The sequence below is a fragment of the Canis lupus genome, chromosome 3, assembly GCF_003254725.2.
Source record: "Canis lupus dingo isolate Sandy chromosome 3, ASM325472v2, whole genome shotgun sequence".
NCBI classification, from domain to species: domain Eukaryota; kingdom Metazoa; phylum Chordata; class Mammalia; order Carnivora; family Canidae; genus Canis; species Canis lupus.
In genome coordinates, this window is record NC_064245.1 from 11,771,248 (window position 1) to 11,843,336 (window position 72,089).

Below are 72,089 nucleotides of genomic sequence, written 5' to 3' on the forward strand. Positions count from 1 at the left end.
ATAGACAAGATAAGCTGAGAGCATCTTGTAGTATGAGAAAGCAAAGAAGTGATGGACGTATGTCAAAGGACACAGGAAGTGAAAGTATTCCAAAAAGCCAAAACTATAAAAATTTGAGCAAAAAAAAATTAAGTTGTATTGCATTGTAATCTAAAGTATAAAATAAGTACTCATGGGTCCATATTGATACAAATAAATGGTTAAGTAAATAAATGAGGAAGATGAGATATAAGTCTCATGCAGAAGAACTCCATTTATTTAGACACTTTGCCTTCAAGGATATGAAGTCATGTTATGTTGTGTTATGTTTTGCCTTGAAAAGCATAACTCTTCAGTGCTTAAGTGTGGCATTTGCATAACAGCTTCATTTCAAAGAGGATAGTATGTAAAGAGGGGAACAAAAGAGTAGTCTCATTGCATTGAAACCTAAAAAACACTACCCCCCCCCAGGTGATGGAGTCACCATTATAATGATAAGACATGTTCAATAGCGTGCTTTCTTAATATGGCGCAATGAAAATTATACTACCCTGTGATGTTCCTCTCCCCAAAACTCATAACTTTAGTATAATCATGAGAAACACATCATGAAAATCCAATAGATACTTTACAAAATATCGGCCCAGTACTCGAAACTCTCAAGTTCATCAAAAAACAAAGAAACTGTGTAACAGTCACAAGCAAGAGTAGCCTAAAGAGTTATGATAACTAAATGTAAAGTGGATCCTGGATGGGGTCTTGGAAAGAAAAAAAAAATTGGAATGTGAATGAAGTATAAACTTTAGTTAGTAAAAAAGTTACCGATATTGGTTCATTAACTGTAATAAGACTATCAGGCTAATGTAAAATGTTAGAAATTAGAGAAATTGTGTGTGGGGTCTATGGGAGCTCTTTGTGTTATCTTAGCAATTTTTCTGTAAATCTAAATTTGTTCTGAAAGAAAATTTATAGAAAAAATCACATGGAGGAATGGATAGGATTATAGAATATGACTTAAGTGTAAGTCAATAATTATTGAAGCCTCACAGAAATACACAGATTTATCACAGTATTCTATTTGTTTATACCTATTTGAAATTTTCCATACAAAGTTTTTTAAAAAAAAAGTAGATTGGCAATAAAAAATAAAAGGAAAAGAAGTTGTTCCTACTATATACTAATGTCAATTAGAAACAGTGTGCTTGGGTGGCTCAGTTAAGCATCTAACTCTTGATATCGGCTGAGGTCATGATCTCAGCGTCTTGGGATTGTGCCCTACATTGGGTTCCATGCTCCCTATGGAGGCTGCTTGTCCCTCTCCTTCTGCTCCTCTTCTCTGTTCCTCTGCCCCCACACAACTCACTCATTTTCTTTCTCTAAAATAAATAAGAAAGAAAATCTTTTTTTAAAAAAGAAATAGATTCTACTATTCTTTCACCATATTGTTGAGTGCCTCACCTAATCCTTTGATCTGGGAACAGAACTTTAATTAGCGTTACCATATAATTTGTTGTCCAATGTAGGACACATTGGAGAATGAAAGGGACTGCTATTGTGTAATTATTCTGGGATAACAGGACTGAAATAGAAGTAATGCAAGAAAAACCAAGATAGTATTTCTTTAATTTTCCCTTTTGATTTAGCATGACTTCCACCACTTCCTTATTTCACCTCCATCCATAGGAAAAGACAAAATTTACTTAGATGACAATAGTGAATTCGGAAGTGTTAGAGACCTGAAGTAAGATTTCCTACCATTACAGAAAAACTGGTCTGTTCTAAAGTGTCTTCTTTTATCATTAAGAAAGTCTTGGAAGTTTAATATAGAAATGGAGGTGAGAGCCTCAAGATGCAGCAGCAAAGAAAGAAAACTTGTCAAGACACGTTTCTACTCTCAAACTCAACCATCCTAGAAAACAGCAAGTAGCCAGAGGTAGGTGAAGTTTATGGATTTGAGTCTTCATCATCTGGGGATGGGGGAATGTGAATCAAGGATATCTCAGTGTGATGATGTAATGGCAAAGGCGGATTCAAACCTTTTGGGACAGCAGTTCCATAAAAGATATTTAAGGCAGTTTGATATAAGATGTCATTTAACAGAAGTTTAACATTGGAAATACTTTCACTGGAAACAGCTATCAGTGTAAAAGCAGCAGTTCAGTACATCTATAAATCTATAAAGTGTCTTTGGGACAACATGTGTCTTGTGGATTTTTGGTTTTGAACCATCTTTCACAATGAGCCCAACATTATAAAGCTCATTCATCACTCAGATAGATTCACTCTGCAAGATTCAGTCACTGATTTGTAAAAAAACTATTTCATTAAAATTCATAGGTTGTAGGGCCAAGTTGGGCCTCTTATTTGTGTCCATATATTGCATTACAGTGGAATGTTGGCTTTACCCAAACTGCTATATTGTATTGTGTTCCCACTAATCTAGCTGTGTTCTTTTATTGATGAAACTGTCAGAGAAGAGCAAAAGTCAAGGGTGAGAAGATAAAAGAAAAGAGAAAATATGAATAGAAAATGGATGATGGACAAAGAGGAGTAGCTTGAAATATCTGCCAGAAAGTTCTATCTGTATCTGATGCCATCCACCCACTCCATGACTACAGCTCCATGAATTCACATCATTATCTCTCCTTTTTTTCCTTCTTCCTCTGCCCCTACTATTTCATAATCCACAAAATAATCTAGAGAGACTACTGAAATAAAAATTAAAATACAAACCTATTCCCAACAAGTTTTCTTGTCTTGCAGATATATGAATAAGCTTTTTCCCTTTTACACTTCCTTGTGTCTCTACTTCATCTATATTAGAATATGAGCTCGGAGAGAATTTAGTGCTTTTTTATTATTTCACAGTCACAGACATTAATTAAACACCAGCACACAGACGAACTGTATTCAATTACTTTAAGATATTTTTTTGAGAAAGACTTTATTTACCAGAGTTTTCAACAATCTCTCATATGTCAATCTCTGGGAACATTTTCTTCATTGTTATTTGCCTTCCCTAAAACATTCAGTATCATTAAACAGTCTTCCGCACTGGTAACAGATTGTTCCATAACACTGGTTTTTTTCTGGGTTTTACTTCGCCTATTTCCTTTTTGTCTCTAAGGGGGAGAAAAAAACAATTTTTTCCCTTTTTTAATTCTCATTGTAAATGGTTTTGCCTTCCTGGGTGAAGTCAACAACAATCTTTAAAAAAGGGGGGGGCTCTTCTGTCTCTATCCCCACCCTTGGTTTCTGCCCTATGTTTCAGGCCCACCTATCCAACGGTCGGTATCTTTTATCTGGATCCAGCACAGGCACATCAAACTCAGCAAATCCTCAATGAAGGCTTTAGTCACAACAATGAAAAGCCACCCTCTTCCTATTTCTCACTTAATTCACCCTTCTCATGTCCTGTTGATTTGATCTGCACGTCTCATAAATTACTTCCTTTCCACCTCTGTCTTGTAGACAATATCCTCACTGTCAAAATAATTGCAAAATGGGCCACTCTGCTTTTTATCTTCCTGGTTAATTTTTCACTTCCCTCTCCCTCTTTTTACACATCAATGTCACAGTGACTTTTTCTAAAATGCAACTATGATAATACCTTTCTCCTAAAATATTTACAATATTTAAAGGCTTCCTGTAGTTTTATTTTTTTTAAGACTTTATTTATTTATTCATGAGAGACACACAGAGAGAGAGAGGGAGGCAGAGACACAGGCAGAGGGAGAAGCAGGCTCCATGCAGGGAGCCTGATGTGGGACTCGATCCCGGGTCTCCAGGATCATACCCTGGGCTGAAGGCAGCGCTAAACTGCTGAGCCACCTGGGCTGCCCGGCTTCCTATAGTTTTAGAATAAAGTTTGAATATCAAAATAAGTTATAGCCATAATGAATTACTTACAGCCCTTTGTACCCACTATCCTACCTTGTGCTTCTGTAGCTCTTGCTTTTCCTGCCACCTGAAATTTCCTCCCCATCCTCCTTCTGCCAGGTGAGCATTGTGCAGTGATTCAGCTTAAATCAGGCATTCCACATGTATTTCCTGATTCTTCCAAGGTCAAGATAAGGAAGGTGCTCCTCTCCTCTATTTCCCTAACACTCTATCTAGGTCACTTATTTCACTATTGAAAGGATAATTTTCTTGGCTCTTTCATTAGATTTGAGCAGTTTGAGGTCAGGAATTGTGTCTTACTCATCTGACAATAACATATCTAACACAGAAGATGCATAATTAATGCTACCTCTATAAATGCATGATCACTATCATCTAACCATAAAAAAAATCAGAATCCATTCTTCTGTACCATAAAAATCTGTTCGCCTTATGTGAACATCATTTTATGTGAATAATGTGAACATCATTTTATTTTTACTGTTATATTTAGGCTTTTGCTAAAACATACTTGCAACTCCATTCCTCTACCACTTCAGAGGTAATAGCAGCTGTTACATGTTTTCAGTCTTGAAAAAAACTAAGCTCTATATTTGGATTTGTTTGAAGGAATAAAATTCTGTGCCTCTGGACAAAATGAGCATGCCATTCATTACCCATCATTCCAGAGGTCTCTCCTGGGAGCTTTCATTTCTGTCAGCCTGGTCAGGCTGACATCTGTTGCTTTCTCTCTCAAGACTTCACTTGAAACTGTGTTAAATTGGATTAAAATATTCCAATTATTTTTCTGCATGTAAATTGATTCCATTCTGATGAATTAATTTTGAAGTGAAATCTATGAAATTGTACATCTTAACCTGAGTTCCTCGCTAATTTTTATATATCCTAATGATTTTTATTACAGCTTTTTTTTCAAGAGGATAAAATAACATGGTGAGCATTTTAGGTGAGGCAGTTAAGTAGTCTGCACTCAGGGAATTCTTTTTTATCATTATGTTACTCATTCTCTCTGAGACTTTCTGTATCAGTAAACACTTATCCCTTCTGGTAGTATGCTATTCCATATTAGGGATATAAACTCTGTTAAGGGTTGAATTGTGCCCTCTGAAAACATTTATGTTGAAGTCCTAACTCCCAGTATCTTAGAATGTGACCTTATTTGGAGATAAGGTCTGTGCTGAGGTAATCAAGTTAAAATGATGTCATTTGGATGGGCTCTAAACCTATATAACTGATGCCCTTATAAAAAGGAGAAATTTGGAGATAGATATGCACACAGGGAGCATGTCATGTGAAGACAAAGGCAGAGATTAGTGAAATGCTTCTACATATCACAGAATGTCAGAGGGTCTCAGCAAACCAGTAGAAGCTAGAGGAAATACACAACAAATTCTTGCTCATAGCCATTCAGAAGGAATGAATCTTATTACCTTAGTCTTGAACTTCTAACCTTCAGAACTGAAAGTCAATAAATTTCTGTTGTTTAAGCCATTTAGTTTATTGTATTTTGTTATGCCATCCTAGGAAACTAATACAGACCCCTATTCAATTATTTCCCCCAGAGAGCTCTGTATGGTAAGCCATGGCCTGGCCTGCTCAGAGAAAGATACTAAGTAAGTATACATGAGTTCGATGCTGTCTTGTAGGGATTTAACCAATGATCATGCAGGAAGAATGTGATACTTCAAAACCCCTATGTCAGACCTAGGTGAGGCCACTTCATGAGCAACAGGACTCTGTTCATTCAGCATATATGTGGGTGATTAATATGTGGCAGGCCCTGTAATAAATGCTGAATATTTAGCAATGAGCCATCCAAAAATCCCTGTCCATTAGGAGCTGACATTTTGAGAGGGAATTAAAATTAATTTATTTTACAAATAAATATGTAAAATGCATAGTATATCATATGGAGAAAGTTGAAGCAGAGAAGAGAATAGGGAGTGAGGTAGAGGGATAGTTAATTTTAGTCAATCATAGAAAGTCACAAATAGGTGTCACTCCTGCACCCTGATGTTCGTAGCAGCAATGTCCACAATAGCCAAACTGTGGAAGGAGCCTCGGTGTCCATCGAAAGATGAATGGATAAAGAAGATGTGGTTTATGTATACAATGGGATATTACTCAGCCATTAGAAATGACAAATATCCACCATTTGCTTCGACGTGGATGGAACTGGAGGGTATTATGCTGAGTGAAATAAATCAATCGGGAAAGGACAAACATTATATGGTCTCATTCATTTAGGGAATATAAAAATTAGTGAAAGGGAATAAAGGGAAAGGAGAGAAAATGAGTGAAAATATCAGTGAGGGTGACAAAACATGAGAGACACCTAACTGGGAAATGAACAAGGGGTAGTGGAAAGGGCAGGGGGTTGGGGTGACTGGGTGATGGGCACTGAGGGGGGCACTTGGGATTAGCACTGGGTGTTATGCTATACGTTGGCAAATTGGACTCCTATAAAAAAATTAAAATTAAAATTAAAAAAATTAAAAAAAAAAAAATAGGTGTCACTTTAGTCAAGATCTGAGGTATGGAAGGAACACAAGTGAAACCCTCGGAAAAGTATCCCAGGCAGGAATAGTATCAAGGGCAGGGGTTCTGAAGTAGGAGCATGCCTGACATGTTTAAAGGAGGGAAAGAAGGCTAGTAGAGCTGAATAAAACACAGGTAGAGGGTCCTAAGAGACCAAGATGTTAGAAGAAACATCTGAATAGCTCACCAAGAATTATGACAGAGTAGCCTCGAAGAGAGTGACAATGAATCTTTAAGAGACAAGGGGATATGACTGAAGGATTGATAAGTGTAGAGAAACACGGAGGGTTAGTGGGGTGTGTTGCAAGAAGAAATACAATTCAAGGCTGGGTAGAGAGATGTTGAAAAGAAGAATAGCCTGGATTCAGGAATGAGAGGCAAAGAAGACTACTAACCCACCTAGAAACCTAAGAGTAAAAGGCTTGAAGACCTGAAAAACTTGTCACTTGTGAGAGCCTCAGGGGCAATATCCTCTTCAAGGGGGACTGAATTTTCACTTACAGCCAGATAGTAAGGGAAAAGTCAAAGAAGAAGTAGAGGATCCAGGGAATTTTGCCAATTATGGACCTTAAATTCCAGAGAGTACAGTGGAAGGGCTTTGGCAATTGGGAAGGGAATATACAGAAATTATGGAAATTAGAGCCTAAAAGGTGAAGGAGGACCTGGGACATCTGGGCTTATTATGACTCACAAAAACATGAATAAATACAATGATGAAAAAAGTCCTGTTGGTTCTAAGACACACAGAAGTGGAAAGTCTATGAGTACTGTGAGCAGGAAGATTGGAGATCTTGCCAGAGATTCTGGGGCTCTTACTTAACTCCTGCTGATGAATGCCTAAAGGATGGAAGAGGTGACATCTCACTCTGACCATGCGAGTTCCTGATATTTCTGTGGCAGATTACTAGTCTGCTTTATTTATTTTTATTTATTTTTCACTAGTCTGCTTTAGCACAAGCCAATAGATGGAAGCTTGCAGATCAGTAGGACCTACAAATTTACTAGGCACCTGTTAGACCTTTGCAGATGGAGGCCAGCATACCAGCGCAAGATGTTTCTAGGCAATCCATGGTCCCTCTAAGAAGGAGAGGGAAGAAAATCTAGGAACCTTTCATCTCTGGCAGATTTCTCACCTCATTTACTCTCCTAAGCCATTACGAACATGTCCCTGAGACACGACAGATGTGAACTTTGGGTTTACTCAGGAGTATTCTTTTATGTTTGTGTTTGTGTGTGTGTGTGTGTGTGTGTGCGTGTGTGTGTGTGTGCGTGTGTGCTAACTAAAGTTTATGCGTTCTGTGAGCTTTTCTTTTTCTCCTTTAAAGCTATTCCCAATTCTCTTTAACCAAGGCCTAGGATACTTTGGCCTTGACTTAGTCTTTAATATGTAATTTTCACAGCTCTGCTCTGACAGACACACAACCAGCCTCACAATTCCCTCAGGCACTTGTCCTTAATATATATATTTAAGCCATGGTTCAGAGATGATACAGAAGAGCAAACAGCAGACATGGAGATATCCAAAGTAGGGCATTTTCTCAATAACTACCTTAATCAAGTCCCAATAAGAATAATAAATATGGTAAGGAGAACTGTATTCCTTCTATAGAAAGGGCTGCTCAGAGAACATCCAGTCAGAAGTAATAACATCACACTGCATATTTTGCTCTTTTTCTTTTGGGAACATTGGCAACATTACAAGGCAATCCAAGAGAAAAAATGTACCCGTTACTGTATAAATCTGCTTGCTGTGCAAGGTTTTCATATTATTATTATTTGGAGATAAATTTATATAATTTCTTACCATTTTTTAAGGGAGACAAGCTACTATACTGCACCAAAGCATTATTTATAAATTCACAAGTTGCCCAATTAAACAGTGTACCTCCAGCAGACACTGGAACTCTAAATTAATATCAAATCTACATACACCCCAGGTTAGTTAAGACAAGATTTTCAGTCTAGAAAAAGACATCCCCTCCACATTAGCTTGGAAAACGTGCACGTGAGTGCACACACATACACAGAAAACTAGATTGAGATTTTTCTACAAAGGCAATTTAAGAGTTTGGGAATTCTCAAACTCTTCCCATCATAGAATAGCTTAAACATCTCTTTGGAGCACTTTCTTCTGGTTCCCTATCTTAAGTAACTTCTCTTCCTAGGCCTCTTGAGACTTTCCTTCACTGTTAGCTAGGCCTTCCTTCTCTTTAACCAAGAAGCCTGAGTAATCTGGCTCTGACAAGTGAGCCCACGTATGCTTCCCTGAATTCCTTCATGAACAAATAGCATAGATCTGGCATATGAGAGATGAATTCTGGTGCCTTTACAGCCCCCAAGTTATGGTATTTCCAACTGCCATGCTGAACCAGCTTTGTGTTCAAGATATTCCATTTACTAATTGCCTTAACTAAAGTCAAATTACATAATTTCTGAAATATTAGTTTTCATATCTGTAATAGGGAGAGAACAATACTTACATTATTGGGTTGTTGGAATGCTAAAATTAAGTTCATGTAGAGAATCTGTATAGGGCCGGACAGACTACAGATGAGCAATATGTGATTATCTTTATGAACAGATTTCTCAGCATTACCTGTTCCTTTATATAACTTTTGCATTGGACTGCTGCTGTATCCTATTCCTAGATGTTCCCATGCTTCCTATAATAGAAGTAGGTATCTGTAGTTAGGGGTTCAGGTCCCTGGATACACTTGAATTCAATTTAGAAAGGCATATGACTTTCATTTATAACACACATTTCCAAGAACTCTAAGTTAGTTACCACTTATTGAATTTCAAAGGGATTTGATTTACCTATACTTGATTATATTCCTCAGGATAGGCTTAATGCTAATAAAGAAACTCCAAAGGATTACTAGATTAATAAAACATAATTCACATAGCAGACTAAGGTGATGCTCCTGATTTTAGCAGTTATTCTCATGGTAGTGAGTCAGATATTCCAGATCTGTGGCTCTGCTCTCTTCTGAGTTATCTGAGATCTTGGTGAAGCAGATGGGTAAAGAGCAGGACGTTTTCATGGGAGAGAACTGTGTGTCATGACTCATTTCCACTCCCAGTCCAAGGGCTAAAACTCTCTTCTAGGGATGTATTTAACTACAGGAGAACCTGAAAAAACGTAGTCTACCTGGACTCCGAAAAGGAAAAGGGAAACTGATTTTTTTTCAAACAAGTTAACACATATAACATGAATATAAATGTTCAGTCCACATGTGTGAAACAGACCTTGCCATCAGTTTTTCATCTTAGTCTTTCTGTACCTTTTAAAATTATTCATCAATACGCCCTCAGAGGAGGTACCACCACTCCCAAGTCATTAATAAGGAGAGAGAGAAATACGGAGTATGAAACAATCACACCTCTTGCCACATCTGCTTTAACTTGTTTCTGAAACTATAGAGTTGAGTAAAGCCATACCATCCCTTCACTCTTTAGTAGAATTTTATATCCTATCCTTTGCTAGGGTCTGTTTTACCCTCATATTACTTCATTTCATTCTCATTTTTTCATGCTAGGAATGGGAACACTAAACTCAAATTTTAAGGTAGCAGCAAAAAAAGCATTATGTTAAATTTGATTCAGATATTCTAAAAGAATAATACATGTTATAATGAGCTTTTTATATATTTTTTCTGCTTTTGGACTCCTTTTTCATTGACTATTCTGTGGAAAATCTTTTTTTTTTCCTATTAATATATAAACTGTCCATTTTCTTGCAGGTTTTCAGTAACTAGCGACCATTTAAGAGGCAGGAGGTACTAAATCATGGCTGTTTATAGATGGCAACAACAAGAATATTCACTAGAAGGAAACAGTAGGCAAAACCACAGATGGTTTCAGAGAACCAGAGGTAAATGAACACAGCATTGACCTCCTGAATAATGATCTAAACTACTGTTACTCTCCTTAAATCTGGAAGGCATGCTCTACATACAAGGGCCAATATTATATCCTGTATCTTTTGGTGGCCCTTATAACTACTTTTAAGTTTGCTGGAATTTTCTGAGATAGTTTCTCTGTATCAGGTAGCCTTCAGGATTTGGTAAAAGCTCCACTAGTGATCCTGGAAACTGGTATCACTTGAGAATATGGGCCATATGGATTGGTTTTACTAAAGCCTCTGCATAAGGCAGCCAATGTATATGAAAATTTGGTCAACACTCTGTCAGCAATAAATAGCCGCATCTATATGGGGTTTTAAGACAAGTTTACATTGTGCTTAAGCCAGGCTCTGAATTTCATCCAAATCCAACCACATGAGAGAAAATACATTAACACAAACATGAAAGAGATCTGTTTTTACTTTGTCCACTCTCATTAAGATCGGAAAACCCATAATCTTTCCATTTGAGAAGTTATTTGTTAAATTAATGATGACTGACGATATGTTGGTTAGAGATGCATACAATTTCCCCCTTCACTCCCTAGAGTCTTCACACTCACTAAATCTACTATTGTTTTTTGAAGTAAAATGAGAACGGTAAATAATAACTAATTTTTTATAACTACTATGGACATCTAGGGAGTGGATGTTCTATGGTGGTTAAGAGCTCAGACTGGGGATTGAACAAATCTGGGTTCTGAGTCCAGTTCTTCCATTTAGGAGCTTTGTGACTTAATCTCCCTGTGAATTGAAAGGAAATGAGAATAAGACATACTTCAGGGTATGAGAAAAGGATTAAGTATGATAATGCATGTAAAGCACTCAGTCCAATGGATGGCGTCTGGCAGGTGTTCATCACTCGTATCAATAACATCACTATGTGCCAGAAGTGAACAAGAGGCTTTACACACATTCTCTACTATAATTCACCATAAGAAGTGGTTTTTAAACACTATTCTGTAAGGGAAGAAATTGAGACTCTGGGAATTGAGCAACACAAGCATAGTGCCCATTTCTGTGGAAAAGCCACTTCCTAAAAAAAGAGTCATTCCATTTTGATGCTGCAAGTCCCTATCTTAGTGTGCTGAATGGTAGTTCTACGTGTATGAAATGTGATTCTCTAAAATAACTACCGACTTTATGTGTGAGATAAAATTAACAGAAAAAAAGAATATATTGACACTCTCTTTGGGTTTTGCTTTGTTTTGTTTTGTTTGGCTGCTGTACAGGATGGCTTTCTCTTCCTGATACATCACCTCTCCTGCTAGGGATAACGAGGTTCTCATGGGGTTTCTCTACTAAGCCTTTGTCCAGTCCATGACATAATTATCATTTATTCACTTAAGGGTTTTTTTCCCCCCCATGAGAAGAATTGCCTAATCCAATATTTTAAAAATAAATAACTTAATTTCTTCAGTAACTGGTCTCTGACATTCACTATGATAAGCAAGGATAAGATTATATACTTGGCTTATCATTTTGAAAGGAAAAACCATTATCAGACATTAAATCCTTAAAAACAGTAATTTAGGTTTATGGTGATTTTGAAAGGAAAAAATGTATGAAATTACTCATAGATATCTATATTCATAGATATATACTGATCTCAAATATTTGAAGAAAATCAGACCAAAATGTGTTATTTCCCCTTTATCCACTTCAGATATTTTATTTTACTCCAAACTTAGAGAGCTAGAATTCACCACCTAGAGAATTTGTCATTGCAGACTTCAAAGACTTCAGTCTTTGCACGTTAAGCAAATAACAATGAAAATATGGGAAAATTCAATAAAGATACTAATCATCTCTTTAATTCCAAAAACATTTGAGCTTCTTCTTCTTCTCCTTCTCCTTCTCCTTCTCCTTCTCCTTCTCCTTCTCCTTCTCCTTCTCCTTCTCCTTCTTCTTCTTCTTCTTCTTTTGAGACCAATAGTGCTTGTGGAGCTCAGTGAATTATTCTTGAAAACTCATGTAAGTATTTTTGTTTGTTTGATTTTACCTATAAAATTTCCCTGTATCAGCTGGTCCCTAAGAGAAAAATTTGGTTACACCATATATATAGATTAAAATCTATATTTGTGAACCCAGATTTCTCAATGTTAATGTAGACAACAGGTGATTATAACTTTGCCTACTATTTCATGTTCATGTTTCATGTTAAAATACATCTGTCAAGCAAACCCAATATTCAACATATCTTCCTAATGATTCCTGCTTCCTATGAGAGCCTCCACTCAAAACGTATGAATATTGAGAAAATGAAGCAGAACAGCAATCTTATCAGCTTTAATTTGTCACTCTGCAGCTTGCCTCCATATTAAACCCTCACATCCAGAAACAGTCCATAACTTTCAGATTAGCTAAGCCTATGAGATAATACATCTCATTTCTTTAAGCAACTTTGGTATCCTGCCAGGGATTTATAAATGCTGGTCAATGCTTATGTTTGGTTCAGTATACTTTTGCAATCAGTCTGCAGAAATCTGAATGGAAACTACCCAGAAAGGAAGACATTCTCACTCAGATGAATAAAGCTATAGGGAAAACATGGTAACTAAATAAAACACGAAGAAGCCAAGTCAGAATAGAAAAGGTAGAGTTTTAAGCAGGATTCATAAATAGAATTTTATATAATTATAAAGTACAATAGTATAAAAATAAACATAAAATAATAATTTTAAAGACTATCTGATTCCATTTCCTCACTTTAATGATTAAAAAAATAATAATAAATGCCAGAAAGACTTTTATAAGGTCACTGAGATACGTGAGTGGAAGTCAACTCTGAATCCAGTGGCTATTCCCCTGCATTCAGAAGCTTTCCTCTGTTAGGCACCTCATGTAGAGGTTGTAGCAAGCACACCATACTCCAAAAGTCTGGGAGGCTGTATTTCTTTAAAACAAAATTTATCAAATGAGCCAGACACACAAACCTACAAAAGAATTCTTATTAGTGAACAAATAGCTGAATCATTGGGTCTTTTCTACTTTTAACTTCAGAGTTTTATGATTCATACAGGTTGATATGAGAGGTCAGTCTCAGCACAAAAAGTCTGAAAAATTAGGGAAAAAGTAGAAAAAGGAGAAAAAAATGATGGTCAAACTCACAGAACTATAGGTGATCATTACCTAGAGCATTTTCGGCCAAAACCCACTGAGCTCACCACCAAGAGGCAAGGCAGGAGCAGACATTCTAGACATGTCTGCCACCTTGATAACTTCTGCTCTATAGAGTGGGAAAGGTGGGAGCTGGGAGGAGGAGGGTAGAAGTAGTGCAGGCAACCTACCCATACTATCTTTAAAAATCCTTAGGCTTCAATGGACCAAGATAAGCTTTCTGAGGTCATGGACTATAAAAATAGAGCAATTCCAGCAGAAGGCACAAATATGTATTTAGTCCACAGGTATTCTTTTGGGAGCTTTAGTGTTTCATTGGGGCAGGTAGAAAAAAATTTCATTTGTAATCTAAGATTTTCCAGTTTTCTGTGGATATATTCCTGGAATCTTTTGATTAAACATACATTGCATACATTTATATAACATATGATCAGTTTGATTCTGTATATACATACATATATATGTATATATATATTTACAGTTTGATTCTATATATGCATATATAATTGGATTATATATGTTTATGCACTAGAGAATCTAATCTGTCTTTATGCATCTTTATGTATTTCCCAAATATATTGAAAGAGGAAACCCTTTTACTATATTATGCATCATGGGAATTTGTGATCTTTCATAGGACCAGGAAAAGCAAAATTGATGTGATGTGTTCACATTTGGACAATAATTCCCCATTTCAGGCTTTTAATATATTTTATACACAATTCTTAAAATGATTAAAATAAAAATATATATTCAGTAGGTCTCACATAATCTTTACCTGATTCCAAACTGGCTGATGAAAACATCACTTAGGGTACAGATTCTCATCTGTATCAGAATCTACTAAACCCCACATATGGAGAATCTAATCCAGTAGAGCCAAACCAGGAGTAGGATGTATGCTCTTTAAAAGCCTCAGAAAGCCAGATAATCTGTCAAATATTTAACTTTAAGAACTTCCAACTCATAGTATCATCACTGTCCCCTAGCACAAATCCTATAAATTAAATCCTCTAAAGCTTAAATATGAGAAATATTATCAAGAAACAAAGACCCATCTTGATAAGAAGCTTTTACACAGCAAAAGATACCTTCAACAAAACTCAAAGACAACCTACAGAATGGGAGAAGATATTTGCAAATGACGTATCAGATAAAGAGCTAGTTTCCAAGATCTATAAAGAACTCAACACCAAGGAAACAAACAATCCAATCATGAAATGGGCAAAAGACATGAACAGAAATCTCACAGAGGAAGACATAGACATGGCCAACATGCATATGAGAAAATGCTCCGCATCACTTGCCATCAGGGAAATACAAATCAAAACCGCAATGAGATACCACCTCACACCAGTGAGAATGGGGAACATTAACAAGGCAGGAAACCACAACTGTTGGAGAGGATGTGGAGAAAGGGGAACCCTCTCACACTGTTGGTGGGAATGTGAACTGGTGCAGCCACTCTGGAAAACTGTGTGGAGGTTCCTCAAAGAATTAAAAATAGACCTGCCCTACGACCCAGCAATTGCACTGCTGGGGATTTACCTCAAAAATACAGATGCAGGGAAACGCCGGGACACCTGCACCCCGATGTTTATAGCAGCAATGGCCACGATAGCCAAACTGTGGAAAGAGCCTCGGTGTCCATCGAAAGATGAGTGGATAAAGAAGATGTGGTTTATGTATACAATGGAATATTCCTCAGCCATTAGAAACGACAAATTTGCTTCGGCATGGATGGAACTGGAGGGTATTATGCTGAGTGAAATAAGTCAATCGGAGACGGACAAACATTATATGGTCTCATTCATTTGGGGAATATAAAAAATAGTGAAAGGAATAAAGGGGAAAGGAGAAAAAATGAGTGGGAAATATCAGCAAGGGAGACAGAACATGAAAGACTCCTAACTCTGGGAAACGAACTAGGGGTGGTGGAAGGGCAGGTGGGTGGGGGGTGGGGGTGACTGGGTGATGGGCACTGAGGTGGGCACTTGACTGGATGAGCACTGGGTGTTATTCTATATGTTGGCAAATTGAACACCAATAAAAAATAAATTTATAAAAATAAAAAAAATACATAAAAAAAAGAAACAAAGACCTAAAGTCATGTGACAAGTCCTTCAGAATGCTGAAGGACCAGTGTCAACCAAACACTGGGGTGAAGCAAACTGAGAGTCAGCTCCTCCCACCAACATATCAAACTCCTCAACGGTAGTAGTGATGTCTCAATTGGATCTCTAGCTTCTTGCACAAAGCTTGGTCCTGAAAAATTACTTGATGAATGAAAATTGCTTACTTGTGAAGAACAGTGGACCATAGACATTTTTGTAATGTCTATGTGACTGAGAGACCAGAAAGTCAAAAGAACTAGGAAAGTATGTTAGGTCTAGATATCTATTATTCACTTTCATATTGCATGAAATTTAAACCAAAATTTAGATGGTCAAAGACATGGAAGTTGATGTTATACTTAATATATGAGTGAGCGGCTCTAGTGTTTATTCCTCATCTTTTTTCACATTGTCAGGTTCTGTTTCAAGACTAAGAAATTATATATATGTATGATCATATATATATGAAAACAAAGGGATCATATGTTTATTGATCCCTTTCTCTTGCAATTAACAAGAGATGAAGGTAGCTATCTTCAAAGGATTCAGTGATGAGGATGCTGAAGGAAGGCAGTACAGTAGGAGTAGTAGGACCACCATGCCAAGTGATCATTCTGGTGAAGTGGGAAGGGTAGATCCCTGCTGTACCAAAGTCTTTTAAAAATGATGATGATTGGGATCCCTGGGTGGCGCAGCGGTTTAGCGCGTGCCTTTGGCCCAGGGTGCCATCCTGGAGACCCAGGATCGAATCCCACGTCGGGCTCCCGGTGCATGGAGCCTGCTTCTCCCTCTGCCTATGTCTCTGCCTCTCTCTTTCTCTGTCTCTCTCTCTGTGACTATCATAAATAAATAAAAATTAAAAAAATAATAATGCCTTTAAAAAAAATGACGATGATTTATATGGAGAAGCCACGGCCCTTTCATGCCTTTTATGTCTGAGTCTTTAAGGAGGGGATAAGAGAAGTGCAAGAAGGATACCAGCTGAGACAACATGAGCTAAATCTTTATTAAGCATAACATGACATTAACTGGCACCTCATTTCCTCTCAAATGCCAGATTACAAAGGTTTTACTGTGTGTACACCTCACATCTTTAGGGTAATGAGATGGGGTTTTTATGTGGTTTATGGAAAGCAGTTCTCACTATTTTACAGCCACTTCCCACCCTGTTCCCTATTCTCAGCAGTAAATTCTCTTTCTTTTAATGTTCTATATCCTTATTTCAATTTCTAATCTCTCTTAGGTCAACATTATTTAAACGGCCAATAAGTTCAACCTCAAGTTTCTCTCACTGTTCATCTCTGAGCCATCTGAATTTTGCATTTATTAGGACTGAGAAAGAGAGAAATTTTTTGGTTGAAATTCATATTCATCTGTTTACAATTTCTATTGCATAGACAGGAAAATTGAATTATAAAGAAACTAACATTATTCTTCTAGATCACTAAGTACTTCATCAATAGGAAAAGCAGAGAAAAGAAACAAATTTACATCTAAAACATTTTAAGAAAGAAGTTCTTTTTTTTTTTTTTTTTTTTTTTTAATGTAGTCTTTACCAAGAAATTATTCAGTTGATTGACATGGGAAGAAACTGTAGGAGGCAGCCTGGGTGGCTCAGCAGTTTAGTGGTGCCTTCAGCTCAGGGTGTGATCCTGGAGACCCAGGATCGAGTCCCACATCAAGCTCCCTGCATGGAGCCTGCTTCTCCCTCTGCCTCTCTTTCTGTGTCTCTCATGAATAAAAAAAAAAAAAAAATCTTAAAAAACAAAAAGAAACTGTAGGGTTCTCAGGCCATCTAAAATAATCTACAACCAGTAGATTTAGGAAAAAAAGATTTGTTTGTGGGAAAAAAAAGTGGAAATATGTTATCAATTAGAACCATAGCATACCCTGATTCTGTTGGAAAGAGAGATAACTTTTGGATTGTAACATACAGTTTTATGCTGCTTCTCCCTTTAGATTTGGAGTTTGAGTAATATCAAAAGAAAAGCTTTCTAGTTTCTCACAATTCACAGGAGGCTTGTGTTTCTGCACTCTTGCTCATATCCCCAAATTCTGTTATATTAGTCTCCATCTCTCCCTTGGGAGAAGATGATGCCTCTTCCTCCCATGCAGAGCTGGCCTCCAAATGGTAATGAAACCCACTGAGGAATGCAGGAAAAATCATGAAAAAGAAAAACCAGGTTAAATGATACTCCAACTGCTAAATCTCAATGATGTCAGCTCCTTAAGAAACATGTGCATATGTGTTTTCCCCAAAAAATCCTACTTAAAGTTCCAATGATCCTACACGCTGAATTTTTTTTTACATTCTCTCAAATTCTATGTACACACCTAAATCATCCTGTATGTTACCATATGACATTCAGAGAAAGGGGCTTAACGACATTAAACCTCTGTTTGGACATGAAGAGGAAATAACCATTGTGAAATTTCTCAGCAAAATCAGTGTACTGGGAGTGACTTGGAAGGTTAGAAGAAATTCCTTTTTTTTCTGCTGCAGCTGCTTAAACACTGGCTAGAAATTAAGACTTTGGAACAGCTTCTTTACTTTATGGCTATGATGCAACTCAGTGGTTTCAAACTCTTTACCAAGGACAAGCCAAACCTGAAAATAGGTCTGTTTTCCACCAGTTCTTTAGAAAAGAAAATGTTTAGCTTTCCCTAGTCTGTCAATCTTGTGGTAAGGAAATGCCACTGGGGCACCTTTATAAGAATGTGGACTTAGAAACAGCTGTACAAATCATAAAATGAGTTTTTTCCCCCCTTTTAATCGGGCTGGCATTCAAGTCAATGGGCATTTTTAGAGACAAAGTATAAAGCAGACTCACTTTGAAAGTTAATCCAGAGGAGAGGCATACACCACCAGGACAACCTGTTTACAAGTGGATATTGTAATCATAAACACTGGAAAAATGAGGGAAAATCATTTATGATACTATAAGTAAAGCTCTCCTAGAGCTGTCTACTTGCCTATTGATAGAAAAAGCAAATTGATATAAAAGCCCAGCATCTCTGGAAAAAGAGAAAAATGTCTTTGAGAGATGATATGGAGGATATTATTCTTTCATGAACTAATAATACTCTCCCCTTATCAGTTTTAAATGAAAAAAACTGCTAAAAATCCCCAAACAGTAAGCTAAAGGCTTCATTGTTCACAGCAGTAACCAATGAAATGCTGAAACTGATTTCAACTCTAGAGTAACACAAAAACAGTAAATTATTTTCTTCCCCTTTACACTTCTCTCCACCCCCACCAAAAAAAATTTGCTGTTAGACTTCACATCATTAAAATGTAATTTTATCTTACTCCACGTCTGCCTTTGTTGCTGCTAAGGGTCTACCATTCTTTCTTCCCACACCAACTGGAATGAAGACACTATTGACAGAAGGCAGAACCACAGGTGTCCTTCCAACAACACTGGATGGGACCCACTATTTAATTGTGCAGTGCAATGTGTCCCCCACACAGGTTCCAAAGGCTCTGTTTTAACAGAATCTAATATGGTAGAGTGTGGTTAGGACAGACCTCCTTTCCTCATTCTCTTCCTTCCCTTGTGAGAAAGAATATAATTCAGGAGAGACAATAAAGACTCAGGTCTAGGATAAGCTTCTCTCTTATTTATTTATTTATTATTTATTTATTTATGATAGTCACAGAGAGAGAGAGAGAGAGAGGCAGAGACACAGGCAGAGGGAGAAGCAGGCTCCATGTACCGGGAGCCTGATGTGGGATTCGATCCCCGATCTCCAGGATCGCGCCCTGGGCCAAAGGCAGGCGCCAAACCGCTGCGCCACCCAGGGATCCCAAGCTTCTCTATTTAAATTGATTCAATATGTTCTGATCATCTCACCTTGTGCGTTGCACAAAGATTTTGCAAAGAAAAGTGAACCCTGCCTCTTTAGCGAACTGATTTCAGAGAAGCAAAAAGCAACTTCTTTTACAAATAAATTGCTCTGAAACAATTTCCCCTAAGATTTCAATTTCTAAAAATCTCTGTATGGCTTCATAGAGCAGATCTAGAGGAAAGGGGGTACTGTGGTAATCTCCCAGGACATGACTCAGGGGGTTGGAGAAATAACCTCGAATTTGGCCAGTAAAGACAGGGAAGAAAAGTTCAAATTGCTAGATTCGTAACTGTTGGGAAACTAAGTGTTGGTGGGGGAACACTCAAGCCACTAGGATGGAAAGAGTCACCAAACTCTGATAGAAAGATAAATAAATGGGCATGACCCACCTTCCTCTTTTTCCCCTACACTTTTCCTGCATATTTACTGCGGGCAGCTCAGTATATCATTCAACAGCAATCAACATTTAATGAGTACCGATTATGAGAGAGGCACAGAGCAAGATCCTAATTACAGAAAGTCAATCAAGACATGATTCTCAACAATAATGCAAATAAAAATCCTTCAATACAATGCTGCTCATTTGGCTCTGAATCTGTCATCAGTCGCATAATGGGTGATGTGATCTCTGTGGGTCAAAATTTTCTGAGTGCTCTAGATGTGTCAACAACTCTGGTAGGCACTTTAAATCTGTTTCTTAATTATAACCTTCCCAATTAGCAAGCACTGTGCGTTAAATGTTATCTACTTACCGTGAACCCGATTCTGAGCAATGAAATAACTTGCCCCAAATCACTTGTAAATGGCAGAACTAAGGTTTTGATGTATTTATGGCTCAAACGTATGGCCTATTAACATGTAGGTGTTGGTGTTCTTCATTTAGGTAGTTTATACAACTAAATTCTGTGAAACTATGTTTGACAATCCCTTGCCACCCTCGTTCCTTTGGACCACTTTATATGCAGAAACGGAAGCACAAGAAAGAATGATCATGAAGTATGAATCTTTCTCATTGATGAACATTTCAAATTGGATACACACTCATTTGGAATATACTCTTTCTTTCATCCCACAGGAGATGTGGTTCCACATATCTGGTTTTCAGAGAGAAACTGTAGCTGACTGGAAACATTACACAGCACTATGGAAGTCTGCAATGCAGCATCTGCGTTACACGTTCTGATCATAGCAAAGATTAAGCTCACAGTTCCTTCAGGTGTTAGATACAATTAGAATAGTTCAGCATGAAAAGAAAGAATAAATCAAAACTAATTTAACTTGCTTCTCAGGGGTCCACCAGTTTCCTGCAATTATTTTTTAAGAAGTCATATTTGTACCATGGATTTGAACTTTGTTTTACATGATTATATTTATTATTTTATCCTTTCTCCATAAAGATTAATTTTTTAAGATTAATTTATTTTAAACATTAATTAATACAGAGGCTAATAAAATTTCACAAATTGTTTAGTTTATTAATATATTATTAACTCAAAAGATCCTTTATGTGATTTGTATAACTGGAAAGTAGATTATGTCTCAAATAAAAGGAGTATTTTGAGTTCTTATACTGTATTTCGACATGCTATTTATTTGAAAAACTAATATGTTATTACAAACTAACTTGCTTTATATATACAATGTAATATTACTCAGCCATTAGAAAGGACAAATACCCACCATTTGCTTCGACGTGGATGGAACTGGAGGGTATTATGCTGAGTGAAGTAAATCAATCGGAGAACGACAATCATTATATGGTTTCACACATATGGGGAATATAAAAAATAGTGAAAGAGATTATAGGGGACAGAAGAGAAAATGAGTGGGAAAAATTCAAGAGGGAGACAAAACATGAGAGACTCCTAACTCTGGGAAACAAACAAGGGGTAGTGGAAGGGGAAGCAGGTAGGGGGATGGGGTGACTGGGTGACGGGCACTAAGGGGGGCACTTGATGGGATGAGTACTGGGTCTTATACTATATGTTGCCAAATCGAAATTATATATATATATATATATATAAAATAAAAATAAGTGGGGAAAAAACTAACTTGCTCTTAGGTTTATGCAAATACTCATTTTGATGTACAGATATGCACTTATTATTGGACAGAGGTCTGATAGATAACTGTCATTAACTTGGAATAGACAAAAAAATTAGGAGGGATGACATTGTAAGTCACAAGGTGGACAACTCTCTCTCATCCTTAGTCCTCAGAATAGTTATAGCGGTAAGAAAGAAGGTGGATGAATCCATGTTTATTTATTTGACATATACTTATTAAACATTCACCATGGAAGAGGTATATCCCAAATAGTCAACTTGGCAAGGCCTATTTTGACTACTAAAAAATGAGTAACAAGATTAGTGTGGTTAGAGTAAAATGTTCTGGAGTTGAGTGGTAGGAGATGAGATCAGAGGGCATAGACATTCCAAATCATATAGGGCGTTGGATGTTACTGCAATAACACTGAGTTTTATTATGAGTGAAATGGGAAGCCAATGGGGGGTATTAATTAGAGGTATTGTATAATCTGAGAATATACTATCTGAACTTGCTTCTTCTGTTTTAATGAATATTATTTATCTATGAGCTGGATCTTTACAGTCAGCTTATATTCTTGAGTCCTTTATACAAGATCAGGAGACTAGAGGCTTTGCTAGGTCCATTAATGGAACACTTAAGGAGGAAGATCTGTTAATCTAAGGAAGGTAGAGGAACAAGGTGGAGGGATGCTTGCCGAAACTCAGAAAGAGGTAAATGTTTTGCATTGACCAAAGGTAGATGGTCAGATAGGGAGTTAAACAAAAGACAAACTAGAATTGGGGAGTTGTGGTACTGTAGCAGGAATACAGGGGTGGATGCAGACCAAAAGCCATCAATCTGCTATCAAAGACGAGACTAAAATCAACATTACCACATATTACCAGGAGTTTCATGGATTCCAAATCAAAGTCTGCCTGTCATTACAAATAATGTCTTCTACATGAGGCAAATCAAGATTTTGCTAAAATTCTGGCAAATAATCTTTTGATAATGTCTTACGGTTGCATTAACTTTAATTTTTTTATCTTTAAAAAGTTTAAAGCCTGCCATTTCTCAATGAGGAAACTCAATTTAGAGAATTTAATCCAAAAGACATGCAATGCTTAATGGGCAAACCAGTCATTATACTCAAATATTCTGACTCTCAACCTAGTAAGCTTTTCATCATTCATTTAGGCTTCTAAAAATATCTCACTTCTATTATTTCAGACCATTGGATTGCAGATTTTTTTACCATAACATTTCACATTTTTTAGGATTCTTTGAGAGAAAAACGTTAATTTATAACCTAAAGAGCTTTATTACACAAAAAGTCCTTATAAAGTCCATTATAAAGCGAGCCAGTCATTGAAAACTGTTGTTAAAGAAGTGAGAAATCAAGATTCTCTTCTCTGATGGCTATATAAATATTACACAAAGCAAGCAGATAGGAGGAGAGGCATGATTGTGAAGAATGAGTAATCATATGTAACTAACATTTGGAATCAAGGAACAAGTGGGGTTAAAAAGTCAGGATATAGTGTCACTGAGTCATAGGCTATAATGGATGACTAAAAATATGTGAAATTGAACAAAAGTAGCATTCAAATATTTAGGAAATCTACAACAGGGAAGTCTACACTCCAAAAGGGAGTGATTTTGTCCTCTCTCCTTCGCAAGGAGACTTTTGGCAACATCTGGAGACTTTTTTGTTCTCATAATTGGGGGTGCTACTGGTATTTTATATCTTTTAATGCATAAAACTTCCCACAACCAAATTTATCCAGTCTGCAACGTTAATGGTGCTGAAGTTGGGAAACACTAATGTAGATGAATATTTTACTGCAAAAACCACTCTGAAGGGAATTATTCTTTTATGAATTAGTTTCAATCGAGAAATCAATGGTGGATTATCCATAAATCAGGTTTAAATGATGTTGAAAGGTTGGAGGATAATTCAGTCACCAATTACCAGGAAAGGAGACAAGAAGAGAGTGATGGATGTCTACCATGGAGTACTATACAGCATTTAGAAGCAACAGGATAATACACACATAGTACCATCCAAAACCAGTGCTGATTAAGAGGGAAAGAGATATTTATTAAAATATTCTTTACTATATAACAAGTATAACAAAAATAAAATACACATAAAATAATACACATTTTACAAAAACACCAATAAAAAAGATATTTGTTCAATTTTTTAGCATCATTTTCTATCTGGAGGGAGAAAACAGAGGGAATGGATAGAAGAAAAAGGATCAGCTAACCAGTTAATCAAGAGAGACACTAAGAAGATTATGTACCATCAATTGAAATTTATGATTACTTCAATCCTATTCATCTGATGTTAAAATAGATATATACTACTAAAAATATTAACCCTAAGTGTGCATAGTCAAAATCAGACAGATGGTAATCAAATTGAATTTTAATTATTCACATCTGGATTCATAGATTTTTCTCATCGAGGAGAGATATGAAAGAAACATTTTGGAGGGGAATAAATAACTGCTTCTTAGATTAACTAATTTTAGAATCCATATGGAAAGGAAATACACTGAGTTCTGCATAAAAAACAGGAAGTGAATCAGAAATTATATAAACCACTATATATTAGTGATCAGTATATTATTAAGTTTCACATTCTACTGAGAATAGAAAAGCCAAGAAACATCGAACACATGCTAACTCAATTTTATAAAAGGGACCTACATCAAAATGTGAATATTAGAAAAAAATGCAAAGGAGTTGGAAAAAAAATAATAATCTACCAGAAACCTGGAGACTGGTTAAAACACCTTATTAGAAGCTCAAGCAAAGTGTGTACCAAGGATCAAGAAATCCAGGTGCTCAAACAGAATCCCTGTATGGATAACTGGCAGATCAAAAGAGGTCATTGTGGGTGAGGGGAGGATGACATTTTTAATGGTATAATTAGCCAAAGGAGCAAAACAAGAAAATCCACAAAGTAAGGAAAATCAAGTGCAAAAAACACAAGGCCAACTAAAATGACTTTAAGGAACACTGTGCTTGATATTCCAAAGAAAATAATAAAAGATTTTTTTTTAAATAAGTCAACAGTAAAATGCCAGCTCAACAATCATTAGGGCTTTTGACACAATACAATGGTGGTGTTGGAAAAGCTGTCCCTTGGAATTAAAAGTATCTGAGAAAAGGAATCAGAGGATTCTTTCTTAGTTTTCATTATGAAAAAAAATTAAAAAATAGCTGACTATCTACTTCCAAATAGTACTGAAAATTAATATATATATATATATCAAGGGATTTTTAAAATTTTATAATTCTATGTAGTCTACATATCAATTGTTTGCCATCATAATTAAGTGAGTGACATTTTTAAAGTATGGATTTGTGGGCCTTAATCCTGAGAGATTGTATTACAGACGTTCAAATGGTGTAGTTGTGACTGTCTTTTTAAGAAGTTCTCCCATGATTTTAACAATCACCTTGTTTTGGAACCATTTTTCTAGATATCATTAACAACCCTTTTAAATATATGCAATTGTCATGGCTAAAATAAGTCATTATTAAATCATCTGTCACAGCAAGTTGCCCAAATCCATACTCGGCCAGAGCACGGGGACAAACTAATAGCTACTATAATTCTCACCCAGAGATGATGCTAAAAAGTACAAAATGTGGATAAAATATGCTAATCCCACCTCCTTAGCTGACCATCTGGAACCGTGACAAAAATCAAGATGATTCTACATTGAAATATGCATAGCAACTGAATGGAAAGGAAATATGATACTATTCAAAGAGAAAAATAATGTTCCTATTATTAGGATTTGGGAGAACTTTACAAGAAAAAAACAGGTACTATACTTTATTTAGCATTTAAATAATACAAAGTTATATAATTAATGGTTGACCAGCATGGAATGGAAAGATCAAATTCTTTAGAAGAGTAACTTGTAGGCAAAAACAAAAAAACAAAACAAAACAAAACAAAACAAAAAAAAACAAAGACAAAGGCTGGGGAGAGAGAAGTTCTTTTAATGCTGAGGAAACGGTACCATCTTGTAGTGGTAATTTTGTATGTTTACTTGGCTTGGCCAGTGGTACATAGATACTTAATCAAAATAATTTTGAATGTTTCTGTGAAAGTGGTTTTGTTTTGCTCTGTTTTAAATGTCATTTTAATTCTAGTGTAGTTAGTGCATACAGCGTTATATTAGTTTCAGGTGTCTAAGAAATCGATTCAACAATTCCATATATTACTTAGTGTTCATCAAGGTAACTGTACTTTTAATCCCTTTCACCTATTTCATCCATCCCTCCCTCCAGTAATCCTCAGATTGTTCTCTATAGTTAAGGAATCTGTTTTGTGGTTTGTGTCTCATTTTTCTTGCCTTCATTTTGTTTCTTAAATTCCACATATCTGTGAAACAATATGGTATTTGTCTTTCACTGACTGACTTTTTTGCTTAGCATTTTACTCTATGGATCCCTTCACATTGTTGCAAATGGCAAGATTTCATTCTTTTCTATGAGTAAATAATATTCCATTATATATATTATACATATTATATATATTATATATATTATATATATATATAATCTTCTTTATCCATTCATCAGTTGATAGACACTTGGGCTGTTTCCATAATTTGGCTATCGGACTTAATGCTGCTATAAACATCATGGTGCATGTATCCCTCTGAACCAGTATTTTTGTATTCTTTGGGCAAATACCAAAGTAGCGTAACTGCCAGATTGTAGGGTAGTTCCATTTTTAACTTTCTGGGGAATCTCCACACTGTTTTCCAGAGTGGCTACACCAAGTTGCATTCCTATGAACAGTGTAAGAGGGTTCCCTTTTTTCCACATCCTCACCAACACCTGTTATTTCTTGTGTTGTAGTAATTTTAGCCATTCTAACAGGCATAAAGTGGTATCTCATTGTACTTTTGATCTGCATTGCCCTGATGGTAAGTGATATTGAGCATCTTTTCATGTATCTGTTGGCCATCTATATTCCTCTTTGGAAAAAAGGTCTATTTGTGTCTTCTGCTCATTTTTTAATTGGATTATTCATTTTTGGGGTTTTTAATAAGTTCTTTATGTATTGTGGATACTAACCCTTTATCAGATATATAATTTGCATATATCTTCTCCAATTCTGTAGGATGCCATTTAGTTTTAGTGATTGTTTCTTTCACTGTGAAGAAGCCTTTTATTTTGATGTGCTCTCAATAGTTTATTTTTGCTTTTGTTTCCTTTGATTCAGGTACATATCTAGAAAAATGTTGCTACAGCTCATGACAGAAGTTACTGCTTGTGTTCTTTTCTAGGATTTTTATGGCTTCAGATCTCATATTTAGGTCTTTAATCCACTTTAAGTTTATTTTTGTGTATGGTGTAATAAAATGGCCCAGTTTCATTCTTTTGCATGTTTCTGACCAGTTTCCTCAACACTGTTTGTTGAAGAGACTATCATTTTCCTATTGGATATTCTTTCCTGCATTGTCAAAGATTAATTGACCATAGTCAGTTGTAGTCATTTTTGGGTTTTCTATTCTATTCCATTGATCTATGTATCTATGTTTGTGCCAGTATCATAGTGTTTTGATGACTACAACTTTGTAACATAACTTGAAGTCTGGAATGTGATGCCTCTAGTTTTGCTTTTCTTTTTCAAGATTGCTTTGGCTATTCAAGGTCTTTTGTGTTTCCAATACAAATTTTAGAATTGTTTGTTCTAGTTCTGTGAAAATTGCTGCTGGTATTTTGATAGGGATTACATTAAATGTGTAGATTGCTTTGGGTCGGATAGACATTTTAACAATGTTTGTTCTTTCGATCCATGAGCATAGAATGCCTATTTTTTTGTGTCCACTTCAATTTCTTTCATCAGTGTTTTATAGTTCTCAGAGGACAGATCTTTGACCACTTTGGTTAGGTTTATTACTAGGTATCTTATGTTTTTTTGTGCAATAATTAATGGGATTGATTCCTTAATCTCCCTTTTTGCTGCTTAAGTTTATTTGTATAGAAATGCAAGTTTTTTAAAGTTGATTTTGTATCCTGGAACTTTACTGAATTTGCTTATCTGTTCTAACATTTCTGGGTGGACTATTTCTGGTTTTCTATATAGAATATCTTGTCATCTGCAAATAGTGAAAATTTTACTTCTTCCTTACTGATTTGGATGACTTTCATTTCTTTTTCTCATCTAATTGCTGTGACTCAGACTTCCAGTAGTATGTTAAATAACAGTGGTGACAATGGATGTCCCTATCTTGTTGTTGAGAATAGGGGAAAAGCTGTTTTTCCCCATTAAGGTTATTAGCTGTGGGTTTTTCCACAGATGGCCTTTATTATGTTGACGTATGATCCATCTAAACTGACTTTGTTGAGGGTTTTTATCATGAGTGGATATTGTATTTTGTCAAATCCTTTTTCTGAATCTGTTGAAAAGATCGTATGGTTCTTATCCTTTCTTTTATTAATTTGTGAATATTGAACAACATTTGCAACCCAGGAATAAATCCCAACTTGGTCATTATGAATGATTTTTTAATGTGTTGTTGGATTCAGTTTGCTAGTATTTTATTGAGAATTTTTGCAACCATGTTCATCAGGGATATTAGTATAATAGTGTCTTTGTCTGTTTTGATATCAGGGTAATGCTGGCCTCGTAGAATGAATCTGGAAGTTGTCCTTCCTCTTCTATTTTTTGGAATAGTTTGAGAAAAATAGATATTAAATCTTCTTTAAATATTTGGTAGAATTCCCTTGGGAAGCCATCTGGTCCTGGACTTTTGCTTTTTGGGAGTTTTTTTTATTATCAGTTCAATTTCTTTACTGACTATACAAGTTTTCTATTTCTTCCTGTTTCAGTGTTTGTAGCCTATATATTTCTAGGAATCTATCCATAACTTCCAAATTGTTCAATTTTGAGGCATATAACTTTTCGTATTATTCTCACAATGGTTTGTAATTTTGTATGTTGGCTACTTCTTCTTTCTCACTATGATTTTATTTATTTGGATCTTTTCCCTTTTCCTTTTGATGAGTTTGGCTAAAAGTTTATCAATTGTATTAATTTTTCCAAAGAATCAGCTCCTGGTTTCATTGATCTGTTTTATTGTTTGTTTTAGTTCTATATCATTTATTTCTGCTCTAGTCTTTATTATTTCTCTCCTTCTGCTGACTTTAGGCTTCACTGGCTGTTCTTTTTTAGCTACTTTAGGTGTAAGGTTAGGTATTTGAGATTTTTCTATCTTCTTGAGGTAAGCCTGTATTGCTATCTACTTCCCTCCTAAGACCCCTTTTCCTGCATCTCAAAGGTTTTGGCTCATGTCATTTTATTCATTTTGACACCCTGTCTTTTGAGTGGAGCATTTAGTCCATTTACAGAGTTGCTGTTATTATTGTTGTTGTTATTATTATTATTTATTAGAGAATGAGGAGGGTTGAAGCAAAGGGCAAAGAAGAGAGAGCACCTTAAACAGGCTCTGCACCCAGCATGGAGCCTGATGGGGGACCCAGTCTCACAACACTGCAATCATGACTTAAGCTGAAGTCAAGAGTCAAATCCTTAACTGACTAAGCCACTCAGGTGCCCCTGGAGGAATTATTCATAGCTATGTATTTAGTATAATGTTATTACTGGTTTTGTCATTGTTTCTGGATTTTCTCTGATCCTTTCTTGTCTTTGTCACCTTTGGTCTGTCCTTTCCATTCAAAGAGTCCCCTTTAGTATTTCTTTTAGGCCTGTTTTAGTGGTCACACACTCTTTTAGTTTTTGTTTGCCTGGAAAACTGTCCTTATATTCTGAATGACAGTCTTGCAGGATAGAGTATTCCTTGCTGCAGATTTTTTCCCTTTCAGCACCTTGAATATATCACACCATTCTCTTCTGGCTTGCCAAAGTTCTCCTGATAAATCTCCAGCTAGCCTTACAGGTTCTCTCTTGTAAGTTAAGGACATGCTTTATCTTGCTGTTCTTAAGGTATTTCTCTTTAGTAGTATATTTTGTAAACTGAATTATAATACATCTTGGTGTTGTCTTGCTTTTGCTGATTTTGATGGGAGCTCACTGTGCTCCCTAGATCTGAATGCCTGTTTCCTTCCCCAGATTAGGGAAGTTTTCAGCTATTATTTCCTCAAATAAATTTTCTGTCCCCCTTTCTCTCTTTTCTTCTTCAGGAACTCCTATAATACAAATATTACTACATTTGATGGTGCCATTGAGTTTCCTAAGTCTATTATTGTGTAACATACTTCTTCCTCTCTTGTTCAGCTTCATTAATTTCCATTACTCTGACTTCTAGGTCACTAATTTGTTCCTCTGTTTCTTTCAGTCTGCTGTTCACTGCATCGAACCTGTTTCTTTTTTTTTTTTTAATTTTTTATTGGTGTTCAATTTACTAACATACAGAATAACCCGTCAAGACTGCTAACTCCGGGAAATGAACTAGGGGTGGTAGAAGGGGAGGAGGGCAGGGGGTGGGAGTGAATGGGTGACGAACCTGTTTCTAATCACATTTATTGCACTCTTCATCTCTGAATGATTCTTTTTTAACTCTTTTATCTCCGTGGTAAGGGTCTTACTGACGTCTTTTATTCTTTTTGCAAGCCTAATGAGTGTCCTTATGATTTTGCTTTAAATTCTCTGTCAGGTATGTTACCTATATCTGTTTCACGTAAAGCTCTAGCTGTGGCCTTATCTTCTTCTTTCATTCAGTATGAAATCTTCTATCTTGGCATTTTATGTAACTCTCTGCCTTCATCTCTGAGTTAGAAAAGCCAGTTATGTCTCCTACTCCTGAAAGTAATAGCCTGATGAACAAGAGGTCATGTCATACCCAGGCCCTGGCATTTCAAAGACCGTCCCAGGTGTGTGCTGTGTACACTCTGCTGTTGTGCTTTGGCTGCTCTTTCCCTTGGGCTAGTCATCTGCAGAGTCTCTTCTTGCCTGCTGTAGGCAGCATTTGGTCCCTGGCCTGAATGCGGTGAGTTGAAACTAGGGGTGCTCTGATCTGCTTGTGAAATAAAACCTGACATGACCTTCACCAGAACAGATACCCTGAAGAACCCTTTGGTCAGGAGACATTTCATGGGAAGGGATTTGTGTTGTTCTTTTTCAAAGGGGCCCATCAGGCTGGGACTGAGGCAAGCATGCCTGAGAAGGGAAGTCCCACGAGAGCACAAAAGCGTGGGGTGTGGTGTCTGCAAGTTAGGCAGCCAGTGTGAACTGGTTCCTGCAGGTGGCTCTGTTTATGCTTAGGGCTGCGGGAGGGAAATGGTGTGGACAACTCCTCTGTTCCTGGAAAGGTGTCTCCATGAACACTACCTCTCAGGGATGTGCTCTGAGAAGAGAGAATAATCTTCCCACTGTGTGCTCCAGTCACTTTTCAGATCCCTGTTTCCATGCTGTCTGTCCCCCAAGCTGTTTGCCTGCCTTTTCTCTAAGAGCACTGCAGTGCCCTCCAGACTATTCTAGCCAAGCCTGATGACCTTAAAGCCCAGGCTTTAAGCCTTGCTTGTTGCAAGAAGTCATGATATTCAGCCCCTCTTATCTTTTAAGCCAATGGCTTTGGGGAAATGTTCTCCTTGTGCATTCCCCTACATGGCTCCTCTCTCACCAATCTCCATGAGTATGGCTCCTTCCCCTCTGCAGTGCCCACAATCCCTTTCTCCCCTCAATCTCATCTCTGCAGTTCCTGCCTTCTTTGATGTGGCCTCTTCCCTCCCTTTTGTTGTAAAGGCTGTTTTGTCAGTCTTCAGGTCAATGTCTGGGGTATTTAAGATGATTTGCTGATGGTTATCTGGTTGTGTTCATGGGACAAGATGAACCTAGGATCCTGCTATTCTGCTGCCACTTTCTTCTCTTTCTTAAAGCTTCTTATTTTGATGCAGTGTTTATGAATGAGACTAATATTTAAATCAGTAGGCTTAATAAAACAGATTGCCTTCTATTATATGCTTGGGCCCCATCTAATCAGATGAAGGCCTTACTAGAGCAAGAGAATGTTTTCTGTAAGAGAAAATTCTCCTGCCTGTTAGCCCTCCAACTGTAGTGTTAGCTTTTCCTGGTGATACTGCAGCTTGCCACCACCTTTCAGTCTCAAAATGGCACATAAGCTTTACAGATTTGGGACTTTACTTATAATCTCTTCTTCTCCTCCCTCCCTCTCTTTCTCCTATTCCCTCTCCCAATTTGTCTCCCACTCCCTCCCTTTCCCTCTGTTCCATTTCTCTGGAGAACCTTGGCTAGTACACAAGGTATCACCCATCTTATGATCTACCAGGAACTACCTGAACATCTCTATAATGACTTGAAAGAGGATCACTTAGAGAAACGTCAAGACTTCCAAAGAGCACTAAATATTTGAAGAACATGACATGTCTAGTGGAGGAGTATAAACTAAAACTGAGACTTACGTATGAATTGGCAGAAGAGTGGAAACTATCTGGGTGAACTAGGAATTACACATACACACACACACACACATTATACTATAAGGATAATGGTCTCCTCTTGTAGAATCATTCCCCAAAATAATGTCTGAAGAACATGAGGCCAAGAGAACTATGAGGATTATTGGGAAATCAGTTAAAAGAAAAATTAACCAGTAAATGTTTTTATCCTTTAATAAAATATAACTCATCTAAGGTAGGATATTGAATACAGTGTCATGTGCCATAACTTGAGAAAGAAATGACAGCATAAAAAGAGATTCAGAGAAAAGACAACAACTAGGAGAAGCTGTGTGGGTGTTTTCAAAAAGATGTGAAATTTAAGGAGATTAAACATTTGGGGATAAGGGTGGAGGTGAAGTTAGAGGAACCAAATTTATAAAATGAATGAAAGAGGTGAATATTATTAATATTTGTTTTTCCAAGCTCTAGGATATTATAATTAGAAAGCATCCCTAGAAGTATAAAAGAAATAATCTCAGAATCAATAAACTAGAAGTAGGTAATAGAACTTAAGGAATAGCAAATTTAAGTTTCTTCTCAAATATTTGGCCACAGTGTTCTTAATTATGGGTTTTATCAAGTGGAAAAATGCAATAATTTATCCAAAAATTATAAGTAATCAAAAGAGTAAATGCTATTTATATCATGTGGATTATAGACCTGGACAAATTTTAGGATATTCCCTCTCTAAGATTTGTGCTTCAAAGCAGAGAAAGTATTGTTATTTTCACCGTATTACTAGGGCAATTGAGAAACAAAGTAGTTGACTGATTTTTCTGAGAATTTTTTTCCAAACAATTAAGGAAGATTAAACCCCAGATATTTTGTCTTCTGGAAAATGAGTATTTTTCTCATTGAACATGTGTACGTATATGTATACATGCACATATATACATATACATATATATATTCTATATATCTATAAGGTAAAATGTTATAAAAATCCAAACAAAATAGAAATATACTGGGCAAATTAGCACATTCATAAAATAGAAACATGGTAGGAGAGACACAGAAAAACAATATTGCTTTTAATCAATCAGCTACATGGTGATATATTCCTTGTAATCACCACTGCAGTCATATATTTCCTTTCTAAATTTGCAGAAAGTGAACATAAATAATCTTATGACTCTACCATAAAGATTAACATGCCTTAAAAATGATATTACTCTGTTGTAGTGGTTCTAAAAATATGGTTCAGTAGCAGAAGCAGTATCTAGAAACCCATGGAAAATGAAAAATTGGGAGCTCCATTTCAAACCTACTGACTTTGGACTCTGAAGTTAAGACAGAGCAATTTGTGTTTTATTAAGCCCCTCTAGTATGCCTGGTGCATACTACAGTTTAAGAATTCCTACTTTTAAAAATAGCAATTCTTGGAAATGAGTGCAAAAAAGAACATTTTCTCCACATGTCATTTTTTCCTTCTTCAAGGGTTTTATATATCCTGAAAGAACTTAACTCTTTTAAAAGAGGCTGATTGTGTTAAATGTATCATTAAAAATCATCTTTCAGACTAAAGAAGTAAGCTCCTGTGTCTGACACCTTATGCATAAATAAATAGAGTTATTTTGCAGAATAAGTGCCTGGGAAGATAGGTAAATAAATTAAAATAGCTCAGATCAGGGTTTTCTTGAAGGACATTTGTTCCTCTCATCACTTGCTCCAAGGAGTTTATTTTTAGTGATCTGGGTCACAAAGGTTTCATTTGTAAATGTTAGAGAGTAAAAACCATTTAACCTTTCTAAGAATGATACAACTATCTCTTCCTTTCCATAATTTCTAGCTAAAACTACGTAGCTTTATCATATGATTTTTAACAAGACAAAGAGGTTATTCCATCATATCCTAAGAAAACACATAAAAGCTCACGAGTGACCCCATTGGTTAAAATAAGTATCGTTACAGATATTTATACGTAACTATTTATGTGAGCTATATGCTAGTCACTTAATTCTGTTTAAAAAGAAGATGCTACATGTCTAAAGTGACTTTAATCTTGAAATGAAAATAATTGTTAGCACTGGCATTTAGTCTCATTCTAAAAGATCACATTTACAGTTACTTGTCTAGGTTTCAACTCCAGCCGTAGTGTCAGGCTATTACTAATTTGAATAGGAACTACAACCCACCTCACATAACAGTTTCAGATCTATTTAAAATACAACTTGTACTTTAAAATTGGAATAGTCAATATTCAAAGTCCTCACACCTTCATTTCCTTATCTGTAGATACACCGTTGAAATGAAAATGCACAGACATAAAATTAGAAACATTGAACTGGAGTATCAAATTTAGGATATGAAAGGTAAAATAATAGAAATGCACAGAATTAGAATTTTTTAACTAGTAGTTCTTGATTGCCTTGGAAATGTGTTGGTAAGGAAATGAATTTAATCTATCTGAATATATTTGGGATTCATTCAAATGTCTTGTCTAGGAATTCAAAGAGGAAAGGACACATTACATTTGCAAAAATGAAAATCAAAGTACATTATTCTCTGTCTCTTGTGTTTGTTAAAATAACAATCCTACATTAACTCTACTTAAATTTCATTTGAATTTGCTCCAGAAGGAAAATCCACTCTGATGATATTGATATTCTCAGAAAAAAAAATTAATGTAACCACTCTTATTAATTTTCTAAAGTAGGATGTTTCCCTTGGCTGAGATGAAGGATACCAAGAAAATATTATTTTCTTCCCCCTTGCCCTAGACCAGGAGCTAAATATGAGTCATCACAAAGATAAATATTTTTTTCAAGTTACTGAAAAAATTAATCAGTAGTTCTTTGAATCTGATATGGCATCATCTACATTTCCTTTTAAACTTCTGCTATTTTATCTTTTTCTCTTTTAGGCTCTTTAATTCTAGCTCTGCCACTCCTGATCCTGACATTTGCGTATAAATAAAACTATGGAATTCAACAAGGCAATCGTGGAGTAATAAATAAAGTAAGAAATCTCTGAGCAGTTCCTTTCTATTAAGCCACACAAGTCTGCCCACCTCATCCCCTCATCCAAGAACAAGTAAAAATAAAGCTTAAATGAAGTTGACTCACAAAAGTTTCATCTAGAAATGTTAGTATAATGCAAACCATCATTATTTAGATCAACTAACATTTTTCTCTTCCAGAATGATGGTATTGTCACTTTCTTTCCATCACAGCCCAGCTAAAACCATTTAGTGTTAGGACTTTGTCTCTAATAGGATATCATTATTATACCATCATAATCTGAGAGACACGTTCCACAAGTACAAATAACTAGACACCTTAAAATATTTTTCAATGCAGAGAAACATCAATGAGTGTGTATTTGTTTCCCTTATCTGGTACTGCACACTCAATTCTGTTCAGCAAATAATGATTAGCTTTCTTAGTTTTGTTTTTTTTTTATAATTTTTATTTATTTATGATAGTCACACATAGAAAGAGAGAGAGAGGCAGAGAGAGAAGCAGGCTCCATGCACCGGGAGCCCGACGTGGGATTCGATCCCGGGTCTCCAGGATCGCGCCCTGGGCCAAAGGCAGGCGCTAAACCGCTGCACCACCCAGGGATCCCAGCTTTCTTAGTTTTGATCAAGAATGGGAATACTGAGTCAATCTATAAGCTGAAAATGTTATAAAAAAATCCAAACAAAATAGAAATATACTGGGTAAATTAACACATTCATAAAATAGAAACACGGTAGGAGAGACACAGGAAAACAAGTAGATGAACTAAAATTGCCATTTCAAAAACATAAATAAATAAAATAAAATTGCCATTTCTTGTGAATACGTATATGATATAGTTAGGTCAGTAGCATTACTTAAAGTTAACCTTCATAAAATGTGTGTGATATAGAGTCCCTGTAAACAACTTTCAAAGTGCTACACAACTACTATTTTTAAATTAAACCAAAAAACTAACTACAAACATACCACCTGAGGCCATACATGAAAGATAAATCTTGTTTTCCTTAGTAACATGTTTATACACTCTAACAATAGCTTCTTTGAATGTGAATAGGCTTGTATATATACAAAAATCTTTGAATACATTAATATAAGGTATTTTATAATCAATGAAAAGTTTTTCTCCAAATACCTACTTCCTACTTATTTATTTCTCCATGCTCTTATTTCCACATCCCTTCTTTATTAGCTATGTGGCTTCCATCAGAACTAGTTATTTTTGCAGTATTTTTTACTTATTCTACATATTATTCCTGATACGTGATATGTAACAATTTCATCTGGGTATTTCTACTGATAGTCTCAGTCTCTGCAGCTAGTTCTACAGGGAGAATGAATCATATATCAATGTGAAGAGTTTTTGAGTGAAGACTTTGGAGGGATTCCAATTTGTGTGCACAGATGTATGCACACGGTGACTGAGATAACCAGATGTGCAATGATCTCACTTGCATTTTCAAGGAAGATAGATATACTTTTAAAACAGTAGAAATGTTGGAACAATAAGCATCACATATTTTAATAAAATGTCTGCTAAGAGTAATCTTACCATCTTCCACAAATAAATATTTAACTTTCATGGCCATAAAATTTGTTATAAAACACTGCGATGAGCATCCTTTGATCTAAAGAAACACCAACGCCCTACCAAATTCTCCCGGTGAAGGACATAGAAAAAAAATTGGGAAGGGCCTTCCTGCCCACAATAATCTCCCTCATAAACCAAATATCCCATCTGGAATTTTCAATTGCACTTCTTTGGGTAAAGAACTTAAATATTTTCTTTCCTTAAGCATTCAATGCTCTTTCTTGCCTCTGTCTTTTCCTACATGGAACTCTGACTGACATATGCTTTATATTTTGGTCCCTTGTAAACACCTGTTAATCTAGATTCACCTCCTCTAGAATGTTCCCTAAGAACATTCTCTGTGAGTAAATGTCCCCTTCCCTCACTTCTGGGTACCCTCGATCCTTCATTTCTACAATTTTATTATACATTACAAAGCTCTAATTAATTATTATACATTACAAAGCTCTTCTCCCTTTTAAGTGTTAGTCCCTCTCACTAAATTGAATATCTATGTAGAGAAAAATAAGCAATTATTAACCATTATCTCTTTATTTGAAAATAATTTATCACAGAAATCTTAAGCCAGTGACATAGTCCAAATTCTGTGCACATGTATATTGTTTTACGCCAGCACAGTATTTCAAAATTGGAATTTTCACATGAAAACTCACATTTCTGGCTTTGAAAACAAACAACTCCACAACTAAATACAACACCAGACATTCATTTTCACACAATACCAGTAGGCTATTGCTGAATAATTTGTCCATAATTTGTTTTAAAAATGTTAACAGTTAGGGCAGCCGGGGTGGCTCAGCAGTTTAGCGCCGCCTTTAAGCCCAGGGCCTGATCCTGGAGACCTGGGATCGAGTCCCACATCAGGCTCCCTGCATGGAGCCTGCTTCTCCTTCTGCCTTGTCTCTGCCCCTCTCTCTCTCTCTCTCTCTCTCTGTGTGTCTCTCATGAATAGATAAATAAAATCTAAAAAAAAAAAATGCTAACAGTTATTTCATAATAGTTTTTCTTACCACTTTGGTAGGCATTTTGGGAGACATGGAAAAAGAATCTCTCTTTGTGGAACTGGCTTATTTGTGGAAGTAAAAATACTGATGTTAAGGATCTGACTACATTGCAGTTGTTACCTAATATTATGCCTAAGGCAATATCAAACAGTATTATGTTTAGGATATAGTGCCATGCATTTCACTCCATGCATCAGTGATTGCTGTGATCATAAGTCATTTGAAGATATCCTTTCTATTAGGACATTAGATGAAATGTATAAATTCTGATAGAAATTATAATCTAATTACACATCAGAAATTATATTATTAGATAATCCCGAATTTTGGGGCTAATTGTTTAATCAGGGATCCATATATTCATTAAAACTCCTTACAAGGGAGAAGAAATGGGTAGGAAATATCAGAAAGGAAGACAAAACATGAAGACTCCTAACTCTGGGAAACAAAGTAGGGGTGTTGGAAGGGGAGGAGGGCAGGGGGTGGGGGTGAATGAATGATGGGCACTGAGAGGGGCACTTGACAGGATGAGCACTGGGTGTTATTCTGTATGTTGGCAAATTGAACACCAATAAAAAATAAATTTATTATTAAAAAAAAACTCCTTAAATGTAGATATAAAGAAAATCACTCCTTTTCTGTCTTGCTGCAAATATAATACTTCATTCCTAGATGCCACCTCTAACAAATACACAGATCAATTTCCTTAAAGACATATCCCAAATAAAAGCTATAGGAGTTATTATAAACAGCTATTACATTTGTGTTTGGGTAATAAGCAGAATCATTGCATTTTGTGGTAGATCTTCTCTTAGTAGCAGCCCATGCTCAATTTCTAGAGCAATTGTACTTAAGGAGCTCACCCTCTGGAGAGAGGAGAGGTAGTCATAACAGGTAATCAAAATTCAATGTGATTAATGCTATAATAGCTGTTCATACGAAGGTGATGTGATCGAGAAAAAAACGTTGGGGACTTACCCGATGCATCACCCAGAAACTGATGAAGATTTGTTGAATGAGTTTAAGAGTTCTCTAGCAGGAGAAAGCATTCTAGTTGTGAGAAGATCTTGTGCAAAATGTATAGGGAAAAATGGATACAATGATCGCATTTGTTTTAAAGAAGATGGAACTAGAGAGTTGGTTTGGAAGATAAAATTATGATTTCATTAAAGCGAGAGACAGGTAAGAGAATATTTCATAAGTCTAGACAGCTAATGTTGATGGATACATTCAGTCAGTGGATTGACAGGGAGAATAAAGAGTTAGAAGTAAAATTTGTTCAGGAGGCAGAAAAGAAGTACTTGAAATGAAAGTCAGGAATATGGGACAAGTAGAATTCACACTGATTTGGCGAGCTGGATTTTAATGTTCTTATCACTGAGATGGATAAAGGAAAATAAATACGCTTTATAGAGAAGAATTTGGTTTTGAATATGCTAGGTTAAGATGCCTGCAAATACAAAGACTAACAGGTTAAGATTCAATAAGAACCTAGAAATAGGAGTCTTAAGAGAGATGAGGGCTGAAGATGGAATATGAGACATCAGTGTAATCATTCACATCTATATGCCAGACTTCATTATTAACAAGCAGGAAATTATTTTTTTTTTTTTACTGGTTTCTTAAAACTCGCAAAGTGAACTAATGCTCTGCTCATTAGATGAAATCACCAACAGATCCTTCTCTAGATCATTCTTTAAAAGTAAAAAAAAAAAAAAAAAAAAAAAATTCCTTCTGGCCATTTCATGTTTTCAAGATTAGTTTCAGTGCACCATATACAATGACCAGTCTTGAATTCTGGCTTTCATTCAACTGTGGAGCATCTTCTCTCCCCCAGTTGGGGTGGATTTCTTGTATTTACTTATTTTGTAGTTCTCTTCCTCTTTCACATTGCTCACTTAGGATTTGGAGGAAGAGAGAGAACAGATCATAAATGTCTTACTTGATGACAGTAATCTGGCATTTGTGTTTTCAGGGCTTGGAGCATGTTCCAAGCTGAGTGTCATGGATACTTCCACGGATTCCTTAAAGATTCCCCTTCCAAGAACATCTGATTACAGCTTCCTTGTTACAAGATATGCTCTCTTCTGGTTGGCCATTTACTATACTCTCCTCAAATTCTACAAACCACTGTACACCTCTAGCCGTCAGTAGGCTTTCCTAGTGAGGCTGCCTTGCTCTCTGGGCCTTGAGAAATATACAGCCAATCCTTATTCTCTGAGAAATCACAGCCAACTTCTAAGGTAGCCACTTCTCTATACTCTGACACTAGTTCTAGTCTTTAAATATCTCAGGCATTCAATATGTGCATATGTTTCTGTAAATCTGATTAGACAAATTTTAGGCAGTGGATGTTTATGGTAAGGGGAATGCTGGCCCTTACCCTCCCTCATTACATAGAGGGAATCCAATGGGTCTCACCAAAGAAACTATTTCACTCTCCCTCTTTAGCCTGAACACTTTTATATCCTTCAGGTAGCTGATAAACTAAAAGTTTTATATATATATAAATATATATATAATATATATTTAAATTGGAGTTTAAATAAATAAATAAATATATATATATAGGAGTTTATATATATATATATATATTTAAATTGGAGTTCAATTTGTCAACATATAACACACAATGCTCATCCCGTCAAGTACCCCCCTGAGAGCCCAACACCCAGTCACCCCATCCCCCCGCCCACCTCCCCTTCCATTACACCTTGTTCATAGCCAAACTATGGAAGGAGTCTTGGTGTCCATCGAAAGATGAATGGATAAAGAAGATATGGTCTATATATACAATGGAACATTACTCAGCCATCAGAAAGGATGAATACCAACCATTTGCTTCGACATGGATGGAACTAATAGTTTTAAATAAAATTTTTGACCACAAAATTGCCTATTCTTATTTTTCTTTTTAATATTTTATTTATCCCTCCATGAGAGACACACACAGAGAGAGAGAGAAACGCAGAGACATAAGCAGGCGGAGAAGCAGGCTCCACGCAGGGAGCCTGATGTGGGATTCGATCCCAGGTCTCCAGGATCACGCCCTGTGCCGAAGGCAGGCGCTAAACCGCTGAGCCACCCAGGCATCCCAAAATTTCATATTTTAGATAAGTGGTACAAACTTCATTTTGCAACATAGGGTACTTGATAACTATTTGTTAGTTCTTGTCCTTTTGAGGTCTCAAATTAATTAAGACAGGAAGAGTCTCAAATAAAAATTACTCCATAAAATAAAAACACATAAGTTTGCCCAACGAGATTCTATAGGGATAGAAGAAAACTGCCAAAGTCAAAACCTTGGAGAGAATAATAGAACTACAGGAAATGAGCCAATGAATGATACTGTAGAAGGGTAATGAGGATGAAAGGAGAAAACCAGAAAAAAAATTGTGTATGGATGCTAAGAAAGGAGCTAATTTTGATAAAATAGGAGTATTCTGCAATGACATAACACTAAAGCCACCAGATATGAGAATTATCGAGGCACTGATGAGACTGGTAAGTACAAATTACAGTCAAAGTTAGATTTCAGTATTTTTTTTAATTTTTATTTATTTATGATAGTCACAGAGAGAAAGAGAGAGAGAGAGAGAGAGGCAGAGACACAGGCAGAGGGAGAAGCAGGCAGCACTGGGAGCCCGATGTGGGATTCGATCCCGGGTCTCCAGGATCGTGCCCTGGGCCAAAGGCAGGCTCTAAACCGCTGCGCCACCCAGGGATCCCTAAAGTTAGATTTCAACGAATTGAGATGTTTGGAGGGAAGCGGAAGAAGAAGATGATGGAGTTCAAGAGGAAATGATGGCTAAAAGGAAAAGCATTATATGTATGTTTGATTTGGCATGAGGAAGTACAGAACATGTTTGACAGTTTCATCACCTTTGCATAGCCATATCAGCTGTATTTGTTCCTGGTTCCAGAGAAGTTCACAACCTGTGCTCCAGATAATTATGCTAGATCTATAGATCCTTCCCTAAGTTTTCATTCTGGTGATTATCCTCATGGAATAGGTCGGAGATGAACTTTCTAGTAAATGGAATCATGGTCCAGTAATGAGGACTTTGCTCCTGGTGTGATTACCTAAGAATCATCTAAGTCATTGTTGTCCTCACTACTTTCTGCTACCTGTTAAGATATTCTACTTTATCATAGGACTTCAACACTCTAGTGATTCTTTGCCTGGACCATACTAAAAATTGCCTTGCGTCTTGTCATTAGGGTTTGGCTGGTAGGATGGGTTGATTCTTCCATTCTATCCTATTTCTATCTTGGTCTCTTTTTGTCTTACCTACTCTGATAAAGTATCAGGCCTTGCCATGCTCAGCAGATAGTCCCAGGTCACAACAAAATGAATACTTGAGAATTCATTTCTAGATATCTGTTAATCCTTGAGGAACTATATCAGAAAATGTAAATGGTTTCCATTTTCTTATATTTCCTATGTTGTTTACATTCTAGGAAAACTGGAAAAAAATTGTATTTAAAATCCTCATTTAACTAAGCTCTAATAGAGACATTATCTAATTAAAGTAAGTATTCTTATATTTTTCAAATATAACTACCTTTGGGTAAAATCAAGATATGTTGTTATCATTAACTGCTGCACAACATGAAAAAAAAAAGACAAATAAAAATCCAACACTACTACTTTGTGCCTTAATTAGTTGCTTTAAAAAGACTAATTGGTAAGAATATAGATCTCTGGATGGAATAAAATAACAAGTTTTTCTCCTTTGGCAAATATTAATGGAAAGGAAATGGATGATGATTCTGTTGTTTACTAAATACCAAGTACTTAATGAAATTCAGCATCATTTATAATTCTGTCATCTGTGAGTATTGGGCAGGCCTATTGCTCCTTATAGATCTGCTTCAGCTCTATGATTATCCCAGAGATATGTCATATTGAAAATAAAAGACTTTCCTTATTAATTGTGGCATAATTAGATGCAATAGTGGGATGTGAAACAGACTGAGGTATGGATTTCTAGATAACTGTTTTAATATGCTGGTATTTTATTTGTTTTTCTATCTCCTTATATGCCAGGATCCTAGAAATTGGTTTATCCATGAATGCACAATATGAAACATCAAGACTCATTCATATATACTATAAAATATGCTCCAAATTTTCTTTTCTGGAAAGTAGATTTGTACAGATATTCTTGTTCTAAAATACTGCTGGTCCTCACTCTTGGTGTTCTTAGTCTTGCTTATTCTTTAGTTTGTACAATGAAATGCCTCAGCTATTCTTCCTTTTTATTGCTTATAGATTACATATAGTATTATATAAAAAGGGTGACATATGAAATTCTATGCTAAGATTTATGAATGGTTTGGCTGAATATTACAGTAGTCCTGTGAAGCTAATGCACATCAAGCAAGGTAGAACAAATCAATAAAGATTATTCTAGATAAGCACAGTTTTAGATGGTTCTCGCTGCATTTTCTTTTATTGTCTATTACTTTACAAAGTTAGTTTTGTAAGTATGTCAGAGAAAACAAAAGCATATGAAATTATTATAATTTACATTTTAAAATTTTACCAACATTTCCTGAACTCTTACAACGTTCTAAGCATTATCCTAGGCACTAAGTCACGGCTTCTGATTCATGAGAAAAACAAATAAAGATAAGTATAATACGGTAAAATAATGTATGCATCACACTCAGTATTTTGTTCAACATCCATTTCCTTCTCTCTTTCCAATAGAATCCTTTGTTATTTGGAACAACTAAATACTCTTTTTCTCTTATACAACTAGGTATGGTCATGTGACATAAATCTAAAGAGAGAGAAAGAGAAAATGAGAAGAAACAGGAAGAGGAAAACAATTAGCTATATGTGATGATGGATGTTAACTATATTTTTAATATAAAATTTACCATTTTTACATGGTAAAATCCTATGTTGTACCCCTAAAATGAATATCATGTTAAATGGCAAGTATACCTCAACTGAAAAAAAAAAAGGAAGAGGAGGAAGAGGAGAAGGTGGAGGTGGGCGAGAAGAGGAAGAGGAAGAAGAAGTGATAAAAGAGAAAAAGTAACAGTCTGCTCAACCAGGAAAAAAAAAAGTGGGAATAATCAGATAATAATTGATGAGGTCTACATTTAGAGTCTTGTTTGAAATTTTATTATTTATATTAAAGAATAAGAGTAATTCAAGCAATAGAAACATTTATTGGATAGATTCTGCTGCCTTATCAAACTTTTGGAAAATTAGGAAAGCCAGCACAATCATCATAGTTTCAAATGAGCAAATGATAGCTGTATACATGGTCAGAAATTATGGCAACCCTCTCTAAATTATTTTGGAGAGGAAATGAAAGCATGACAGAGCCACACAGAAATCCAGAAGAAAATAGATACCACAAGGATGGAATAATACTGTGACCGTATTCCAAAATCATGTCGTAATCTAATTTCATTTTATCAGGCTTCTTTACTCTCAAGTGTTTGACTCAAATAAGAGAGCAAAGCAGCTCAAAAAACCATGGGTGGCCTGAGAAGTCAGATTGACAGGGTTGTGGGAAGAATGTTGCCACATTATTGGTTTTTATAACCACTATGAATTGTGGGTATAATGGAGAGTTACGGTTTAAACAAACACATTAGAATTTCTTCATCAAAATGGATATTATCTCTTTCAAAGTTGTCATTTTTTTGAGGATTCATTCCATTGGCATTCCCACTGTTCAAAATGTTTCTGAATTCATCTTTAGAAATTTTTTTTCCAGAATGTGTTGCATACTTTTAAATAGCCTCAGGACTGGTACCTACTTCTCTTCTGAAATGGATTTGATTGATGAAGACAGCCAAATATGTGGCCAAGCCTTGTGATTAGGTTTAGTGATCAAGCTCATGGAGTAGGTTTGTTGACTGGTTTGCTCAAATGAAGATATGAGCATAAAGAAATACAACTGAAATTTTGACTGTCCTGGCTCTGAAGGAAAATCTCATATATAAAGCAATAATTTACTTGTGTACAGAATCTGCTTATTAGCAAACCTTAAAAGTATAACATTTTGAAAAATATCTTCCTGAATAATTAGTATGCCATATCACCCAATGAGGATAAGACATTCCATAGAGGTTGCATTTCTAGTCTACATATTTAAAATATGACAGCTAAAAATACTTTCAAATTTTGTATTCGTCAATGAATTACTTCTTAAACTCTTCAAGAAGAAACCAATTATTTAAGTGCTGAGTAAAATAAATTTTGCCTATGCAGAAATTATGTGATTATTCAGGAGGCTAAAAGTTAATTTTATTCCCTTAGTAACTTTTAAAAGTAATTTTTAAAAGTTTCAACTCTTAGATAAACCAGGTGTCAGGAAAAACTTTCCTAGATTGTCTATAGTCTAAAATTTCAGGTAATTTCACACTGAAACACAATAAATGCTTCATTCTCAATGTATCATTATTAAGAATTCCTCTCTACAAAGAAAGAAAAAAAATTCATCTCTAGTTTTTCCTGAAAGAAGGTAGAAGTTTTTCTCCCCAACACTAATACAGTTGATTCCCCTATAGAATGAGAATCTGTTACCCACCATTCTTTATCTCTTTCCTTTTCCCAAGCCTTGAAGACTTGAAAGGAATTAAATTCTTTCTTAATTAATATGAAAGCCACAATAAATCAAATATCTATGAAGTACCATGTTGCAGCTATTAAGACAATCAAACTGAAAGACAAAAGGTATTAACTATCACCATTTTTCAAATGAGGAGGTAGCCACAAATCAAAGAGTTTTAAGACACAGACCTTAAATTTGAATTCAGATTCTTTGGGTCCAAATTTCAGTGATAGAAAAAGAAGTCTAGAGTGTTATTCTGGCGGTAATAACATAAGCAACTCGTCCTAATCTCATGTCAAAATAATAAACATATGGTATTGTTCCACGTATTATATGAACTTTAATTAAAAATGGAGAAGAGGAGGGCTTTAACAACATTTTTCTAGAAATGTCTCCTTAAGAAAGAGAAACAAAAGCAAACATAAACTATTTGGACTATACCAAAACAAAAGCTTTTGCACAGCAAAGAAAACCATCAATGAAACAAGAAGGTAACCTACTGAATGAAGGAAGATATTCGCAAATGATATATCTGATAAGGGGTTAATGTCCAAAATATATAAAGAATTTATACAACTCAACACCAAAAAACAATCCAATTAAAAAAAAAAATAAACAGAAGACCTGAATTGACATTTTCCAAAGAAGACATACAGAGGGCAACAGACAACATGAGAATATGTTCAACATCACTCATCATCAGAGAAATGAAAATCAAAACCACAGTGAAATATCACCTTACGACCATTAGAAGGACTAGAATAAAAAAGGCAAGAAGTAAAATGTTGGTGAGGATGTAGAGAAAAAGGAACAATCGTGCACCATTGGTGGGAATGTAAATTGGCACAGCCACTGTGGAATACAGTAGGGAGGTATCTCAAAAAATTAAAAATAGAAATATCATATGATCTAGTAATTCCATTACTATTTACTTAAAGAAAATGGAAACACAAATTTGAAAATATGAAGTGTACCTCCATGTTTATTGCAGAACTATTTATAATAGCCAAAATATGGAAGCAACCCAGTGTCAATTAATAAATGATTAGTTGAAGACAATGAAATATTACTCAGCCACAAAAAATAAGAGCTTGCCATTTTTGATATAAGTGAAATAAGACAGAAACAAATGCCATATGATTTCACTTACACATGCAATCTAAAAAACAAATAAACCAGGGATCCCTGGGTGGCACAGCGGTTTAGCGCCTGCCTTTGGCCTAGGGCGTGATCCTGGAGACCTGGGATCGAATCCCACGTCGGGCTCCTGGTGCATGGAGACTGCTTCTCCCTCTGCCTGTGTCTCTGCCTCTCTCTCTCTCTCTGTGACTATCATAAATAAATTAAAAAATTAAAAAAAAATAAAAATAAAAAATAAAAAATAAAAAACAAATAAACCAAAAGAAATGGAAACAGATCCATAAAACAGAAAGTGATGATTGCCAGAGGGGAGGGAATAAGGAGATGGAAAAAAATGGGTCAAGAGGAGTGGGAGATACAGACTTCCAGTTATGAAATGAATAAGTCATGGCAATAACAAGTACAGAATAGGAAATATAGTTAATAATATTGCAATAGTGCTGTTTGGCGACAGACAGTAGCTACACTTGTGACGAGCATAGCATACATATAGACTTGTTGAATCACCATGTTGTACACCTAAGACTACTATAATATGGTGTGTCAATTATACGTCAATAAAAATTAAGTTTAAAAAATGTAGAAAGTGAAAACATAAAACTGAGAGGGTGGAGTACAAACAACAATGGCCAAGCAATATCTTACCACCCTTGATTTTGTCTACTGACCCCATAGCCCCAGTGGAAGATTCTTACCACTTCATTTCTTAGACATTTGTTTTGACTGAATCTTAGATTCAAGGAACCAAAATTACCTCAAGTTGCATACAGTATATTATATTGGCACTTCTAACACACAAAGGTATGACTTTGACACAAACCATGACTTCCAGGATTCACAAAACAGGCAATATCATGTAGCCAGGTTTCATAACATGAACTATGTATGTACCTATGAACCCCATCACCTTCACTTTCACTCCCATTAACCCTATTCAGCCATTCTCTGTAACTGTACATTTTTCTTCTTTACCTATTTTTTTCCTTTTTCATTACATGTTTTTTTCTAACTAAAAGTTCAATTTAAAAGTTCTCTTTCTGAATATTAGTTATCTTGTTTCTTTTCTACCCCTGAATCTTCTTCCTACTTCTTAACTTCAATTTCCTTAATTTTCTTAGTGCTTCTATGCTTTTTTTTTTTTTTAAGATTTTATTTATTTGAGAGAGAGAATGAGAGTACAAGCAGGAAGAGCAGTAGAGGCAGAGGGAGAAGCCGACTCCCTGCTGAGCAGGAAGCCTGACATGGGGCTCTATCCCAGGATCCCAGGAACATGACCTGAGCTGAAGGCACTTATCTGACTGAGCCACCCAGGTGCCCCCTTTCATCCTTTTAAAATCAAATTTTCTAGTTATCTGAAGGGCCAGCTATGAGTTCTGTACCACCCAAGTCACAGGTGCTATCTAGCCCCTGTGAATTAGTTCTCTTTGGGTGAACTGAGCATGCCTGCTCCAGACAGCTGTGCTAAGGTAGGTACAAAATTGTTCATTATCAAACATGGTCCCCTTCCCTGTGCTGTTTGTCTCGTTAGAAAGTGTTGGCTCGGTGTATGCTTTGATTTTTATGTTTAGTATATGCATATCCTGTCTCCTCTCCTTTGTACTCTTGTTCTCCTCATCATTTCCCATATTCCCTGAAGTTGTTTTTTTCGTTTTGTTTTGTTTTTGTTTTCTGAGCTCTCTACTGACTGTCTCTTGTTTGCTTGACATATTCTGGTCAAGTTCTTGGAATAAATCTCACAATATTGTGAGACCCTTCTTACGACAGGGTTTCTCTGGAGTTCTTAGACTTCTTCACACGAGTGTCCAGAAATTCATTGATTATAATTCCCATTTTCCTAATGGGCAATGGCTCCCACTGTGGTTTTCACTTTGAACCTCTGCTCCAGTAAGGCATAACTCCCTGGATTTTCCTGTCTCTCCCATCCTGAAAACAGTACTTTACACTGTGTCTTCAAGAGTTGTTGATTTTTCTGGCTGTTCAGCCTTTTAGTTGTTAGGATAGCAACTTACAAGCTCCTTGCATGTGGAACCAGAAATTTGAAGTCAGTTTCAGTTATTCTTTAAAAAATAGTTGAAGCTTCATAGACATAAGATATGATAAAGTAGACATTTTTATTCTTTAAAGACTTTTTATACCTCACTTCTCATTTTCAGCCTATTTAGCCACTTCTATTTAATATCGTTTTCCAGATCATCTTATTTATCTCAAATATTTAAACTATCTGTGAAGTCATTAGGATTGTTCACAAACATTTGAACTTTTTTTCTTTAATATAGATAGCAAGACTGCATTTCCCAAACCACTTGTAATTAGATACAAGATGACTTGTTTTGAGCCACTGAAATGTGATACAAGCAACATGTGTTATAAGCAGAAGCTTTAAGGGCCCGTATATACTTTACCACATTCTCTTTCCATCTGCTATAACTGATATGATATGTATGATAACCTCCAAACTTTCACATAAATGGCAACTCTTTAACTGGAGCCCAAGAGTGAAAACAAAGTGGAAATAAACTTCAGCTAACCCACTCAAACATTTACAGGGAGTGAGAAATAAGGAGGCTATTTGTCATTGCATTAGAATCAAGCCAATCCTGACTAATTTAAAGTTACACAGCATTCAGTCACCATGTCCTTTCTATTATTAACGCTCACTCTTTTCGTGTTACCATCTTGTCCTGTCCCATGGCTTTAAATGTCATCTATATGTTTAGCTGTGACTTCTCCTCTGAATTTTTCTTTGAATATTCACTGGCTGGTGTAACATCTTCACTCAAATTTACTAAGCTTATTGAAATTCTAATTCCCAATTAGAGATCTGAAAATGCTCCTTATCCATACTCTCCATCTTCAAATAAAGTGCTACTCTTCACCTGGGTTTTCTGGCCAGAAACCAGAGGTCATTGTTGATGATACTCTCACATATGTACTTCCACATCCATTTTATCAGCAAAACCTGGTGGCTTAAACTCCACAGTATAATTGAATCTGACCAATTCTCAACACCTCAAGAGTTACCATCATAGGCTAAATCTTCAATTTCTTGGTGGAGTATTGCAATAGCTTCCAACCCTGTCTCCCATCTTTCTCTCTGACTTCTCTCCACTAATTCTCTATGAGACAGCCATAGAAATATTTTTAAAATGTGAGTCAGCCATTGCCTTGTTTAAAACCCTCTCATCACCCTTAATATTAGAAACCCTTGGTTCTGCCCACATTCAACTCCATTTTTTATGTTATTCTTCTGTTATTTTTTTCAAGCCATACTGACTACTCTTCCTGTCCTTTAAGCATCAAACATGTTCTTGTCTCAGAGTCTTTGTGATTGCTGTTCCCTCTGTTTTGGATACACATTTATATACATTAGCAAAGTTTATTTTTATATTTCTTTCAATTTCCTGTTCAAAAAAAAAAAAAAAAAACCTTCCCTCCTTATCCTACTGTGTTAGTTACGAAGATGCGCCACCAGGCTCTTCGCGGAAGAATACACTTCAGCTGTGGGCAGTGCAATCAGCAGAGAGACTGGCTGTCAGCTCCTTCTGGGTCTACCTCCTTTGCAGATAACAGCCCACTCAAGTTATGACTTTCCTGTGATAGTCCACATTAACTGGCTGAGAAAAGCAGGGATAAAACACCCTGCGGGGCAGCCCCAGTGGCGCAGCGGTTTAGCACCGCCTGCAGCCCGGGGCGTGATCCTGGAGACTCAGGATCGAGTCCCACGTCAGGCTCTCTGCGCAGAGCCCGCTTCTCTCTCTGCCTGTGTCTCTGCCTCTCATTCTCTCTCTGTGTCTCTATGAATAAATAAATAAAATCCTTAAAAAAAAAAAAAAAACACCCTGTGAGGACATTCTAATGGACAATACTTAGTCAGGAGTTCCCAAATAGGCTGGCTAAGGTTCTGTCTGGCAGGATCACAATTCCACTCCTTTCTCTGCCCATTCTACTTCTTTCTCCTTCATTTTGTAGGTGTTAATAACTAATAAACACCTTGAACCAAAACTTCTGTCTCAGGATCTGTTCAGTATCTCACAAAACCTATCTTAAACCTACGTAGATTGTATCTCCTGTCACTCTGAATCCTCCTTCCCTGTTTCTTTCTTTATAGTACTTAAGATAATGTTATGAGACTGTTTATTGCTTGGTAGGGCCAATGACACATCCCCATTGTTCACTGCAGTGTTTCAAGTTCATGGAAGACTCATGGAAGACCGCCTGGCACAGAAAGGGTGCCCACAATATACAGTCTTAAAAAAAAAAAAAAAAAATGAAGGCTTATGTGGGCTGGCCTAGGAACGTGATCTCTAGTTTTAACATTGTCCTATAGGAAAACATATCCTGAAATGAGATAACATTACTGAAATTCAATCTATTTGTGAGTTAGAGATGGCCAATCCATTATGATCAAAACTCAACTATTTTAAGAATTCAAAACATTTCTACCTATGAGAGACTTATTATATATTATGTAAAAAGTGAGATGTTCTTTTCTTTCATTCGGTAAAGGATAAATGCATCAGACCTTTGGCCATCCGGTTCATCTTTGCATCATTAGTCATGATGGATAGTCTACTTACAAAGGCAATTATATTATGTGTGATTTGGATCTTGATGGAAAAAGATAAATTAACCGTAGGTTTATGCAACATAACAGATAGAATTACATTTGGAAAAGAGCTCCACCTTGAACAGCATCCAGACCAGTCAAATCACTATCAGCCTGGGCTCCTTTATAAACACACTCTCAGTAGTTAATGCTGCTTTTATGTTTCCTAACTGCCTGCCCTAGGTGGATATGATAGCACTGAGTCATCCAGACTCTTTTGCCTTGAAGTCACAATGGATTCATTTACATCATATTTACATAACAAATCATCTCGTATACATTTAAATGAACACTAAGGCATGGCAACAAGAGCACTCTCATCAATTATTCTTACACTGATGATACAGTCTGGGGTGTTTAAATGATGTTATTAAAATCCTTCTTAATATCAAAATCTGGACACATAAAATAGCCACATAAGCACCTCTATGTTTATTTGTTTTTAAACTTTAACACTGTGTATATTTTCTTACTTCAAGATTTTAATTTATTGGAGGCACACAATTTTATAGCTCAGTCCATTCATGTTCATTTTTTTCTTGCTTATTTTTTTCTAGTTTGTCAGTATCTCTTTCCTCTTTCCATTTGCTTTTTTTTCCCCTCTTGACTTTTCCTCTTACAGCTAACTTCACTTTTTTCTACCATCCATTCCTCTTATTTTTCATTTCTTTTTCCCAGACATGAATCATAGAGAGTCAAAAAAAGGGACAGATATCAATGAAAAGGAAGAGATTGGTAATGCAATAACCACGGAAGTTTTTATTCTATAATTCATATTTCATGGGGTATTTGTCTCTTTGTTTTACTGTGCTCTTTGAACAAATTTCTTCATACTTAAAGTAATGACTATTTTTTGTGTCTTTTTGTGAAAAACAAACAAGCAAAAAAAACCCCTCACAATACCAAATTATGGAAACAGCCCAACCCAAGTATCCATAACTGATTAATGGATACAGAACAGCGGAATATCAGTCAGTCATTAAAAAGAATGAAACAGTACCATTTGCAATGACATGAATGGGGCTAGAAAGAATTATGCAACGCGAAATAAGTCAGTAAAGGAAAGACAAATACTATTAGATTCTATTTATTTGTGGAAATGGAATTTGTTTTGTTAACAAAACAAAACAAATGGGCAAAAAGGGGAAAAAGAAAGAGAGGGAGAGAGGCAATCATAGAACAGATTCTTAACTATAAAGAACAAACTGATGGTTACCAGAGGGGAGATGGGAGGAGGATGAGTTAAGTAGGTGAGTGGATTAAGGAGTGAACTTGGTATATATGAACATTGGTATTGTATGGAAGTATGGAATCACTAAACTATACACTGAAAATTATTACACTGTATGTTGACCAACTGGAATTTAAATAAAAATTTAAAACAGAATGCCTAATAAAATTATAAAATCAGGGACACTGGGGTGGCTCAGCCATTGAGAGTCTGCCTTGGGTTCAGCATGGGATCCTGGGACCCAGGGATTGAGTTTTGCATCAGGCTCCCTGCAAGGGAGCCTGCTTCTCCCTCTGCCTATGTCTCTGCCTCTCTCTGTGTGTCTCTCATGAATAATAAAATGTTTATAAAAAATTGTCAAATCATTAATAAAGTCTTTCAGAAAGATCACAGTCATATTTTTCTTTTGTTGTGAAAATTGCTTCAGGAGTGGCAAAATGTTATCCAATAAACGTCAAAGGAAAAAGAACAGAGATGAAAAGGACAAGCTCACCCCTACCCTTGCCTAAATATGTGCTGTCATGTTTACCATCAACAAAACAAAACTAAAGCAATAACTTAAAAAAAATCTCATGATACCTCACCCCTAATATGAAAATACTCTTTGGATTTGGAATCTTATCTTCCCTATTATACTTTGCTGCTAACTGTTCGTATATCACTGAATTTTCTCTTCACTACTTTTAAGTTAAAGTTAAAAGAATCCTATAAATGAAAGGTCATCATAAACTATCTAATCCTATAATTATAATTTTTCAGATGAGGAAACTGATACCAATATTTTAAATGTCTCAGTACAAAGGTCCAGAACATTGCCTCATTTACTCTATGTATTCCACGCCATTTTCATAATCAAGTAATGGAGAAGAGTGGTTAAAACATCGTGAATGTAAAGTTTCACTGGGTTTAAATCCCAGCTCTGCCAACTACCAGCTGGGTGATCCTGAGGTGAAGTCATCCTTCTATGGCTCAGTTTCCTTATTTGTAAAACTGAAATAGCCCTTAACCACACATGCTGACAGTGAAGATGAAATGAGTTACATTTTTTAGCAACTTCTAGATTCCAGGTGCAAGTAAGTGCTATATAAATGCTGTTATGATTACCCCTAAATCTGCTTTTAGCAACACAACCCCTGTTAAGGGTATCAGTCAAGGGAGAAAGCTTGGAATGAACCTCCCTCCACTTTACCTCCCACATTCAATCACCTGTCCCATCATCCCCAAGACTACTCTACTGCAGAACCATAAAATTCCTCACTTTGTCAGAAACATCTCCAGTGATGTTCTGTCTTTAGTGTTTTAGAAGTTGAAAATGCAATAATTTTTAAAGAAAAAACTTTACCACTCTTTTGCTTCAAAAGAATAGCTATGTTATAGCTAATTTATATTATCTGTTATATACAATATAGTATTATAAATAGCTAGTATTTATTGTTTAGCTACAATATGCCCCACACTACATAGCTCATAGCTCTCCTGCAACTCCAAAATTTAAGTATTTTTAACCCTGCTTTATTCATGAAAGGACTGAATGACAGAAAGGTTAGTTACATAAGGTAATATAATTAGTGAGCATCAATCAGATTTGGAATTAAGTTAGGTATGAGATCGGCTTCAGGATCCAAAGCTCATAAGGTATACAACAAACATGCTGCATCTTCATTGCCAACAAGATAAAAATATAAGCATTCTTGTAGGCATGAAAGGTGCTTCTGGTCTGGCTCCTTATCTATCTCTTCAGAATTATTTTTCCTGAGAGCATTCACTCTTTCTATTATGGTGATTTAGCTCTGTACTTTCAGCCTTCAACAAGGCATTATTTCTTAAAATTCTGTGCCTTAACTAACAACGGCTATTTCTCTGAGAGTCTCTTTGCTTTATCTGTTCCACTACAGAAAGGCTGATTTGACCTCCCCAGGGTCCAAATATGGGTCATAAGCAATACCTTCATATTCTATATCAATTGATAGACAACTGCCAAATACATCAGTGAACAGATGGACATATTAGACTTAATTACTATGTTTAAATTATCTCTATCTTTTAAAAATTTTTGGTATTAACGTCTTTCATGATGATAATAATTAAAATCTAATCTTTTTGAGTGTGATAAAACATTTAGGTTGTGGCATAAAAATTTGAACTATAATAATTATTGATTGAAAAAAATAATTATTGATTGTCTAAGATAGCTCTTCAGTCTTAAATTCTTTTTTTTCTTGCAAAGGAGGTTCTGCCTTTATTATTTTTTCTCCCAAGTTTCTATTTAAATTCCAGTTAGTTGGGGATGCCTGGGTGGCTCAGTTATTAAGCATCCAACTCTTGATTTTAGGTCAGGTCACGATCTCAGGACCATGGGATTGAGCCCCATATCAGGCTCCCTCCTCAGCATGGAGTGTGTTTGTCCCTTTCATTCCTCCTGTGCCCTTCCACTTGCTTGCTCTCTCTCTAAAATAAATAAATAAAAATCTTTAAATTCCAGTTAACATATGACATAATATTACTTTTAGGTGTAGAATTTTGTGATTCAGTACTTACATACAACATCAAGTGCTTATGGCAAGTGCCTTTCTTAATCCCTATCACCTATTTAACCCATCCTCCCTACCTCCCCCAGGTAACCATCAATTTGTTCTCTATAGTTGAGTCTGTTTCTTGGTTTGCCTCTCTTTTTTTCTCCTCCTATGTGCATTTGTTTTGTTTCTTAAATTCCACATAGGGGATGGTACTTGTCTGATTCAAATAAGTCAGACTTATTTTGCCTAGTGTAATACTCTCTAGCTTTGTCCACATCTTTGCAAATGACAAGATTTCATTCTTTTTTATGGCTGAATAATACTCCGTTGTGTGTGTATAAGTATGAATAAATATATAATACACATACTACCTCTTCTTTATCCATTCATCAGTTGTTGGACATTTCCATAATTTGACTCTTGTTAATAATGCTGCTATAAATATTGGGGTGTATGTGCCCCTTTGAATTAATATTTTGTATCGTTGGGAAAATACCTACTAGTACAATTGCTGGATCATAGGGTAGCTCTATTTTTAGCTTTTTGAGGAATCTCCATACTTTTTCCAGAGTGGCTGCATCAGTTTATATTCCCATCAACAGTGTAAGAGGGGTCCCCCTTTCTCTACATCCTCACCAAAACTTCTTGCTTCCTGTGTTGCTAATTTTAACCATTCTGACTGGCATAAGGTGATATCTTATTGTAATTTACATTTGTATTTCCCTGATGATGAGTGATGGTGATCAATTTTTCATGTGTCTATCAGCATCTTTGGAGAAATATCTTCTTTGGAGAAATGTCTGTTCATGTCTTCTGCCATTTTTAAACAGCATTATTTCTTTTTGGGTGTTCAGTTTTAGAAGTTCTTTATATATTTTGGATACTAACCCTTTGTCAGATGTCATTTTTAAATATCTTCTCCCATTCCACAGGTTGCCTTTTAGTTTTGCTGATTATTTCCTTCACTGTGCATAAGCTTCTTATTTTGATGAAGTCCAAAGTTTATTTTCGTTTTTGTTTCCCTTGCCTCAGGACACATATCTTATAAGAAGCTGCTATGGCCAAATTGTTTCAAGTCTCATATTTAGATCTTTAATCCCCTTAGAATTTATTTTTCATGCACGATGTTAGAAAGTGGTCCAGTTTCCCAATACCATTTGTTAAAGAAACTGTCTTCTTTCCATTGGATATTCTTTCCTGGTTTCTCCAAGATTAATTGACCATATAGTTGCAGGTTCATTTCTGTGTTTCTCTATTCTGTTCTATTGATCAATGTATCTATTTTTGTGCTAGTATCATATGGTTTTGATTACTACAGCTTTGTAATAGAACTTGAAGTCTGGAATTATGTTACCTCCAGTTTTGTTTTTTCTTTTTCAGTTTGCTTTGGTTATCTGGAGTCTTTGTGGTTCCATAAAAATTTTAAGATTGTTTGCTCTAATTCTATGAAAACTGCTGCTGGTATTTTGATAAGGATTGCATTAAATTGCTTTGGGTCTTCTCTCTCTCTCTCTATGACTATCATAAATTAAAAAAATTAAAAAAAAAAAAAAAGGGATCCTTGGGTGGCGCAGCGGTTTGGCGCCTGCCTTTGGCCCAGGGCACGATCCTGGAGACCCGGGATCGAATCCCACATCGGGCTCCCGGTGCATGGAGCCTGCTTCTCCCTCTGCCTGTGTCTCTGTCTCATTCTCTCTCTCTCTCTATGACTATCATAAATAAAAAAAAATTAAAAAAAATAAATAAATTGCTTTGGGTCATATAGACATTTTAATAGTATTTGTTCTTCCAATTCATGAGCATGAAATGTTTTTTCCATTTCTTGGTGTCCTCTTCAATGTCTTACATCAATATTTTATAGTTTTCAGAGGACAGATCTTTCACCTCTTTGGTTAGGTTTATTTCTAATTATCTTACGGTTTCTGATGCAGTTGTAAAGGAATTGATTTCTTATTTTCACTTTTTGCTGCTTCATTATTGGTATATAGAAATGGTACAGATTTCTGTACATTGATTTTACATCCTGCAACTTTACTGAATTTGCCTATCAGTTCTAGCAATTTTTTGGTGAAGTCTTTTATGTTTTCTATATATAGAGTATCATGTCATCTGCAAATAGTGAAAGTTTTATTTCTTTCTTGCCAGTTTGGATTCCTTTTACTTCTTTTTGCTGTCTGATTGCTGTGGCTAAGACTTCCTGTAGAACATTGAATATGAATGGTGAGGGCAGACATCCTGCCTTGTTCCTGACCATAGTGGAAAAGCTCTCAGTTTTCCCCATTGAGGGTGATATTAGCTGTGGATTTTTCATATATGGCCTTTATTATGTTGAAATATATTCCCTCTAGACTTACTTTGTTAAGGGTTATTATCATGTTGTACTTTGCTAAATGTTTTTTCTGCATATATTGTAAGGATCATATGGTTCTTATCCTTTATTAATGTGGTGTATCACATTGATTGATTTGTGAATACTGAGCCACCATTGAAACCCAGGAATAAATTCCACTTGATTCTTGTGAATGATTTAATGTATTGTTGGATCCAGTTTGCTAGTATTTTGTTGAGAATTTTTATATCCATTTTTATTGAAGATTAGCTTGTATTTCTCTTTTTTAGTGGAGTCTTTGTCTCCACAGAAGTTTTGGTGTTAGGGTAATGCTGGCCTCATAGAACAAATTTGTAAGTCATCCTTCTATTTCTGTTTCTTAGAAAAGTTTGAGAAGAATAGGTATTAATTCTTCTTTAAATGTTTGGTAGAACTACCCTGGCAAGCCATCTGGTCCTGGATTTTTGTTTGTTGGGAAATTTCTTCTTTCCTTTCTCATTCTTTTTCTTTCTTTCTTTCTTTGTTTCTTTCTTTCTTTTTTCTTTCTCTTCTTTCTTTCTTTCTTTCTTTCTTTCTTTCTTTCTTTCTTTCTTTCTTTCTTTCTTTCTTTCTTTCTTCTTTTCTTTCTTTCCTTTTTTTAAGATTTTATTTATTTATTCATGAGAGAGAGAGAGAGAGAGAGGCAGAGAGAGGCAGACACAGGCTGAGGGAGAACAGGCTCCATGCAGGGAGCCCAACATGGGACTCGATCCCAGGACTCCAGGATCACGCCCTGGGCTGAAGGCAGGCACTCAAACCGCAGAGCCACACAGACTGCTAGGAAATTTCTGATTACTGATTTAATTTCTTTGTTGGTTATTGGTCTGTTCAAGATTTCTAAGTCTTCTTGTTTTGGTTTTGGTCATTTATTTTTCTAGGAATTTATCCATTTCTTCCAAATTCTCCAATTTTGGGGCATATAGTTTTTCATAATATTCTCTTACAATTTTTTATATTTCTGTGGTATTGGTTGTTATTTCTCCACTTTCATTTGTGATTTTACTTATTTGGGTCCTTTCTCTTGTTGATAAGTCTGTCTAGGGGGTTTATCAATTTTATTAATTTTTTCAAAGAACTACCTCTTAATTTCACTGATGTGTTCTATTTTTCTTATTGTTGTTCTTATGTCATTTATTTCTGCTCCAGTCTTCATTATCTCCTTCCTTCTGCTGGCTTCAAACTTCATTTATTGTTCTTTTTCTAGCTCCTTCAAGTATAAAGTTAGGTCATTTATTTGAAATTTTTGTTGCTTCTTGAGTTAGTCCTTTATTGCTATATACTTCCTTCCTAGGGCCACTTTAGCTGCATCTCAAAGGTTTTAGTACTATGTATTATCATTTTAACCAATACTTTCAATGAATATTTAAAAATTTAATAACTATGTAATCCCAAGTACTCATTTTATTCATCTACCCCAACTTAAAAGTAAATACTTAGCATCCCTTAGAAATTTTGCCTAATGTTGAAGGTTTCTTTCCTAAAGATAGAGTAAGGAAATGAGAAATTTGTGTATTATTAAACAGTTTTAGAAAGATAGATAAGACTTATGCTCTTAGCTAAGATGGTATTAAAGGAAGTAGAGTTAGCCTACTATCTGAAAACATGAAAAAATTAGAAATATATTTTAAAACAATGGATTTAAAACATTGGCCTCTGGGGGCACCTGGGTGGCTCAGTTGGTTGAGCACTGGACTCTTGATTTCGGCTCAGGCCATAATCTCAGGATCATGTCAGCCCCATGTCAGGCTCCATTCTCAACAGGGGGTCTGCTTAAGATCTGATCTCTCTCTCTCCTTCCATCCACGCCCCCTGCACACACACACTCTGTCTTTCTAAAATCAATCAATCTTTAAACAACAACATTGGTCTTCTAGATATGAAAGATAATGATCTCTGAGAGATACTAAAAACAAAACAAAACAAAAACAAAAACAAAACAAAACAAAACAAAACAAAACAAAAAAACACGCTCCAAATGCCCCAGCTTAGCTTATTGCCTGGAAATAATTTTCAGATCATAATGTAAAAACAAGGTACTTAGACAAGACTAGACAGTCTCCTTCAACTGAAGAGACAAAATCGTAGCCTGAGGAGGCCACAGTAGTTAGAGTTTACATAGTAGAATATGGGGGAAAATGCAGAGAAAGAATTCTGAGAGCTATAGAAGGTCCCCTTCAAGTCTATCAGCTAAATATTGATAAGCTCATTCATGTGAAAAAATTAACCAGGGCTGGGAAAATACCCACAGAAAAAATTAAATGCAACAATCCCAGGAATACAAGTATACTCTTTTTTTTTTTCTTTTTTTTTAACTATCAGCAAGAGAGAAAACGTCATAATGCACAGGGCATTTTTTTTTTTCATTGTGTAATACCTCTAAAAGTTAATTGTCTGTTGGCACTAAGATAGTAAAAATATATCAAAATTATCTATCATACTTAAGTGTTAAACATATGAAACTTGGTAAAGGCCAATAGGAGTAAAATGGTTGTATACTGATGTGAAGTTTTTATAGCATATGTGATATGGTATAATAATTTAAACTAGCCTGGCATAGTTTAATATGTCCATTGTAAACTCTAAAACAACCATTGAGAATAAAAACAAAGACTCTAGCTAAAAAGCTAAGGATGAAGATAAAATGGACTCTTAAAATTAAATACTTGGTTTATATAAAAAAAGTCATGGAATGCCTGGGTGGCTCAGCCTTTGGCTCAGATCATGATCCCGGGGTCCTGGAATTGAGTCCTGCATCAGTCTACCTGCATGGAGCCGGCCTCTCCTCCCTCTTCCTATGTCTCTGCCCCTCTTTCTGTGACTCTCATTAATAAATAAAATTTAAAAATATACAAAAGAAGTCATGAAAAAAAAAAAAAAGAAGGATCAGACAGGACAAATGGAAAGCAAATAACAAAATGGTGGAGTTAAATTTATCCATATCAATAATTACATAAATGTTAATGGTCCACCAACCAACTTAAAGGCAGAGACTATCAGTGTGTGGTAAATAATTTGCCTTGCCTGCAGAGAAGTCGTGGCTTTGCTCTTGGCTCTGGCAGGTAATGTATGTCCTACCTGATATGAATGTTTTTGCTTAAGGTAGGGCTGGCTACCCCCTGTGGCCTCAACTGGGGCATGGTTATGCCAGAAAGGCCAACAATATGATTTAGAGTGGGGGCTTTGGGTCACCTGGGATCAATCAACTTGGAGATTGAATTCGATCACATGACAATCGATTAAACAACCATATCTCTATAATAAAGTTCCAGTAAAATCTCTGGACACTGAAATCAGGTGACTGGTTGCTATCGTGAATACATTGTTATACTCATGAAATTGAATATACCCTTGAACTGTATACTACTTCAGTATTTGAAGTATTCTATCTAACTTTCGATATCACACATTCATAGGAAAAATTTCAAACTTATCTACAGTATTAAGAACTGAAGGAAACAGAAGCAGATACCCTGGAGGTCGCAAAAATCAAAGGTAGATACACAGTTTGAAAGGCCATTCAATACAATATTCTTTGGTATTTGAAAATCAAAAACACCATTTTTAGCACTTTTATAATACCAAGTTCTGAAAAAGATGAAGGAAAAAATTTCTAAACTAGTAGTAAATAGACTAAAAATACTATACTTACTATCAATCAAGGTCATAGCTCACTATAAGAGTATGAGTTACATGTTTATAAAAGAAAAACTGGAATTTGAAAAAACAGAGAAATAATGTTACTATGTGCCTAGATGAAAACATTAGAATAAGAGATCCTAGATTCATAAGATGAATTGGTAAATATTAATATTTTTATTCTATAAGAGAAGTAATGGTGATTAGAGATCACCATAGAGATCAAATATTTCCAAATATTTGAACAAATATCATGTGGAAGTTAGAAAACATTTATTTGGAATCTTCAGAGCCATGGGTCCCCATGAGTGGAATTTATAGAAACAGTTGTTTATTTTCTTGACTCTTAAATATTAAGACTTCTACCTTTCAATACTCTGTACTCAAAAGGTCAAAGAGTAACTCTGGAGTGGGGTTGGGATAGGGGTGAGCAGTGGCATAGCCAACATTTAAAAATCCTGAGCTGTGAATCAATGAATATGAAGGATTCCAGCACATGATACTTGTTTTTAAGTCTCTCAAAGGATCTTCACCAAGCTTAGCAACCAACTGTCTCCCATCTGTTTAACACAGAATACAACAATTGGGCTTGAAGTGAAACTAAAGAGATTTATGTTAGATATGAGAACTTTCTGACAGTGATGTTTATTAAAGCATGGAATGTGTAACCAATGAAACTATAATTCCTTCTTTGGAGGTCTTTACATACAGGTCATCTTCTCCTTTTTCCAGGATGGTTTAAATTTTCTTGCAAGCACAGTATGGACATAATGACTTATTCCAAAACACAATTCTTTTAAAATGTACCGACACTCCATTTATCTAGCTTCATTCAGGAATGAGTTGCTGTATAAAGTAAGTGTTCCAAGTAAACAGTTTCAATGCCATTGTAAATACTATTGTTATTAATCTTTCCAAAGTTTATTTAATTTACAAACTATTTAGAAATATATTATATAGTGTTTATTTTAAATTATATTTTGAACTTCAATTAATTAGACAAGATTATAGTGAAGTATGTTAATGTTAAATATATAAATTCTTTCAAAGGATTTTAAACTTTGTTTCCCATACATGAAATCATCTACATTTAAATTTAGCGTCAGAATCTTTTCCTTATTTCCTATTGGACTTCTAAGAGTCATATCTAACTGCTAATGATTTGGCTGCACTTTCAAGCTTCAACCTCCATTTTTTTCTTTTTGATATTGGTGTGCTGCTGGTTAAGAAATCTGAAAATTTGGATATGTGAGCTGTCTTAAGTAAAAGGATATATGAATTGAAAGAGGACCTGAGATTACTGTTAAAGAATAAATCACCTGTTTAAGAAATTTTTTTGCTTGTGTTTTTGTTACGGCATAATAAATGGCATAGCTGCCATTTGGATATTGATTTGTTAGTTATCTATCGCTGTTTGACATATTCCCCCCAAATTTAACCACTCCCCCACATTTATTATCTCAGTTTCTGTAAGTCAGGAATTTGGGGAAAGCTTAACTAGACTTAATGCTTCACAGTCTTTTAAAAGACTGCAGTCAAGATTTGGAATCTCATCTAAAGACTCTCCCGAGGAAGAAACTACTTTCAAGCTCACTCATGAGGTTGTTAACACGGCTCAGTTCCTTGTGCCTAGCTGAAAGTGTGCCTCAGTTCCTTACTGGCTATTGGCTAGGGAACACTTTCAGTTCCTTGCCACATGGACCTCTCCAATATTGTATCTTTTTCACCAAAGACAGAGAAAGCCTGCTAAGAAAACAGAGGTCATGGTATTTAGAACCTAATCATAGATGATACCCATAACATTTGCCATATTCTGTTCACTAGAAGAAAATCACTAGTTCCAACCCAGGGAAGTAGATTACACAAGGGCATAAATAATAGGAAGAGGAGATCACTGGGAGCCATGTCAGAAGCTGTGTACCACAATCACTACACCTAATAGTTCAATCAGGCAGGTATCAAAGTACATATGCATGAATCCAAAGCAATTTTTTTGCATTGGATTAGGGCATTATCAGGTTTATGTGATGTAATAGGACATGTGAGCTCCAACTTATTATAAATTTCTATGTCAAATTAAAAAAAAATAAACCAAAAAAGACTAAACATCTTTTTAGACTTGACTGTTCAGTGAAAACAATAACATTTTGGAGTTTGAAGTTATTAGAATATGTATAGCTTAGCTCAGAACACAAGACCAAAGATTCAGTTTTTTGCAAAAGCAATACTACAAGCAGGTTTGTCCTAGGGACTGATCTACTTGAGGAGGATGAATAAAAGTTATGAGAACAGAACAGCAAGATAGTGAATTATGGTGGTCATTATCCCAGATTAACAAGCAGCAAATCTTTTTCTTAACTTAGGTTCCTACTTATTATTAGTTATTAGGTTATTAGTTATTAGGTTATTAGTTATTATTATTAGTTATTAGTTATTAGTTATTATTAGTCATTAGTTATTAGGTTCCTACTTAGTAGATAAGTATAACCTTGCACATATCACTTAAAGTATGTAGATTCGAAAAGAACGGCAAGTAAAAGTGAATTCATTTGTGGAAGTTTGGGTAAGATGATAGGATTACATTTACTTCAGCACTCAGAACCATAATTATAACTAGTAGTGTAAGGTATACTAAAAACATCTTGCCTTGACTAGGCTTAAGATTTCTGCATGCATTAAGCCCACATTGACTCATACTGGAAAGTGCCTGAAAAAATAGGCTAACCCAGGCCAATGTCTTCAGTGTGACCAGGTATCTACGTTCATAAGCACATAGGTAGCTTATGCTTCTAGAACTCAAGTCCAATTCAGACTCCGTAAATTTAAAAGATGTAAGTAACAAGTTCAAATAGTGAGAAATTATTTTATCTTGAAGGTGATGAACATACCCAGAATAGAAAGACACACCATGAGGCTTTGATCTTCTATACAAGCCATCTCCTTGGCATTACAGTTTCAATTTTAATTTCAGAGAGAAACATAACTGATTCTCAAAGGAGTTGGGAGGCAATTATGGCATAGCTCACAAACATTATTTTTCTTGTATCCTCAGTAATTAAATGATGTAGCTAGCTAGTGGAAGAAAAGGAAAGGCAATATGAGGTCTCTTCAGAATAAAACCATATCCCATTTATTTCATGTTATGACTGTGACAGTGACACTAATGATCATGGATAAGTATTTTTGATTGCCTACTTCCCAATACCGCTGTATCAAATACATAATTAAATGTTGTCACAGACAGAGCACATTCAAAAGAGTATAATGCTAAAATATTAAATACCAGCTTACTTACAGGTATTTATCCATTTGATGTTTTTTTTAAATTTCCAATTATCAGATAAAGGATGTATAGGAAATGGTAACAAAACTGGTGAAACTGGAAACATGATGCTGAAAGTGATATTGTGGCTCAAGTCTGGCATTTCAGTATTTATTATAGGTATACTTCCTTTACTTATAATGATATTCAGAGGATTTTTGTGACTTTTATCATCTACCCTGGTTCCCTCCCTTTACCTATACTGTCAACCTTTTAGAATAGTGATCAACCCTTGAACTTACAGCATTTTAGCTCCATCTTCACTATCTTAAAAGAAAAAGTGTCACTAAAGTCAGTGGGGGCCTCTCTTATATTCAGCATTTTTTTTTTAATCACACTGATTTTCTTGGTAACATCTGGCCCTGTAGATTTCTCTCCACTCCATTTGAAAACAAACAAATCCATTCCAACTGTACTCCCAGGGATTCTACAGCCACTCTGTTTATTATTTAATTACTTTGTTAGCTGGATAAACTCCTTAAGTGTGTTTGCACTTGAGGTATTTCCTTTCATTTTACACTCTAGAAAATCTCATCCACTACCACAGAACAAATCCTCATCTTTATAGTCATCACTCCAATTTCTATATATCTGGCTCTGACCATCCTGAGCTCCAGGTCGGTATTTTCTTCAGCCTACTGAGCAAGCAACTCCATCTAAAAGTCCCACAGATATAGCAGATTCAGCAGGTCTAAACTTAAACTCCCTATTTTTTTCTTTCTTTTTTTAAGATTTTATTTATTTATTTATATGAGAGGCAGAGACATAGGCAGAGGCAGAAGCAGGCTTCCCGTGGGGAGCCCAATTTAGGACTCGATTCCAAGGCCTCAGGGTCATGCCCTGAGCCAAAGGCAGATGCTCAACCATTGAGCCACCCACACGTCCCAAACTTCCTATTTCTTTAACTATACTTTTCTTTATTTCTGTATTTCCTCTCTAGCCTAAAATCTTACCACTCAACTTAAACATCTTTGACTTCTTTCAAATGACTGCCACCCCATACAATCAACGAAGACCGTTGAACTCCCCCAAGACCTCTGTGTCAATATACTCTGTTTAATTCTGGCATACCTTCCTCCCAAAGCTTATCATTTCCTATTATGAAATCAAAGTGACTTATTTTTTGCCCATCTTTTTTCCCCCCTAATCTCTTCCTGCCCTATTTCTTTCTTTTTCCTTTTTACCAGAAAAAAAAAATCTTTAAAAATGTATATGTATTGTGTCATATGCTACATAAAAACCTTATTATCTATACTATATGCTCGAAGTCCATAGATTATATGAAGTTCCTTATGTTCTGGTCTCAAAATCTTTTTAGAGTCATCCTCTGGCAGTTTTCTTCAAGTATATCATTTTCTGTCTCCATAGATCTCCTTTATTTCCTAAATATACCATGCCGTCTGTGCCTTCCTGCTCTTCCAAATCTCCTTCCTTAAAAATCTTCTTTCCTTCACCTACCCCTGCCAAATTTCTGTAACTCTCAAGTCCTATACAAAAATGCTCCTGCTTCCCCAGCTTGAAAGTTAAGATTAGTTATTATAATTAATTCATGATTTTTAACAAATAATATGGGTTACATTATATAATATTTGCTAATGGCTGTTCCCTCTACCAGACCATAACCTGCTTGTGAACAGAGATCATTCCATCTTTGGAACATTAGAGTTGGGTAATAAATATTAGTTGAATGAACAAATAAATGAGTGCTTCCATAAATAAAGAAGCACTGGATTGCAAGTGATGACTACATTTTTCTGTGTTCCCCCTTTCTGTTATTAAAGATGAAGCTACCTTATATAAAATTATTCAAAGCAATGTTGGTACATTTTTATAGAGTATAAATGTTGTTCTTAATAATTATATGTTAATCATTACATCTCTGAAGCTGAATTTGTAGCTAGTTTTTAAATATTGACAAGGAAAAATTCTTCTCAGTGTTTTTATATATTTATTAAGCATCAGGACATGTGTATGTGTCCCCAAAAATCAGGAATAGATGTCTAGGGATGCCTGTGTGGCTCAGTGGTTAAAAGCCTGCCTTCTGCCCAGGGCATGATCCTGGAGTCCCAGGATCATGTCCCACATTGGGCTCCCTGCATGGAGCCTGCTTATCTCTCTGCCTGTGCCTCTGCCTCTCTCTCTCTCTCTCTCATAAGTAAATAAATAAAATCTTTAAAAAAGGAATAGATATCTAAAAATTTGTACTGCACTTCTTCTATGTGCTTCTATGGGGCAGAAGGGGAAGGTGAGACTAAATTTGTTACATCAGCACCTTATCTGAACTCTATAGTCAAATATAAGCCTTCTTGGTTATGCTTCTAGATGTTCAGCTGTTGTCCTCAATGTGTCTCTAACATTTTTTTCTATGGGACTAAAATAGTCTTTGGAATTGTAGTTATAAATGCATAAGAAGTTGGAGAATACCTCTTCTTACTTCTGCATTTAAGAAATTAATTTTTCTCACCAACAAGGAAGAGTTTTAAGAATTGTAATTTTCTTCTACAATGAATACTGGACTGCATATATCCTATCAGATCTGCATGATAAATAACAATAAGCCATAGCTTACTTTGCTGTATTATGTTTTAACTCCTTAAAGCTTTTAATTAATAATGTAGAGAGAGAGAGAGAGAGAGAGAGACTGAGGATTGGGTTTTTACAGTCAGTACAAGGCAAACCATGATGAAAGGTATGCCTACAATGAATTAAAAAAAAAAAAGAATAAGAGTCACTGCAGACTTTTATATCTGGTCAATCAAAATCTGCTTCAATGATTCAAGTACTTCTCAAATGAGTTCCAGCCTATTGCATGAGATAAGCTATCTGAAAAGAAATACTTTTACTGTGCTGCATACAGATGCTGAAAATGAAATTCGTTACATTCCTAAAATATCAAATTCCCATAAAACTTTTAAACCAAGAGAGTCTTGTCGATGTTGGTAAACCAAAAGCTAGGAACTAAGCTAGCAAGGCATCTCTAATTTAGAAAATAATATGGGGATCCACGGGGTGGCTCAGCTGTTTGGCGCCTGCCTTCGGCCCAGGGCGTGATCCTGGAGACCCAGGATCGAGTCCCATGTCGGGCTTCCTGCATGAAACCTGCTTCTCACTCTGCCTGTGGCTCTACCTCTCTCTGTGTGTCTCTCATGAATAAATAAATAAAATCTTAAAAAAATAAAATAAGAAAATAATATATTTTCAGAATATATTAACTATTAAAACAGAGGTAGTAGAAATTTTCAATGAGTATATGTGTGCATACAAAAAAAATTTTGGATGAAAAAGATATATGTTATGTGACATTATATGATAGATATAGACTACCCACCCTATTCATTTATTATCCAATTCGTTTAGTCAGCATGTTTCATTTATTAATTCACAATAGTTGTTGATTGCCTGCTACATGCCTGTGATATTGTGGATAGATATTACAGATATTCAAGTGACAAGACAAACTCTCTGACCTGGTAGACCTTTCAGTCCAACCAAATATAAAGACAAGTAAATAGAGAAAAAATAGAGTATGAAAGTGACTAAGATTTGAGAAGAATGGAATGTTCTCAAAACACAAAACAGGTACCTAGCCCAGATATGGATGGATCAAGGGAGACTTCTTGGAAGAAGAGATGTCGAAGTGGAGACCTGGAGGGTGGCAAGGGGTTGTACGCACAGAGAATCCCCTGATTCTGAAATATTTGAGCTGCTAGAGACATGGTGAATAACTACAAGAAGCTAAGTATAGCTGCACCAAAACAGAAAAGCAGGAGCTTTATGATGACACTGTGATGAGAGTTTGGTGATTTTTGTGAGTTCAGTCTCAGATATTTTCTTTTGATTATTAGGGCAAACAATTGGACCACAGAAATATTAGAATATTAGAAAGCAACTTATGGTCACTATTAGCAACCTTACCAAGTATGGGGGCAGAAAACTTTAAAGGACAATTTTTCTCCAGCAACTTTTGGCAGATAGCAGAATGACAAGGCTAGGGATGACCAGCAACAGAAACTAGAACACAGATCCTTATCTCATTTTGACTAGTTGCTACAAACTGCTGTTTAAAGAGTAAGGAGGGTATGGTTGGCTGTCCTCCCAGCATCCCATTTCTTTTCCCTTCTACTATGCACATATCAATATTCTTTAGGTGTCATCCATTTCTCTGCCCCACTCAGGCCTATAGACCCCAGAGGACACCAACCCTATTCTTGTAACAGGAATAAACTCAAGAAGTCTAATGATTATATCATCTTTCTGTCAGTGATCATTTCAGGGATGGGCTTGTGATTTAATTAGTCAATGTAATGTGAAAAGAAGATATTTGCTCTTCTGGGTGAGACTCTTACAACTGTTCCTTGTTTTGATCTAAATGATTTCCATGTGTAACTAGTTGCCACTGATATATTACAAGTCTGTGGATGATGTTGTCACGCTGTAAGAGTTGCATTTTCCAATATGATGGCTACTAGTTCTATCTGGTTATTTAAATTATAAAAAATTAAATACACTTAAAAATTCATTTCCTGAATGACAGTGGCAGTTTTTAAGTGCTCAATAGCCACATGTGGCTAACGCCAACCATTGGATTGTGCTGATACAGAATATTTCTGTTATTGCCAGTTCCATTGGACAGTGTTAGTCTAGAGAATCACAAAGAAATAGCACGGATACATTAAGTCAATCCTGAAGCTCGCTCTATGGCTGGACTTCATATGTGTTAACCAATAAATGCCATTGTTGGTTAAGCCAGTTTGAGCTCAGCTTTCAATTCCTTCCAGCTGGAAGCATGCTAGGTAATCAGAGGGAAGCTGTCTAAATATTAAAAATTGAGATATTTTATGCACCAAATAAAAAATGATTCTTTTAAATGACAGCTTCTATCATTTTGTCTGGCTTTTAGTAAGCACTCAAATTTTTGGTCAATTAATAAAGGAATGAATAAATTGCAAAGCTCTCTAATATTGTATGTCTTTGGGACAAAAACAGCTTTTTGGTTCACTGTTTTTCTGAGATTTATTTTATTTCAATTGACCAAAATAAATGAATTTAATTCTTCAAGTTCTATGCTAATCAAAAGTCCCACTGAAGCAATCAAGAAAGGATTCTTAGATTTTTACAAGACAAAGGACAGCTTCCCTTCGAAGATGTGTATCCTCATCTGGTTTAACATCAGATGTAACTATCAATCCTCTTACACACCATCCCTTCTTATTTGTCATATTTAGGTGCAGGATGGGATTCATTAAAGGGCAATGTAACAATAGGGGGCAATTATATTTTATCATGAAGCAATCACTATTCTCAGAAACCCTCAGGCACCCATCTGGGGCTTCTGCCCTAGGGGGGCAGTTTTCTTTTGATAATCTCACCTATTGAACTATCGTGTTCCGTTGCTCAATTAATTTAGCCCTGTAGATGGTTCAATAAAAATGTTCCCTCTATTCAGGCAATTTGATGACTCTCTCTGCTCTTTCAGACCAAACACAATGAAGTCATGGCTCTGGGTTCCTGCTGCTGCACACAAAAGCTCTCAGCCCCCTGACTGCCCTGTGGTGTCCTTCCTGTGGTTCTGTGCTCTAATGCAGATGGAGAGGGAGTGTCACTGATCTTTCTTCATTTCTCAGAAAAACAACCAGGCAGCTTTTTCTCTCCACCCCCCCCCCCCACCCCCCACAGCCTGGACATTCAGGTTAAACTAATAACTAAAATGCCAGATTGAGATCTGTACCTCGTATCTGACCCTGACAACCCAAAAATAGACCTTTGTATTTTAGACAGAGAGTGCCTTTATCTGCTTTACACAATGTCCAAAACAGTCTTCTATCAAAAGATGTGTTTGAAAGCCAACAATGGCAAACAGCTACTGCATCGAACTATTACTTTTTAATTGTCCCTTAAAAATTACATCAAATGTGACAAATGCTTGAAGTTAAAAAAAAAATCAAAAGGATACACAGAATATAAAGGCCTTACCAAGCCCCACAACCACACACACACACACACACACACACACACACACACACACACAAACACCCCTCTCCCCACTACTTTAATCTCAATCTCTCCCTTTAGGTAGATTACCATTATCAAATAAGGCACATTCATTTCTGGAAGTGATTCTGTATATGCAACTGCATATACTGAACAGCATATTCCATGTTCATTTTACATAAATGAAATCCTACTGTACACATTTCTGTTACTTGCTTTAATATACTTTTCAAAATATCTTAAAGATAATTCAACACTACACATACAGTATTATTTCACTGAAGGAAAAACAAGTTTTATACTCTTCCATACCATAGAATTACATAATTTCTTGACTTTTTTAAAATTACTTATGGCAATATAGGTTGTTTCCACTTATTCACATGTGTGATTGTTTCTAGCTCCTAAAAGTCAGTGGAGTTTTTCCAGTCGAAAGAGATTACACATAATACATTTTGATAAATACAGCAGCCCAAAACAAATCTATATATTCATTTTCCCACACCTTAACAACTCTCCCTATTATCAAATTCTAAATTGTTTTCTTTGCAAATCTGATGGCCAGCAAGTAGATTTGTATTTACTTGGTTATTATTACTGAGATTATACATGCACTTACATATCTTTTGTAATTTCAAAACAATTCTTCTAGGGAGTGCCTATTTACATATTTTCCTTCTTTTTTTCTATTAGATTCGTTTTTTTTCTTATTGATTTCTGATATCTGTGATGGACTTATGGGGTTAATGATGGGTACCAAGCCTTTATGTTACCTGTGACAGCCATTTATCCTGTTTGTCTCTCAATCTCTCTCTCCCCTCTGCATATGCAATCTTTTGTCTTTATAATTATTTTAAATGGTTTTATAGTTCTCTATTTCTAACTTTTATATTATGGTTTCTGGATTCTTCATTTTTATGTGGTAAACTTTCACCATCTCAAGATAATTAGCTACCAATCTGTAGTTTCTTCTGGTAAATTCATACTTCATATGCATAGATAAATATAGTGATATAAATATCTTTACTTCATATATTTCAATATATATGCATATCTTTAAATTATCTGGAATTATCTTTGTATAAATGAAAAAGATTAAAACATTTTATAAATTTTTGTCTAAATGGATATTAAATTTTTCTAGGTTTCTTTTTTTCCCATTGATTTTAAATATCATCTCCATCTATATCATACTAAATTCCCATATGTACATTAGTTGTTTCTAGAATCTATTTTAAAACCGAAACTTGTGTATATCCTCACAGATTTATTATAATTATCCTAATTTTATATTACAACTGTTATATTTGAATTCTCATAGCATAAATCATCCTTTATTAATTTTCCCTAAGTTCTTGACTATTATTAGATATTTCCCTTTCAAGGTGAATTTTAGAATTAACTTCCCAAGTTCCATCAAATATTTTGTTGATATTTGTGTTTGTTTCTGTGGATTTATAGACTAATTCGAGGGAAATTGAGGTTATCAAAACAATGACTCTTCTCATCCAGAACCATGTTATTACTCTCCGTTTATTCCGATTATCTTTTATGTTCTTCAATAAATTTTTATAGATTTCCACATATTGGTCCTGTATTTTTTTCTTAAAATTTATTCCTGGATATTTATTACAAAAGGCTCTTAGGGATTCCTCCTTATGGGTTCTGATTCTAACAGAAATCATCATACATTTTCCCTCTCACATACGAAGCGACAGAATTAACAGACTACTATTAATAGATTAATAATCATTTATATTGCCTTAAGCATTTATTCTAGAATGTTTCTGGATCTTTTTCTGGAATAGGTTCTTTATTCTAAAAATAATTCTTTAGAATGTTTTATTATTTTGTGCATCTCAGAATGATTTGCAGACAGGTCCATCAACATCAAGAACAAGAATGTTCCTTACAGTGTATGTGTGTGATTTTGCACAATTAAACACAGTGTAGGTGTTTGTTTCTAAGAAGATGGATAAGGATCTAATAAGATTAACATGCAACAATATAGAGACCTTATAATTGCATTGGCGAGTTGAGAAAGTTAGAAATAGAATAAGCAGGAGCAACACGAGTAAGATGGTAGAACAGGTGTAAATGTGTATAAATATACTGGTATTACAAAATGTGGTATTATTCAGTACTTTAAAAAAGAAGGAAATCCTGCAATTTTGTAAACATGGATAAACCTAGAGGACATTATGCTCAATGAAATAAGCCAGATGGAGAGAGATAAATACTATATTAT